This window comes from Trichosurus vulpecula, chromosome 8 (assembly GCF_011100635.1).
Source record: "Trichosurus vulpecula isolate mTriVul1 chromosome 8, mTriVul1.pri, whole genome shotgun sequence".
In the NCBI taxonomy this organism is placed as follows: Eukaryota; Metazoa; Chordata; class Mammalia; order Diprotodontia; family Phalangeridae; genus Trichosurus; species Trichosurus vulpecula.
The window spans coordinates 37,547,213-37,619,301 of record NC_050580.1 but is presented as its reverse complement, the minus strand read 5'-3'; the positions used below and the strand labels follow the sequence as shown (position 1 = coordinate 37,619,301).

The window sequence follows — 72,089 nt, the reverse complement described above, 5'->3', positions numbered from 1 at the left end:
AACCTAGTTGAACCACCCTTGCACCCCTGACACAAATCCTACTTGACCATAATGACTGATTTCTTAGGTAAATTGCTGTAGTATGCTTGGCAAGAGTTTGTTTAAAATTTTTTGTGTCATTATTCACTAGTAATATCCATCTATAATTGTCCCTCTGCATCTTAGCTTTTCCTGATTTCAATGTTAAGATTACATTTGTCTCACTAAAATATTCTCATATAGTGCTTTTTTTCTCAGTATTGGAGAATAATTTGGAAAATAGTGGTACCAATTGTTCTTTAAAAGTCTTATGGGTTTCTCCTGTGCATCCATCAATACTAGGAGGTGTTTTGTCACATTAGAAGATTATTTATGGGAGCCTATGGGGATATGGAATTCCAATGAGCATGTAAAATATCCCATTTGAAAAACAGCTGACCAGGAAAATAGACTGTGGAAAGATAATTTAAGAATTATGGTACTACTTGAGATCCAAGATCAAAAGAAGGTCTTCAACATCATCTTTTAAGAATCTATCAAAGAAAATTGCCCTGATCTTATAGAACCAGAGGGTAAAATAGATCGTGAAGGAGTTCTCTATCACCCCCTGAAAGAGATCCATGAGTGTAAGCTCCTCAGAATATTTTAGCCAAATCACAGTATTTCCAGGACAAGGAGAAACTACTGCAAGCAGGCAGAAATAAACTATTCAAATATCATGAAGCCACAGACGGGATAACACAAGATTTAACTGGATAACGGTAAAGATATTAAAGGATCATATGGCTTGGAATATGATATTCCATTGAGCAAAGGAACTAGGAGTACAAGCAAGAATCACCCACTCAGCAAAATCAAGTAGGTGGGGTCTTTGGATTTATCAAATACTATATTACTATGATCACTGATTACTGTGTCTTGTGTACCTAATCTATTCCACTGAACACCCATTCAATGACATGTACACTAGGTAAGAATAGAGATCAAAGATGGCCTAATTAAGCATTTCATAATTCATTTATTTAGTCATTCAGGCATCCATGCTAGAAAAGGGCTAGAATTTTGGTGTATACGCTGCAGTTGCTCATCTGGGTCAGAATGCTCACAAACACCAAGACTGGTTTCATGAAAATGATGAGGAACGTCAGAAGCTGCTAAATGAATAATGAGAACTCCTGGTTTACCAGTAGGATACTATATGCATCTCTAAGAAGGCAGCATTTAATTCCACCAAAAGTAAATTACAAGCACAGCTTAGAGTGAAGCTGGATTCTTGGCTCAATAACAAGGCAGTTGAAATTCAGTTTTATGGTGATAGCAACAATCCAAAGCACTTTTATGATACCCTGAAGGATATTTATGTGCCAAAGACCTATGATCCATCTAAACTGCTTAGTGCTGATGCAGCTACATTGGTTGGTGATAAGGATATGATCCTAGAGAGATGGGCTGGATGCCTCCATAGTGTTCTCAAGAGATCATCATCAATCAATGCTGAGGCCATTGACTGTTTACCTTAGGTTGAAGTCAATCCCTCTGTAGCTGAAACTCCAACTGAAGAAGAGTTTTTGAATACTATCAGGGTCTTTCATGTGGCAAAACTCCTGGTGCTGATTCTGTTCCAGTTTGGATTTGTAATGTAGGGGGTCCATTGCTCATACAAAAGCTGACTTAAATACTCCATTAAATATTTTATGGCAAGAGGAGTTTATCCCTCAGGAATCCAACGATGCCTCCATTGTCCATATCTGTAAAGGAAAAGGAAATAGATTGTCCTGTAACAATCGTGGTGGGGGGGAGGGGTTTGCTGACAAGGTTCTTTTCAGAGTCCTGCTCAGTAGGCTGGTCATTCACCTGAAGATGGTCATCTATCTGAGAGCCAGTGTGGCTTCAGAAAGGGCCAAGGAACAGTTGATGTCATGTGTACGGCCCTAAAACACCAGAAGAAATGCCAGGAGCAGAACAGAAGTCTGTACACATTTGTAGATATGAACAAGGCCTTAGTTACTGGTCAAATCCTTGGTCAATTTGATTAAAAAAAGGAAAGAAGAAAACCAAATGACCGGTATCAGAAATAAAAAGGGTGAATTCACCTCCAAAGAAGAGGAAATTAAAACAATAATTAGGAATTATTTTGTCTGATTGTAAGCCCATAAAATGGATAACCTTAGGGAAATGGATGAATATTTACAAAAATACAAACTGCCCACATTAACAGAAGAGGAATTAAATTACCTAAATAACCCAATCTCGGAAAAAGAAATTGAGCACGCCATCAATGGACTCCCTACGAAAAAATTTCCAGGGCCAGATGGTTTTGCATGTGAATTCTATCAAACATTTAAAGAATAATTAATTCCCATACTTTATAGACTATTTAGGAAAATAGGTGAAGGAGTCCTACCGAATTCTTTTTATGACACAAATGTGGTACTAATACCTAAACCAGGAAGAGTCAAAACAGAGAAAGAAAATTATAGACCAATTTTGCCTGATGAATATTGATACAAAAATTTTAAATAAAATATTAGCAAAAAGATTGTGGCCAACTTATCAGGAGAGTAATACACTACAACCAGGTAGGATTTATTCCAGGAATGCAAGGCTGGTTCGATATTAGGAAAACTATCAGCATAATTGATCATATCAATAAAAAAATATTAAAAACTATATTATTATCTCAATAGATGCAAAAAAGCTTTTGACAATATACAACATCCATTCCTATTAAAACACTAGAAAGCATAGGAATAAATGGAGTCTTCCTTAAAATTACAAGTAGCATCTACCTAAAACCATCAGCAAGCATTATATGTGACAAGGATAAGCTAGATGCATTTCCAATAATATCCAGTGTGAAACAAGGATGTCCATTATCACCCCTATTATTCAATTTGGTACTAGAAAAGTTAGCTTTAGCATTAATAGGAGAAAAAGACATTAAAGGAACTAGAATTGGCAAAGAAGAAACTAAATAATCACTTTTTGTGGAGGATATGATGATGTACTTAGAGAATCATAGATAATCAAGTAGAAAACTACTTGAAATAAGAGAAAACTTTAGTAAAGTTGCAGGATATAAAATAAACCCACATAAATCCTTGACATACCTATACATTACTAACAAAGCCCAACAGCAAGAGACAGAAAGAGAAATTCCATTTAAAAGTTACTGTAGACACAATAATATATTTGGGAGTCTACCTGCCAAGACAAACCCAGGGCCCATATGAACAAATTACGAAACACTTGTCACACAAATAAAGTTAGATCTAAATAAATGTAATAACACCAGTTTCTTGTGGTTAGGCCAAGCTAATATAATAAAAAATGACAATTTTACTTAAATTAATTTACTTATTCAGTGCCATACCAATTGAACTACCAAAAATTATTTTGCAGAGCTGGATAAAATGATAACAAAATTCATCTGCAAGAACAAATGGGAATTAACGAAAAGAAATGCTAGGGAAAGTGGTCTAGCCATACCAGATATCAAACTGTACTATCAAGCAGCAGTCATCAAAACTACCTGGTACTGGCTAAGAAACAGAGTGGTGGGTCAGTGGACTAAGATAGGTATACAAGACGCAGTAGTCAATGACTATTGCAATCTACTCTTTGATAAGCCCAAGGAATCCAGCTTCTGGGCTAAGAATTCACTATTTCACAAAAACTGCTGGGAAAATTGGAAAATTGAAAATGGTACTGTAGAAACCAGACATAGACCAATATCTTACACCATATACCAAAATAAAGTCAAAATGGGTACATGATTTAGGAATAAAGGCTGATATTATAAACAATTTGGGAGAACATGGAATACTTTACCTATCAGATCTATGGGAAAAGGAAGAATTCATGACACAACAAGAGCTAGAGAGCATTACCAAATGCAAAATGTATAATTTTGGTTATATTAAACTGAAAAGTTTTTGTATAAACAAAGCCAATGCAACAAAGATTACAAACGAAGCAGAAAATTGGGACAGAATCTTTACAACCACTGTCTCTGATAACAACCTCATATCTAAAATATACAGGGAACTGAGCTAAATTTTTAGGAATAAAAACCATTCCCCAATTGAGAAAGGGTCAAAGGATATGAACAGGCAGTTTTCAGAGGAAGAAATTAAAGAGATTTATAGGCATATGAAAAAATGCTCTAAATCACTATTGATTAGAGACAAGCAAATCAAAACAATTCTTAGGTACTACATCTCTCCTGTCAGATTGGCTACCATGACAAAACAGGAAAATGATAAATGCTGGAGAGGAAATGGGAAAATTGGGACATTAATACATTGTTGGTGGAGTTGTGAATAGATCCAGCCATTTTGGAGGGCAATTTGGAACTATGCCCAAAGGGCTATAAAAAATGTGCATACACTTTGACCCAGCAATACCACTCCTAGGGCTATATCCCAAAGAGATCACACAAGTGGCAAATGGACCTGTATATACAAAAATATTTATAGGAGCTTTTTTTGTGGTAGCAAAGAATTGGAAATCAAAGAGATGCCCACCAATTGGGGAATGGCTGAACAAGTAATGGCGTATAAATGTAATGGAATACTATTGTATTGGAAGAAGTGGGGAAGATATAGACTTCATAATAACCTGGACAGACCTACATGATATGATGCTGAGTAAGAGGAGCAGAACCAGGTGACCATTGTACACATCCAAAGACATATTGATTCTGTGATGACTAACTTTGATAGACTTGGCTCTTCTCAGGAATACAAGGCTCAAAGACAGCTCCAAAGGACTCATGATGGAAAAAGCTGTCTGCATCCAGAGAAAAAAACATTGTAGTCTGAATGCAGATTAAGGCAAACTATTTGCTCTCTTTTTTGTCTCTTCTTTTTTGGTTTTGTTTCTTCTCTCTCATGATTCATTCCATTGGTCATAATTCTTCTTTACAACATGACTATTGTGTAAGTAAGTTTAATGTGAAGGTTTATATGCAATCTATATCAGACTACATACCATCTTGGGGGGAAGGGAGGGAAGGGAAGAAAATTTGAAACTAAAGAACATGCAGAACAATGTTGTAAACTAAAAATAAAAAATCTAATTTAAAAAAAGAAAATGATGAACACTGATAAATCCATTGAAGTCCTGAGAATTTTTCCAGAATTATAAGAATTTCCAAATGAAGATAAAATATTCCAACACAACATTGCACGATGCCACACATTACAAAAGCTTAAGGAAGTTATCTACTAGACAGAAATAAACATTCTTCAATGGCCTTGGAATTCACCTGACTTAGCTTCTATTAAAAACCTATGGGTGGGCTAGGAGAGCTCTCGGCATGCGGAGCTGCTCCAGACAGCAACAAAGTGGAAGCGGCTTGCTGGGAAACCCACGTGGGAGACAGGCTGGGAGAAAACCGGGCCCCCGAAACCAGCAGAGATCTCCAGGCCTCCCAACACAGGATGGCACTCTGTGGAAGCGACAAGAGGCAGCGCAACGCCACCGACCATGAGATACCGACTCCTGAGGCTTGCAGCCCAAAGGTTTGAAGTGCTTCTTGAACTTCCAGGAGACATAATGGCCAGGGAAATGGCTCTAATCCCTCGCCTCCCCACCCAGAGAATTCCTCGGGGAAAAAAAATGCTGGATTAGAGGAGACAGAAGTGGGGCTTCAGTGGCCGAGTAGTGGGAGTACCTGAGTCCCAGAGGGGCAGAGCCAGCAGAGGTCAACACCAGGAGCCCAGACATACTCTTGCTCCCCCAGGGTAAGTGCCAGACACCCAGCTGAAACAACAAAGAGCTGAGACCATTGCTGAAGAGCAACAGTGCTAGAGAACAACCCCAAGGGAAGAGGAGATTTCGGGCAGCCAGAACCCCTCCCCCACACCTCAGGAAACTGAAGGGTATAATTCACAAAGCCAACAACTAGACTCACAATCCCCAGAATAAGAAAGCTGGGACAGAGAGCCCTGAGACCCAAAAGCAGAAATTTATTGTAAAGCCAGGAATAGGCTAAACATCATGAAGAAGAACACAGAAACACCGAGGACCATTGATTCTTTTTATGAAGACAGGCATGATCAAAATACCAATTTGGAAGAGGATAGCAATGACACTAATAACCACATCTGATACCTCAAAAGGTAATGTGAACTGGTCTCCAGCCCAGAAAGCATTGCTGGAAGAGCTAAAGGAGGATTTTAAAAACCAAATTAGGGAGGTAAAAGACAAAATGGAAAAAATGGGAAAAAATGGAAAAAAAAAATCCACTGATGAAATCAAGTCCCTAAAGAATAAGATTGGCGAAATGGCTATGGAGATTCAGAATCTAAATAGAGAAAATGACACCCTGAGAGCTAAAATCAACCAACTGGAAAAGGAGACTCAAAAGCAAAATGAAGACAGTAACTCATTAAAAAGTAGAGTTGAACAAGTGGAAGCTAATGACTCTATGAGGCATCAAGAAGTAGTAAAACAAAATGTAAAGAATGAAAAAAAAAAAACAGAAAAAAAATGTGAAATATCTGATTGGGAAAACAAGTACCTGGAAAATGGATCCAGGAGAGACAATTAAAGAGTTATTGGAGTACCAGAAATCCACAATGAAAAAAAGAGCCTTGACAGTATCTTCGAAGAAATCATCAAAGACCACTGCCCAGAGGTCCTAGAACCAGAGGGCAAAATAGTCATTGAAAGAATTCACCGATCACCCCCTGAAAGAGATCCCAAACTGAAAACTCCTAGAACTATTATAGCCAAATTTCAGAATTACAAAATCAAGGAGAAAATACTGCAAGCAGCCAAAAAGAAACAATTCAAATACCGTGCAACTACAGTCAGGATCACGGAGGATCTTTCAGCTTCCACTTTAAAAGACAGAAGAAACTGGAATATGATATTCCAAAGGGCAAAGGAGCTGGGACTACAACCAAGGATCAACTACCCAGCAAAATTAAGCATACTTTTTCAGGGAAGGAGATGGACATTCATCGAAATAAGGGAATTCCAGACCTTCCTGATGAAAAGGCCAGAACTCGATGGAAAATTTGATTTCCAAATACAAAACTCAAGAGAGACATAAAAGGGTAAACAGGGGGGAAAACCCCCACAAACCTTATTAATCAAATCTTTATATTAATCATCTTTATATAGAATTACATCATCTTATGTATGTTTTATATGTATACATACATATGTCAATCTTGAGAATAGTACAACTATTATGACAATTGAAGGGGATACACCTAGACTGTGAATGTCTGCATAAAATATCTGATGTAAGGATAGAAAACATAATTAAGAGATGTAAAGGGAGGGCTTTGAGAGTAGGTAAGGAGGTAGTAGAAAAGGGTAAATTACACCAAATGAAAAGGCACAAAAACACATTTTAGTAGAGGGAAAGAAGGGAGGGAGAAGAGCAGTATTTGATCTTTACTGTCATCTGATCTGGTTCAAGAAGGGAATAACATACCCTGATAAGTTTAGAAATCTAACTTGTCCTACAGGAAGTAGGAGGGGAAAGGGGGAAAAAGGGAGGGGAGTGGTCAGAAGGGAGGGGAGAAGTAGCAAGTGGGAAATGGTAAGATAAGGGAGGGGAATAAAGAGGGAGGATACACTGAGGAAGGCGGCAGTCAAAAGCAAAACTTTGTTGAGGAGTAGAAGGGGAAAGGGAGAAATAAAAGCATGAACAGGGGGAAATAGGATGGAGAAAAAGACACAGATAGAAATCATAACTGTGAACGTGAATGGGATGAACTCTCCCATAAAACAGAAGCAGATAGCAGAATGAATTAAAAACCATAATCCTACAATATGCTGTTTACAAGAAACACATTTGAAACAGGGGGATACACACAGGGTAAAGGTAAAAGACTGGAGTAAAATATATTGTGCCTCAGCTAAAGTGAAAAAAAGCAGGTGTGGCAATCCTAATCTCAGACAAAGCAAAAGTAAAGATAGATTTATTTAAAAGAGATAAGGAAGGACACTACATCCTGTTAAAAGGCACTGTAAACAATGAAGCAATATGATTGTTTAACATTTATGCACCAAGTGGTATGGCATGCAAATTCTTAGAGGAGAGGTTAAGGGAGTTACAGGAAGAAATAGACAGCAAAACTATAATATTGGGAGACCTCAGCCTTCCCCTTTCTGATGGATAAATGTAACCTCAAAATAAATAAGAAAGAAGTTAAGGAAGTGAACAGAATTTTAGAAAAGGCAGATATGATAGACCTCTGGAGAAAACTAAATGGGGATAAAAATGAATATACTTTCTTCTCAGCGGTACATGGCACATACTCAAAAATTGACCATGTACTAGGGCATAAAAACCTCACAATCTAGTGCAGAAAGGCAGAAGTAGTCAGAGCATACTTTTCAGATCATGATGCAATAAGAATTATTTGTAACAAAGAACCATGGAAAAATAAGCTAAAAATTAATTAGAAACTAAATAATCTAATTCTAAAGAATGAGTGGGCCAAAGAACAAATCAGAGAAAAAATTAAAAACTTCATTCAAGAGAATGACAATAATGAGACAACATGCCAAAACTTATGGGATGCAACAAAAGCAGTTCTTAGGGGAAGTTTTATATCTCTAAATGCTTACATGAATAAAATAGGGAAAAAGGAGATCAATGATTTGGGCATACAACTGAAAAAGCTAGAAAAAGAACAACTTGAAAATCCCTAATTAAATACCAAATTAGAAATACTGAAAATCAAAGGAGAGATTAATAAAATTGAAATTGAGAAAACGATTGAATTAAAAAATAAAACAAAGACCTGGTTTTATAAAAAAAAAACCAATAAAATTGATAAACATTTGGTCAATTTGACTAAAAAAAAGAAGAAAATCAAATTAGCAGTATCAAAAATGAAAAGGGTGAGTTCACCTCTAATGAAGAGGAAATCAAAACAATAATTAGGAATTATTTTGCCCAATTATATGCCCATACATTTGACAACCTTAGAGATATGGATGCATATCTACAAAAACATAAATTGCCCAGGTTAACAGAAAAGGAAGTAAAATTTCTAAATAACCCCATCTCAGAAAAAGAAATTGAGCAAGCCATCAATGAACTCCCTAGGAAAAATCTCCAGGGCCAGATGGTTTTACATGTGAATTCTATCAAACATTTAAAGAACAATTAATTCCTATACTTTTTAGACTATTTGGGAAAATAGGTGAAGAAGGAGTCCTACCAAATTATTTTTATGACACGAATATGGTACTAATACCCAAACCAGGTAGAGTCAAAACAGAGAAAGAAAATTATAGGCCAATTTCCCTAATGAATATTGATGCAAAAATTTTACATAAAATATTAGCAAAAAGATTGCAGCAAATTATCACGAGAATAATGCAGTATGACCACTTAGGATTTATTCCAGGAATGCAAGGCTGGTTCAATATTAGGAAAACTACTAGCATAATTGACCATATCAACAACAAAACTAGCAGAAACCATGTGATCATCTGAATAGACGCAGAAAAAGCCTTTGACAAAATACAACACCCATTCCTATTAAAAACACTACAAAGCATAGGAACAAATGGAGCTTTCCTTAAAATTATAAATAGCATCTACCTAAAACCATTAACAAGCATTATTTGTAATGAGGATAAGCTAGATGCATTCCCAATAAGATCAGGGGTGAAACAAGGATGTCCATTATCACCCCTACTATTCAATTTGGTACTAGAAACATTAGCTGTAGCAATAAGAGAAGAAAAAGAAATTGAAGGAATTAGAATAGGCAAAGAAGAAGCTAAATTATCACTTTTTGCAGATGATATGATGATTTACTTAGAGAATCCTAGAGAATCAAGTAAAAAACTACCTGAAATAATAAACAACTTTAGCAAAGTTGCAGGATATAAAATAAACCCATATAAATCTTCAGCATTCCTATACATTACTAATAAAGCCCAACAGCAAGAGATAGAAAGAGAAATTCCATTCAAAGTTACTGTAGACACTATAAAATATTTGGGAGTTTATCTGCCAAGACAAACCCAGGGCCTATATGAACACAATTATGAAACAGTCTCCACACGAATAAAGTCAGATCTAAATAAATGGAAAAATATCAATTGCTCATGTTTAGGCTGAGCTAATATAATAACAATGACAATTTTACCTAAATTAATCTATTCAGTGCCATACCAATTGAACTACCAAAAAATTATTTTACAGAGTTGGATAAAATAATAACAATATTCATCTGCAAGAACAAGAGGTCTAGAATATCTAGGGTATTAATGAAAAGAAATGCTAGAGAAGGTGGCCTAGCCATACCAGATATTAAACTGTACTATAGAGCAGCATCATCAAAACTACCTGGTACTGGCTAAGAAACAGAAGTGTGGATCAGTGGAATAGGATAGGAATACAAGATGGAGAAGTCAACAACTATAGCAATCTACTCTAGGGAGATATGAGAGGCCTAAGTATAAAAGAGAAATCTTAGAAAAAAAAGGCCGAATGGAGAGAAGCAGTAAGTCAGAAAAGAATTCTGTGTCTGGTACCAAGCCAATCATAACAGAGAAGGGAAGTGGTAGGAGTAATTCCTTGTTAGAATTTGGTAAGTAATGCCTGTTCTCATAGGGCAATGGAACAAAGGATTTTGACATGGACCTAGTTCACCATTGCATCAAGATTCTGAAAGGAAAAAAGTGAGTCAAGAGATGTAGTGAGGTCCTAGGAAAACAAGGAGGCATGAAAATAAAAGAAAAAGTGGGTGCAGAAGGTTGAGTCACAGAAATAGATGGCAGTGTGTAATATTGGATAAAATGTTGGACTTGGACTCTGAAAAATACAGGTCTGAATTCTGCTTATAACACTTTAGAGCTGTGGGGTCATAGGCAAGTCTCATGAGGTCTAATAACTGGGCAATTCTCTCAGATTTACCTACTGAGTTATAGTTCACTTCTGACCTGCTCTGGGACTTTACCAACAATATCATAGATCCTTGACAGATTAATGAATTGTGTTGTATTGTAGCATGGAGGTGATCTTGCATGGTTAGAAACTAAACACAAGAAGGTTTTACAGAACTAGAAAGTTATGGCTACATCAATGGAGAGTAGTGACCATCCTAGCCAATAGCAGAGAAGTCAATCACTACTGTGGCTAACATCAAGGGATGGTTCTCCTTTAAATGTAACCTTTGAAAATGGTCCACTGAAGCATGGATGGATGGATTGACTATCTACACAGATCAAAGTATCAGAGATGGAGAATCAGTAGGGAAATTTAGGTGTATGGAGTCAAATCCATACATTGTGGAGATGAAGAATATGATGTGTGAGTAAATAGTGAAGTGACTTGTAAAAGGCCACAGAAGGTGTTAGCATTAGAGTGAGGAGTGGCATCTGGTCCCCTACCCTCAAAGGCAGGGCTCCTTTAATATTACCATTTTGCTTCTGAAGTCATAAATCCCCAATGCATGGAAGTGCAGGCACACATTTGAACATCAGGAATGCATAGCAACATAACCACATTTCTTATACCCCAAATTCACAAACAAGAGCTACACAATACAAAATAAAATCATAGGAGAGGGTATTTGAAAGTTGCAAACTTATATAGGACTTAGGGGGGAAGATATTTTAGAGATCTTCCTCCACACCCAAAAACCAGAATTGAAGGTGTGAATTAGAGCATCACTGGAGACATTGGTGAGAGGGTGGTGCATGAACTTCTGTAAAGCAGCCCCTATTAAAAAATGACATACAAGAAACTCTGCTAGACTGTCTTGTCTCTGGCAATTAAGACGCATTTTAATCAGTAGATGGGAATTGTTTTCCCTCAAGGGGATTCTACTCCAAAACATGACAGTATTGAGTCCAAAAGATGTAACCACCCACTTAATTTACCAAATCAACTTTGTCTTCTTCCTAAGCGAGGAAGAAAGCACATTTGCTGACTTTCTGGAGCATTGGAGAACCCACCATGACTGTCCTTGAAGAGAATTTCATTTGGATCTGCAACTGGTTTGAGGGTGAAATTCTGTAGAATGGTAGTATAGAACAAAAACAACTCCATACTCCCCAGGCCCTCTCTAAGACAAGACAGTTTTCCTGAAAAGAAACACAATTGTGCTTAGAAATTTTCATGGAAAATCAATGTCAGCCAAAGTGGAACAGACTATTGGACCAGGTCAATAATGGGGCAAGGAGTAAAAGAGAAGGATGTAGAAGGGCTGAAATAGTGAGAATTATTATTGTGACTTTTAATAGAGTCATTAATGATCACTAGGGGCAAGAAAGAATTCCTTCTTCATATCATTATGCTCATGGTGGGAAGAATGTGCTGTGGATCTTCCAACAGAGTCAGGCTTCCACTAAAATAAGGGGGCAGCTGAGTCAGCCAAGAGGCTCAGCTCAACTATTGAAAGGTCAGAGAAGAAGTAAGGTCATGGGAATATCAGAAAAGATAGTAGGTCACAAACCAGAGTGGGGTGGTGTGTCCTCAGAAGAACTACCAGGAGGAGGCTCAGCCAGAGGAGGGTGGGAGGGAGGAACAGGATTCTTCTGCTAGTGTGAGAGGTAGTGATGGGAAGGGTTTCTTTTTACCCATGGAAAAAGGCATGAAGTGGTCACTTTTCTTGAATTTCCCATTCTGATCCAGGAAGTGCTGGGGGTCAAATTGATCACGGTTGGGAAACTCTTTGCTGTCATTCAAGACTGGAGAGAGCAGGGGGAAGATTGTTGTGCCCTAGAAGGAAGAAATTCCAGGGGAAAGTCAATTATTATCATAAATATCGTTGGTATGCCAGTCCCAAGAATCTTCAATGACTCCCTATTGACTCTAGTACAAAATGCGCACTCCATTGTGTATGGTATAGACTAGGATGCCTAACCATTGAGAATTTACATCAGCTCAAGTCTAGCTTTCCAGGTTTATGTCCCCATTATTGTCCCCTTCATGCCCTCTTTAGGGTTCCAGCTAAACTGGTCCAACTGGTGTTCCCCAAGCACAGGACTCCCTCTATACTATATACTATACTATACTAAAAGCTTTATAAATATTATCTCATTTGATCATCACAACAATGTCAGTAAGTAGATACTACTATTATCCTCATTTTACAGATGAGAAAACTGAGCCAAGGGATGGTTGAATGAGTAGAGAATAATAGCAGAAATACCATCCTGTGTCTACCTACTGTTAATATACTGACCTCAGTCAAGTCCCTTCCTATCCCTAGACATCAGTTTCCTTCCCTACTTACTGAGAGTGTTGGGCTAGAAGACCTAATTCTCAAACACTGAACTCTTGTGATCCTGTGATTTTCCCCCACCCCCACTACCACCAGTCAAATCTTCCCCACCCAGTTAAAAAGTTGGGAAATCTGAACACATGAAAGGATTTACACAAGGTCATAAACCCAATGAGTGCCAGGCAGAACTGGGATCCTGCCTGAACTATGGACTCACTCAAACTGAGATGAACTTCTTTTCTTTGTTTATAGGAGACGTGGAGCCTGGTGACTATTAATTAACTCTTTTGAATTTAGCATGAACTTCTGAGCAGATTTACATTTCTTTTAAAATTATCTTTTCACCTAATCAAGCACTATTATTGATTAATTCCTGCTAATTGGTTTCACACAGATGGAAGATGCATGTTGTAAGGACAAAAACAGAGCAAATGTGGATTCTGGAGGGAGCTCACTTTGAATCAACCTTCTGATCATTATTGTCATTTCTATTGGGGAGACACACGCTCATAAATAGCCTTTAGCACTGTCATGGTATGGAGCCAGAAGGATTCCATTTGGGTGGTGAAGTCCTCCACGTGTTTCCATTTGGAGATAAAATGGCACTTGGTGCATCAAACCTCCAAATATTGCAGAGCATTCTGGACAAGATGGAATTCTACTTCATTACAATTTCTATGCTGATGTTCAGTTTGGAGGTAATAATGAGAAGATGTACATCATTATTAGACCTTTACAGAGCTTTTAAACTCATGCGCACCATAATTACAGAATTTTGTAATGTAAAGTGCAATTTGGGTGCACCTTTGACTCCTTTGACCTGACAAGTTTCTTGTGAGGTCACCAGTGGGCATAATGATGAGGCTTGGTATCCTAGGAAGGGACTGCTGATGACACACTATGTGACCTTGGTCAAGTCACTTCCCCTAACTAGGGCTTCAGTCAAATCTGTCAAATGATGCCATTGATCTCAATGACTTCCGAGTTCCCATTCAGCTCTAGATCTATGATCCTATGACACTCTTTGGGATTTTATGGTTTACCAAGCTCTCTGCAGAAATTGTTTTCTTTAGTTCTCATGAAATTCTATGAGGTGAGTGGGGCAAGCATTACTCAGTTCTTTTTTCAAATGCAAAAACCTAGTCCCTGAGTGATTCAGTGATTTACACAAACATGTTCAATCAGGGAGTGGCAGAGCAGGATTTGAACCCATAACTTTTAACTCCACATAAAATTTCTGCTAGTACAAACCCCTCCTATGACCATCCCAAATATGGGCCTTGTCATTCTGAAAAATTAGATGTGTTCGTTTTTGAACGTCTGTTTTTAAAACTTTGAGTTCCAATTTCTCTCCCATCTTTCCTCCCCACCCACCCTCCCTAAGAAGGCAAGCAACTCAACATTGGCCCCATGCATGTCATTATGTAAAACCCTTCCACAATACTCATGTTGTGAAAGACTAACGATATTTTGCTCCTTCCTAACTTATCCGGCTTTATTGAATTTTCTCCCTTGACCCTGTCCCTTTTCGAAAGTATTTGTTTTTTATTACCTCCTCCACCTGTCTGCCCTCCCTTCTATCGTCCCCCCTTTTTAATCTCCTTCCTCCTTCTTTCCTGTGGGGTAAGATACCCAATTGAGTGGGTATGGTATTCTCTCCTCAGGTCAAATCCTATGAGAGGACGATTTACTCATTCCTTCTCACCTGCCCCCTCTTCCCTTCCTACAGAAGCACTTTTTCTTGCCACTTTTATGCGAGATAATTTACCCCATTCTGTCTCTCCCTTTCTCCCTTTCTCAATACATTCCTCTCTTATCCCTTAATTTGATTTTATTTTTTAGATATCATCCCTTCATGTTCAACTCACCCTGTGCCCTCTGTCTATATATATAAATATACACCTACATATATACATACATACACATACACATATACATATGCACACTCCTTTCAGCTACTCTGATACTGAGATCTCATGAATCATACACATTATCTTTCCATGTAGGAATGTAAACAAAACAGTTCACCTTTAGTAAGTCCCTTATGATTTCTCTTTCCTGTTTACCTTTTCATGCTTCTCTTGATTGTTGAGTTTGAAAGTCAAATTTTCTATTCAGCTCTGGTCTTTTTACTGAGAAATCTTGAAGTTTTCTATTTTATTGAAAATCCATATTTTGCCTTGGAGCATGATACTCAGTTTTTCTGGGTAGGTAATTCTTGGTTTTAATCCTAGCTCCATTGACCTCTGGAATATCATATTCCAAGCCCTTCGATCCCTTAATGTGGAAGCTGCTACATCCTGTGTTATCCTGATTGTGTTTCCACAATACTCAAATTGTTTCTTTCTGGCTGCTTGCAGTATTTTCTCCTTGACCTGGGAGCTCTGGAATTTGGCAACAATATTCCTAGGAGATTTCTTTTTGGGATCTTTTTGAGGAGGTGCTCTGTGGATTCTTTCAATTTCTATTTTACCCTCTGGCTCTAGAATATCAGGGAAGTTCTCCTTGATAATTTCTTGAAAGATGATATCTAGGCTCTTTTTTGATCATGGCTTTCAGTTAGTGCAATAATTTTTAAATTATCTCTCCTGGATCTATTCTCCAGGTTAGTGGTTTTTCCAATGAGATATTTCACATTCTCTTCCATTTTTTCATTCCTTTGGTTCTGTTTTATAATATCCTGATTTCTCATCAAGTCACTAGCTTCCACTTGCTACAATCTAATTTTTAAGGCAGTATTTTTTTCAGTGATCTTTTGGACCTCCTTTTCCATTTGGCTAATTCTGCCTTTCAAGGCATTCTTCTCCTCATCAGCTTTTTGGAGCTCTTTTGTCATTTGAGTTAGTCTATTTTTTAAGGTGTTGCTTTCTTCAATATTTTTTTCAGTATTTTTTTCGGATCTCCTTTAGCAAATCATTGACTTGTTTTTCATGGTTTTCTTGCATCATTCTCATTTCTCTTCCCAATTTTTCCTGTACTTCTCTAACTTGCTTTCCAAATCCTTTTTGATCTCTTCCATGGCCTGAGACCAGTTCATGTTTTTCTTGGAGGCTTTTGATGTAGGCTCTTTGACTTTGTTAACTTCTTCTGGCTGTATGTTTTGGTCTTCTTTGTCACCAAAGAAAGATTCCAAAGTCTGAGACTGAATCTGGGTCCATTTTTGCTGCATGACCATGTTCCCGGACAACTCACTTGACCCTTGAGTTTTGCGTTGGGGTATGACTGCTTGTAGAGTAAAGAATACTTTGTTCCAAGCTTGAGGGGATGTGCTGTTGTTTTCAGAGATATTACAGCCAGCTCTACCACACCATCACTCCTCCTCCCCCAATAACCACCAACCCAGACTGTGACTCAGACCTGAGCAGGCTTTGCACTCCTGCTGAGATCCACCACTTATTTCCTCCCACCTGGTGGGCCTGGGCCCAGAAGCAACTGCAGCTGTAGTTCTGTAGCTGCACCACCTCTGCTGCCCCCGGGTTGGTGGCTGAATTGCGAACTCCTTTCACTCTGTCCCTGAAGTTTTTTCCCACGAATCTTCTCTGTTGTCTTTGGTGTTTGTGGGTTGAGAAGTCTGATAACTGCCACAGCACACTGATTCAGGGTACTATGGCCTGTTCCGCCCAACTCCTGGTCTGGTTGGGCTCTGCTCCCAGTTACACGCACGATAGACCTTACTCAGCAACCATCCAGGCTGTCCTGGGCTGGAGCCCTGCTTCCCTCTGCTGTTTTGTGGGTTCTACAGTTCTAGAATTTGTTCAGAGCCATTTTTTATGTGTTTGTAGTGTTCTGGGGGAGAGCTTTAGGCAAGACCCTACTTTCCAGCTGCCATCTTGGCTCCACCCCCCAATAATTTCTTAAAAGATGATATTGAAGACATTTATTTGATCATGGTTCTCAGGTAGTACCACAGTTCTTAAATTATGTTTCCATAGTCTATTTTCCTGGTCAGTTGTTTTTCCAATGGGATATTTCACATTCTCATTGGAATTTCATATTCCCTTAGGTGCCCATAAAGAAACTTCCAGAAGGACAAATAAACCCCTTCTAATATTGAAGGATTCACACAAGATTCCCATCAAACTTTTAAAGAACAATTGGTATTACTATTTCACAAATTATTCTCCAAAATTGAGAAAGAAAGCACCCTACAAGAATAGTTTTATGAGACAAGTATACTCCTAATATTTAAACCAGGGAAAGCTAAGATGGAGAGGAAAAACTATAGATTTGATATTATTAATGAATATTGACTCAAAAATTTTCAAACAAAATCTTGTGAAGCACACTATGGCAATTTATCTAAGAATTCAGTCATTATGACCAAGTAGGTATTATTTTAGGAATGTAAAAGCGGTTCGACACCAGGAAAAAATCAATATAATTAATGATGTTAAAATCCAAAATATCTCATGCCACATGGTCATCTCAATAGATGGAAAAAATTAAATGCTGTACAGAGTTTAGGCAGAGAGAGACCTTTTCTAAAAAAAACAACTTTAAAAGCATCTATCTAAAACCAAAAGCTATCGACCTATGCAATGGAGATATGATAGAACCATTCCTAATAAATGAAGGAGTGAAGCAAGGATGCCCGGTCTCCCCATCATTATTTGATATTTTTCTGAAAATGCTAGGAACAAGAGAAGAGGAGGATATTAAAGGCATAAAGATAGGAGGTAAAGAGGAAATCAAACTCTCACTCTTATTTTATGATATGAAGATACACTTAGAAAATCAAAGAGAGTCAGTAAAGATTATAGCTGATACAGCTAATAGCTTCAGGACAATTTCAGACAACAAAACAAACTCACAAATCAATATTATTTCCATACAATTATAACAAAACCCAAGAAGCAAGAATATAAAGGGAAATCCCATTCCAAATAACTACGAAAGGCAAAAAGATACCGTGAACTTCTGAATTTCTACCTGAAACTTATTTAGCTTTTCCTTTAAGTATGTATATACTATGCAATTTTTTGGATATATGTTATTGATATTATTTGAAAGTCTATGTTGTCTTTCAGCAAAATGTAGTTTCTCCAATTTAATTGATTCTAATTTTGCTCTTGTCATTGCTAAGACCATGATTGCTACTCCTACTTTTATTTACTTGAGGAATAATAAGTTTTGCTCTAGTTTCTTATTTTAACTGCACAAATCCCTTGTGTTTCAGGTATGTTTCTTATAAATTACATGTTGTATTCTGCTTTCTAATCTATTCTGCTATCTTCCTCAGTTCTATGAGTTCATTTACATTTATGAATGTTAATTGTGTGTAATTACCTCCATCCCATTCTCTTAAACTTTTCCCTCTCTGGCCCCTCACTGTCCCCTCAAAAATAAGAACAGGGTGGTGAAAATAGAATATGCTCAGCATTGGTGCTCCATGATTGAAGCAATATGCTTCCATCCAGACTGCATTTTTCTCTTCTCCCTTCCCAGACCCCAATCACAAGTTTTTACCTTCCCCCTTTTCCTTTTCTATATCTCACTTCACTATCCCCACTTTCAAGTTTACAAACCATCTTTGACTTGTGGGGTATAGTGTATATAAAAGCACCCTGAAACTGGTCAGTTCTTTTCTCCTCTAGATAAATAATGGCCAAATCCCATTATCTGTAGATAGAGAACTGCAATAGAATACTCAGTGATTAGGACCTGATACATTGTCCATGATTGGCAGGGTACCCAGCAAGCTAACCTAAGCTCCTCAGGCTTTTGTTCTCCTTGATACTTCCAACCCCACATTCCATTTCCATGTGGCAGAGTAGATTAAGTGTTGTCCCTAGAGTCAGGAAGTCTTGGTTTTACTTACTGGCTGGATAACCTTGGACAAGTCACTTACAATTCAAAAAACTGTCTACCAGTATGTTTCAGAGAAAGTGTCAATGTCCATTGGGAGAGGACATTTATCGACAGGAACTCATGCTATAATGGAATCACACATCTAATTTTTAAGAATGACATAGCTCATATTTGGCATGATCATAGGAAGGGTGTGTACCAGCAGAAACTTTATGTGGAGTTAAAAGTTATGGGTTCAAATCCTGCCCTGCCACTCCCTGATTGAACATGTTTGTGTAAATCACTGAATCACTCAGGGACTACATTTTTACATTTGAAAAAAGACCTGAGTAATGCTTGCCCCACTCCCTTCACACAATTCTCATAGAATTAAGGAAAACAATGTCTGTAAAGAGCTTGGTAAACCATAAAGTGCCAAAGAGTGTCATAGGATCATAGATCTAGAGCTGGATGGGAACTTGGAAGTCACTGAGGCCCATGGCTTCATTTGACAGATTTGACTGAAGCCCTAGTTAGGGCAAGTGACTTGACCAAGGTCACATAGGGAGTCATCAGCAGAGATTGCATTTGAAAACAGACTCCAAGTCTAGTTCCCTTCCCAGGATACCAAGCCACCTCACTATGTGCACTGCTGGTCTCGCAGGAAACTTGTCAGGTCAAAAGAGTCAAAGGTGAACCCAAATTGCACTTTACACTACGAAATTCTGTAATTATGGTGTGTATGAGTTTAAAAGCTCTGTAAAGGTCTGATAATGATGTAATTCTTCTCATTATTACCTCCAAACTGAACATCAGCATAGAAATTGTAATGAAGTAGAATTCCATCTTGCCCAGAATGCTCTGCAATATTTGGAGGTTTGATGCACCAAGTGCCATTTTATCTCCAAATGGAAACACGTGGAGGACTTCACCACCCAAATGGAATCCTTCTGGCTCCCCACCATGACAGTGCTAAAGGCTATTTATGAGCGTGTGTCTCCCCAATAGAAATGACAATAATGATCAGAAGGTTGATTCAAAGTGAGCTCCCTCCCAAATCCACATCACTCTTTCTCATCCTTACAACATGCATCTTCCATCTGTGTGAAACCGATTAGCAGGAATTAACCAATTATAGTGCTTGATTAGGTAAAAAGATAATTTTAAAAGAAATGTAAATCTGCTCAGAAGTTCATGCTAAATTCAAAAGAGTTCATTGATAGTCACCAGGCTCCGCATCTCCTATAAACAAAGAGAGAAGTTCATCTCAGTTTGAGAGAGTCCATAGTTCAGGCAGTATCCCAGTTTTACCAGACCCTCATTGGGTTTATGACCTTGTGTAAATCCCTTCATATCTCTGTGCTCAGATTTCCCAACCTTTTAACTGGGTGGGGAAGATTTGACTGGTGGGGGTGGGGATAGGGTTGGAGGTGGGGGAGAATCACAGGATCACAAGAGTTCAGTGTTTCAGAACTAGGTCTTTTAGTTCAACACTCTCAATAACCAGGGAAGGAAACTGAAATCCAGGGACAGGAAGGAACTTGACCAAGGTCAGGATGTTAACAGTAGGTAGAGACAGGATGGCAGTTTTGCTATTATTCTCTAGTCATTCAACCACCCTTTGGCTCAATTTCCTCATCTGTAAAATGGGGATAATAATAGAATCCACTTACTCATAATATTGTGAAGATTAAATGAGATAATATTAATAAACTTTTAGTATAGTACCTGAGGCATAAAAAGTGTCACATAAATATTATTTTCATTATTATTATAATTGTATACCAATTGTACCAATGAAGGAATTTCCTCTAACAATGGAAAAGTTAATCCAGTCATACCTTTCCAGGATAGGCAGCTCTTTTGTAAGTACTTTTAAAAATCCTCCACCAGGGCAAGATGCTGTGGTGGGCTGGTAAACGTTTGACTGCCAGGTTCCCATAAAAAATATACCTGTCATATTTTTAAGTTGAATCTGCACTAGTAACACTTTCTTCATCACTTTTTAATGCCTAGAAATAAAACAATAAATCAATCCCTGATTGGTGGTATTAGTCAGATATCTAAGATGTAAATGGTCACACTTAGAATTTAACAACCAGACCTCTTAAGATGGCCTGAGCCAACTTTAATACACCCTTGGGCAAGCACCTTATTTCTTTATCTTTTTATCTTCTTTCTGAAACTCTCAGAATCTCCTTGGTTCCAACAGAGCAAGAAGCTTTGGTAAAATGGCAAACTTAGTGATGGATTTTCTGTGAGTGGAAGGGGAGGGCAAGAAATGAATGGTGAATAAGTGAGACCCTACTCAGCTCTGTACAGTTCTTTAAGTGCTATCTCTGTGCTGATCATTAAAAGCACATTAAGTTATCTTTGAAACTTTAAAGATCTGTGGGCAAGTCAAGCATGGGGCAAGACATACATTCTGATGTGATGCTCAGAGTCTTGTGCCTGACATGGAAGCAGAAGTCAGTATGAACAGAGTAATATCTTCCATATCAATCTGAGGAGGAAAACTAGAAAGAATAAAAGGACCTATGGCTACAGTCCCAATCTGAGATGTGTGATTGTTCTCCAAACTAGAAGGGGGCAGGTAATCCATGGATGTCTGTGACCAACATGGGTTCAAGGCCCTGCTTGAGGTGTCATTAGTAGATGAGGGCATATACCAATAGTGGTTGGAAGGTATTTTCAAGGACTGATACAAGAAAAAGCACTAACCTGATAGATCAGAGTCAGGAAGACTAAAACTCAGAAGACATTTAAAGATGTAAAAATGTTGCTGTCATCAAAGATTCAAGCAACAAGGAGAAAGAGGTAGATAATGGGGAGAACTCTTAAGGTGAGTGAGAAACTACACAAAGAGGAATGAAAGAAGGCAGAGCATGTCAATGTTTATTTTGCTGCCATCTTTTATCTCAAGAAGAATAGTCTAGAATGGGAGTGCCGGGACATTTGGGAGCCAAGATGGCAGAGTAAGCAGTAAATCACTGTTGCTCTCCAATATTCACCTACAAATAACCATAAAATAGTACCCCAAAACAAATCTTGCAAAGGGGGAGTCAGAAGAAAGAGGGGGTGGAGTGGTTTCTTATCCTGGGGGATTTGGAGAACCAGCATGAAATGTATGTCTCCCTCCAGTAAAAAGGGGAGCTCATTCCAGGACAGGTAGAGTCATAGACAGCCCCACCTCAGCAAACTGGCAGGAGATCCTGAACCCCAATATGATAGAGAAGGCAAACACCAGCACCAGGATGCCTCATGTGCATCAGCATAACCAGGAGTACTAGCAGAATTCAGCTTGGAGAGGCACCCCATGCTACAGTATAGCCTTAGGCAAACAGGCATCTTCCAGTGGCTGGACCTCCATGTGCTTCAGCGCAGATCCCAGCTCAATGGGTGGGGGCAGCATCCTCAAGTAGCTGGGACTCTCCAGGCTCCAGCTTGGCTCCAGCCAGGCAGGAATCTTTCAGTGTCCAGACCTCCACTTGCATCAGTGTAGCCTCAGGCAAACAAGCATTGTCTAGTGCGTGGAGAAAGTAGGCCAGACCTACCTTAGCATAGCCCAGGAAAAATAGGCACCCTCAGGTGGCCTTCAGTTTATACCTGGGGAAATGCAGAAAAACCCCACTAGACCTCAACATGTGCCAGATACAACTACTAGGAGCTCAGCTCAGCAACAAGTAAGCTGCCAGACCCCTACAGCCTCCAGCAGCCACCTCCAGCCCACTCCCTCAACACAGCACCATACTTGAATATCCCCCATGGGTCTCAGGGCAACATCAGTGTAAAACCAGGTAAACAACCTGTAACAAGAATGTTGTTAGCAGCTGCTGTGGAGATGTAAGACCAACAACAAGAGCACACAGGAGGGATGCTAGCACAGGTTCTTTGATCTGATTTTCTAAGGAAAGCAACTTTAAGGCATTAACAATCTCACTTTAATTAAACATACATATATCATTCACTTAGTTCAGGGGAAAAAGTCAGCACCCTGAACTTCCGAGCAAATACTAACAGAAATTAGAAACAGAAAATATAAACAGATAGACAGGCTTTTGTCTGATCAAGGCATTACATATATAGTTACTAGGGAGAGAGAGAAGCACCAACAACTGGGTTTCTCAAAGCCAGGGGGGCTTTAACAGCTACTCAGAGTCTTGTCACCAACACTCTGCCAATGAGTGTACCCCCAAAAGCAATGTGCCAACCTCACAGCACATATACCCTGTTCAGGGCCCTGAGGGATCAGTGCCTACTTAGCAAAAGGGTGTGGGAAAAGATCTTTAATCACTAGCACCACATCATATACATTGTTTCCAATAAATGACTCTCAACTCAAGCAAAGGGAAGACTCATTGAAGGCACTTGATCACTTTAGCATTCCAAAAGAGAAAACAGTAAAAAAGTCCCACCCTGAATGCCATCACATCTCCACCCCTCTAGGATAGTTGGCATTACAATCTAAATGGCCATGGATCCAGGAACGAAAAGAGGCATTATACTTCAGGACCACATAAACAGCCAGGAGTAGCAGCCACTGACAGAAGAAGCCTGATACAGACCCACTTTCCTTTTTTTTTTTTGCGGGGGCGTGGGTGAAGGCAAGGCAATTGGGGTTAAGTGACTTGCCCAAGGTCACACAGCTAATAAATGTGTCAAGTGTCTGAGGCTGGATTCTCCTGACTCCTGACTCCTGGGCTGGTGCGCCACCTAGCTGTCCCCAGAGCCACTTTCAACCTTGAAGCAGAGATCAAATTTGAAAGGAAGAAAAAAATCCTCCAGCTCCTCCCACCCCACCCCCCAAAGAAGAGGAGCAAAAAACAACCACAAGAAGAACCTGAGCATAGAAAATTATTATGGTGACAGGGAAGACCAAGACACAAACTCGGAAGAGAACAACAATGTCAAAACACCTGTGGGCAAGCCCCAAAGGAAAATGGAAAGTGTTCTCAATCCAAGAGAGAAATTGTAGAAGAACTCAAAAAGATGATTAGAAATCATACAAGGGAGGTAGAAGAAAATGGGGCAAGAGCTGAGAGTGATGCAAGAGAACTACAAAAAAGAATCAACAGTTTGGAAAAAGAAAACAATTGCTTAAAAAGTACAACTGCCCAAATGGAAAACAAAGTACAAAAGCTGATTAAGGAACACAAAACCTTAAAGAATTGGGCAAGTGGAAGCTAATGATTCTATGAGACGAGAATCAATCAAATAAAATCAAAAGAAGGAAAAAAATGGAAGAAAATGTAAAGTTCCCCATGGGAAAAACAACTGAACTGGAAAACAGATCTCGGAGAAACAATATCAGAATCACTGGACTCCCCAAAAGCCATAATCAAAAGGAGGACTTGGACAACATGTTTCAAGAAATTATCAAAGAAAACTGCCTTGATGTCTTGGAATGAGAGGGAAAAAAAATAGGCATTGAAAAAAATCCACTGATCACCTCAGGAAAGAGATCCCAAAACAAGAAATAATTCAAACATTGGGGATTATACAGGACTTGGCAGTTGCAACATTAAAGGATCAGAGGTCATGGAACATGATATTCCAGGAGGCAAAGGAGGTAGAGCTACACCCAAAAATCACTTACCCAGCAAAATTAAGCATAATACATCAAGAGAAACAATGGTCATTCAACAAAATAAAGTGATTTCAAGCTTTTATAAGAAGACCACAACTAAGCCAAAAATGTGACTTCCAATTTCAAGACCCAAGAGATGCATAAGGAGGCAAAAGGGGAAAAAAGCATAAGGGATTCAAGGGAGCTGGACTATTTGCATTCCTGCAGGGGAAGATGATACTTGTAATTCTTGAAATTTTTTTCACTAATAGTACAGCTGGAAGGAATATACATAAAGAGAGGATATGACAATAAGGTGAATTGGAGGGAATGGCATGAAAAATTTAAGGGATGAGAAAGAGGAATGCCATCAGTGTAGAGGGAAGGGAGAGGAGGCATGGGGTAAACTTTTACATGAAAAGACACTAAGGACCTATTACAGTGGAGTGGAAAATGGGAGGGTGGGAGACGAACGATGCTTGAACATTACTCTCATCAGTATTGGCTCAAAGAGAGAATGATACACACAATCAATTGAATACAGAAATCTGTCTTACCTGACAGCAATGGAACAACTAAGGTAGTGGGATGGGGACTGACAGATAGGAGGGAAGGTCAGGGGAGGTGGCGGGCAAAAGCAAACCATTGATGAGGAGGGAAAGGGTGAAAGGAGAGAGCAGACAAAGAGTAAGAAGAATAGGATGGAGGGAAATACACAGTTAGTAATCATAACTGTGGATGTGAATGGGATAAACTCTCCCATAAAATGGGAATGGATAGCAGAGTGGATCAAAAATCAGAATCCTACCATATGTTCGTTACAAGAAAAATGCTCGAAGCAAAGAGACTAACACAGAACAAAGGTAAGGAGCTGTAGTAGAATCTATTATGCTACAGCTGAAGAAAAAAACAGAGGCAGCAATCCTGGTGTCAGACAGAGTAAAAGGGAAAATGAATCTAATTAAAAGAGATAAAGGAGGAAACTACATCTTGCTAAAAGTGACCATTGATAATAAAGCACTATCGATACTAAACATATGCACCAAGTGGTACAGCATTCAAATTCTTAAAGGAGAAGTTAAGTGAGTTGCAGGAAGAAATAGACAGCAAAACCATAGTAGTGGCAGACCTCAACTGTTCCCTCTCAAGACTCAATACATCCAACCAAAAATAAACAAGAAAGAAATTAAGGAGCGAAATAGAATATCAGAAAAGGTAGATATGACAGACCTTTGGAGAATACTGAATAGGAACAGAAAGGAAAATGCATTTAAAAAATTTTTTTAATTAAGATTTTTTATTTTTTGTTTACAACCCTCAGTTCCACATGATCCTGAGTTCCAGATTTTCTTCCTCCCCTTATCCTCTCCCTCCCCAAGATGGCATGGAATCCGATATATCTTCTACATATAACTTCACATTGAAATTATTTACACAATGCTCAAGTTGTAAAGAAGAATTATTACCAATCATGAGAAAGAAGAAACAAAACAAAAAAAAATACACCCAAAACCAAAAACAAAAGAGAGAAAAAAAACAAAAGAAAAAAAAGGAGAGCAAACAGTTTGCCTCAATCTGCGTTCAGTCTCCATAGTTCTTTCTCTGGATGTAGATATCTCTCTCCCTCATGAGTCCTTTGGAGTCATCTTTGAACCTTGTATTGCTGAGAAGAGCTAATTCAATCAAGGTGAGTCATCACAGAATCCATATATCTGTGGTTGTGTATAATGTTCTCCTACTTCTGCTCCTCTAACTCAGCATTATATTGTGTAGGTTTTTCCAGGTTATTATGAAATCCGTATCTTCCCCATTTCTTATGGCACAATAGTATTCCATTACATTCATATACCACCACTTGTTCAGCCATTCCCCAGTTGATGGGCATCCCCTTGGTTTCCAATTCTTTGCTACTATAAAAAGAGCCGCTATGAATGCTTTTGTATATACGGGTTCTTTTCCCACTTGTGTGATCTCTTTGGGATACAACCCTAGAAGTGGTACTTCTGGGTCAAAGGTTACAAACATTTTTATAGCCCTTTGGGCATAGTTCCAAATTATAGTTCCAGAATGGCTGTATCAGTTCACAACTCCACCAGCAGTGTAACAGTGTTCCAATTTTCCCACATCCTCTCCAGCATTTATCATTTTCCTGTTTTGTCGTGTTAGCTAATCTGACAGGAGAAATGCGGTACCTAAGAGTTGTTTCAATTTGCATTTCTCTAAGCAGTAGTAATTTCGAGCATTTTTTCATATGCCTATAGATATCTTAAATTTCTTCCACTGAAAACTGCCTGTTCATATCCTTTGACAATTTCTGAGTTGGGGAATGGCTTGTATTCCTATAAATTTGGCTCAGTTCCCTGTATATTTTAGAGATGAGGCCTTTATCAGAGACACTAGTTGTAAAGATTTTCTCCCAATTTTCTGCTTCCCTCCTAATCTTTGTTGACTTTTTTTATACAAAACCTTTTCAATTTAACATAATCAAAATTATCCATTTTGCATTTTGTAATGCTCTCTATCTCTTGTTGGGCCATGAATTCTTCCCTTTCCCATAAATCTGATAGGTGAACAATTTCTTGCTCTCCCAAATTGCTTATATCAGCCTTTATTCCTAAATCATGAACCAATTTTGACTTTATTTTGGTATATGGTATAAGATATTGGTCTATGGCCAGTTTCTGCTCTACCATTATCCAATTTTCCCAACAGTTTTTGTGAAATAGTGAATTCTTAGCCCAGAAGCTGGATTCTTTGGGTTTGTCAAAGAGTAGATTGCTATAGTCATTGACCACTGCATCTTGTGTACCTATCCTATTCCACTGATCCACCACTCTGTTTCTTAGCCAGTACCAGGTAGTTTTGAGGACTGCTGCTTTATAGTACAGTTTAATATCTGGTATGGCTATGCCACCTTCCCTAGCATTTCTTTTCATTAATACCCTAGATATTCTAGACCTCTTGTTCTTCCAGATGAATATGGTTATTATTTTATCCAGCTCTGTAAAATAATGTTTTGGTAGTTCAATTCATAGGGCACTGAATAAATAAATTAATTTAGGTAAAATTATTATATTAGTTCAGCCTAACCGTGATCAACTGATATTTTTCCATTTATTTAGATCTGACTTTATTTGTGTGAAAAGTGTTTCATAATTATGTTCATATAAGCCCTGGGTTTGTCTTGGCAGATAGACTCCCAAATATTTTATAGTGTCTACAATAACTTTAAATGGAATTTCTCTTTCTATCTCTTGCTGTTGGGCTTTGTTAGTAATGTATAGGAATGCTGAGGATTTATGTGGGTTTATTTTACATCCTGCAGGTTTGCTAAATTTTTTTTATTATTTCAAGTAGTTTTTTACTTGATTCTCTAGGATTCTCTAAGTAAATCATCATATCGTCTGCAAAAAGTGATAATTTAGTTTGTTCTTTCCCTATTCTAATTCCTTCAATTTCTTTTTCTTCTCTTATTGCTACAGCTAACATTTCAGGTATCAAATTGAAAAATAGGGATGATAATGGACATCCTTGTTTCACCCCTGATCTTATTGGGAATGCATCTAGCTTATCCCCATTACAAACAATGCTTGTTGTTGGTATTAAGTAGATGCCATTTGTAATTTTAAGAAAGACTCCATTTATTCCTATGCTTTCTTGTGTTTTTAATAGGAATGGGTGTAGTATTTTGTCAAAGGCTTTGTCTGTATATGTTAAGATGATCGTATGGTTTCTGCTAGTTTTTTTGTTTTTATGGTCAATTATGCTGATATTTTTCATAATATTGGACCAGCCTTGCATTCCTGGAATAAATCCTAAGTGGTCATACTGCATTATTCTCATGATAATTTGCTGCAATCTTTTTACTAATATTTTATTTAAAAATTTTGCATCAATATTCATTAGGGAAATTGGTCTATAATTTTCTTTCTCTGTTTTTACTCTTCCTGGTTTAGGTATTAGTACCATATTTGTGTCATAAAAAGAATATGGTAGGACTCCTTCTTCACCTATTTTCCCAAATAGTCTATAAAATATAGGAATTAATTGTTCTTTAAATGTTTGATAAAATTCACATGTGAAACCATCTGGCCCTGGAGATTTTTTCCTAGGGAGTTCATTGATGGCTTGATCAATTTCTTTTTCTGAGATGGGGTTATCTAGGAATTTTACTTCCTTTTCTGTTAACCTTGGCAAATTATGTTTTTGTAGATATTCATCCATATCCCTAAGGTTATCGAATTTATGGGCATGCAATTGGGCACAATAATTCCTAATTATTGTCTTGATTTCCTCTTCATTGGAGGTGAATTCACCCTTTTCATTTTTGATACTGCTAATTTGATATTCTTCTTTCTTTTTTTAAACCAAATTGACCAAACATTTGTCAATTGTATTGGTTTTTTCATAAAACCAGCTCTTTGTTTTCCTTAATAATTAATAGTTTTCTTGATTTCCATTTTATTAATCTCTCCTTTGATTTTCAGTATTTCTGATTTGGTATTTAATTGGGGATTTTCAACTTGTTCTTTTTCAAGCTGTTTCAGTTGCATGCTCAATTCATTGATCTCCTTTTTCTGTATATTATTCATGTAAGCATTTAGAGATATAAAACTTCCGCTAAGAACCACTTTTGCTGCATCCCATAAGTTTTGGTATGTTGACTCATTATTGTCATTCTCTTAAATGAAGTTATTAATTGTTTCTCTGATTTGTTCTTTGGCCCATTCATTCTTTAGAATTGGATTATTTAGTTTCCAGTTAATTTTTAGCTTATTTTCCCATGGTTTTTTATTACAAATAATTTTTATTGCATCATGATCTGAAAAGTATGCTTTGACTACTTCTGCCTTTCTGCACTGGATTGTGAGGTTTTTATGCCCTAGTACATGGCCACTTTTTGAGTATATTCCTTTTTATCCTCATTCAGTTTTCTCTAGAGGTCTATCACATCTGCCTTTTCTAAAATTCTGTTCATCTCCTTAACTTCTTTCTTGTTTATTTTGAGGTTAGATTTATCAAGTTCAAAGAGGAGGAGTTTGAAGTCTCCCATTATTATAGGTTTGCTGTCTATTTCTTCCTGTAACTCCCTTAACCTCTTCTCTAAGAATTTTCATGCCATACCACTTGGTGCATAAATGTTAAACAACGGTATTGCTTCATTGTTTATGGTGCCTTTCAGTAGGATGTAGTGTCCTTCTCTATCTCTTTTAATTAGATCTATCTTTACTTTTGCATTGTCTGAGATTAGGATTGCTACCCCTGCTTTTTTTACTTTAGCTGAAGCACAATATATTTTACTCCACCCTTTTACCTTTACCTTATGTGTATCCCCCTGTTTCAAATGTGTTTCTTGTAAACAGCATATTGTAGGATTACAGTTTTTAATCCATTCTGCTATCCACTTCCGTTTTATGGGAGAGTTCATCCCATTCACATTCACAGTTATGATTACTATCTGTGTCTTTTTCTCCATCCCATCTTCCCAATCTATGCTTTTGTTTCTCCCTTTCCTTTTCACTCCTCAAGTTTTGCTTTTGACCAGCCGCCTTCCTCAGTTTACCCTCCCTCTTTATTCCCCTCCTTTATCTTATCGTTTTCCACTTGCTACTTCTTCCCTCCCTTCTGACTACCCCTATCCTTTTTTTCCCTTTCCCCTCCTACTGTCTGTAGGACAAGTTAGATTTCTATACTTATCAGAGTATGTTATTCCCTTCTTGAACCAAATCCGATGAGAGTAAAGCTCAAATACTGCACTTCTCCCTCCCTTCTTTCCCTCTACTACAATGTTTTTCTGTCTCTTCATGTTATGTAATTTACCCTTTTCTACTACTTCCTTACCTCTTCTCCCCGAACTATCCCTTTATATCTCTTAATTATATTTTTAATCATTATATCAGTTATTTATACTGATACCCACAGTCTATGAATATCCCTTTCAATTGTCATAATAAGTATACAATTCTCAACATTGACATATACATAAAACATATATAAAACAAAATAATCCTATATCAGGATGTAATTAATTAGCCTTACTGATTAACTAGGGTTTTTCTCCCATTTACCTTTTTATGTCTCTCTTGAGTTTTGTATTTGGAGATCAAATTTTCAATTGAGCTCCGGCCTTTTCATCAGGAAGGTCTGGAGTTCCCTTATTTCATTGAATGCCCATCTCCTTCCCTGGAAAATTATGCTCAGTTTTGCTGGGTAGTTGATCCTTGGTTGTAGTCCAAGCTCCTTTGACTTTTGGAATATCATATTCCAATTTCTCCTGTCATTTAAGGTAGAAGCCGAAAGGTCCTGCATGATCCTAACTGTAGTTCCGTGATATTTGAATCGTTTCTTTCTAGGTGCCTGCAGTATTTTCTCCTTGACTTGGTAGTTCTGGAATTTGGCTATGGAGTTTTCAATTTTGGATCTTTTTCAGGGGTTGATCAATGGATTCTTTCGATGATAATTTTACCTTCTGTTTCTAGGACCTGCAGGCAATTTTCCTTAAGTATTTCATGGAAGTTACTATCCAGGCTCTTTTTTCAATAATTCTTAGATTGTCTGTCCTGGATCTATTTTCCAGGTCAGTTGTTTTTCCAATCAGATATTTCACTTTTTCTTCTATTTTCTCATTCTTTAAATTTTGTTTGACTGATTCTTGATGTCTCATAGAGTCATTAGCTTCTACTTGCCCAATTCTAATTTTTAATGCTTTGTTTTCTTACTTTATCTTCTCTATCTCCTTTTCCATTTGGTCGATTTTACTTTTCAATGAGACATTTTCTCCATTTATATTGTGATTTTCCTTAACCAATTCCCCGATTTTACCTTTTAAAGATATGTTTTCATCATTAAATTTTTTTTCCATTTTTTCTTTTACCTCCATAATTTGGTTTTTAAAGGACTCCTTGAGTTCTTCCAGGAATGCTTTTTGATCTGGAGAGTAGTTTACTTTCCCTTTTGAGGTTTCAGATGTGAGTGTAGTGTCCATGCTGGCCTCTTCAGAATTGGTATTTTGGTCTTCCCTGTCTCTACAATACGAATCAATCATCTTTGGTTTGTTAGCATGTTTTTTCATGCTGTTTTTTTTTTCCTCCTGGCTTCTAAAGTGGACCTCTGTTTCTGAGGCTCAGGGGGCTCTGTCTCAAGTTTCTTGTGTTGGAAGATGCATTTTCCTTAGCAGCACATGGAACCTACACAAAAATTGACTGTGTAATAGGACATAAAAACCTCAAAATCAAATGTAAAAAAGCAGAAATAGTAAATTATTACTTTCAGATGATAATGCAATAAAATTACATTCAACAATGAAGAGTGGAAATATAAATTAAAAATTAATTGAAAACTAATCTAATCCTAAAGAAGAAGTGGGTCAAAGAACAAATCAAAGAAGCAATCAATAATTTCATTACAGAGAATGACAACACTGAGACAACATACCAAAATTTAGGGAATGTGACCAAAGCAATAGTTAGGGAAAATTTGTTTCTCTAAATTCTTACATCAACAAAACTGAAAAAGAACAAATCAATAAATAGGGCACGAACTAAAACAACTAGAAAAAATTAAAAACTCTCCATTGAACACCAAATCCTGAAAATCAAAGGTAAGATTAATAAAATTGATACTTAAAAAAGCTATTGAACAAATAAATAAATCTAGGATCTGGTTTTATGAAAAAAATAAAAAAGATAGATGAGCTATTGGTTAATATGTTTAAAAAAAAGAAAACCAAATATCCAACATGAAAAATCAAAAGGGTGAAATAACCACCAATGGAGAAGAAATTAAACTAATATTAGGAAATATTTTGCCCAATTATATGCCAATAAATCTAACAATCTGAGCAAAATGAATGAATATTTATAAAAATGTAAATAACAGATCAGGACATAGGATGCCTAAATAGCCACATCTTAGAAAAAGAAATGGAACAAGTCATTAATTAACTCCCTAGGGAAAAATCCACAGGATCAGATGGATTCATAAATGAATTTATTAAACATTTAAAGAAAATTAATTCCCATACTATATAAAATATTTGGAAAAATAGCAAAGAAGGAGTCCTACAAAACTCCTTTCATGACACAAATATGGTGGTGATAAACCAAGAAGAGCTAAAAGAAAGAAAGAAAATTAAAGACCAATTTCCCTAATGAATATTGATACAAAAATTTTGAACAAAATACTAGAGAAGAGATTACAGTAATATAGTACAAGGTCTATACACTATGGCCAGGTGGGATTTGTACCAAGAATGCAGGGTTGGTTCAATATCAGGAAAACTGTCAATATAATTGACCATGTCAACAAGAAAACCAACAGAAATCATGATTATCTCAATAGATGCTGAAAAAACTTTTAACAAAATACAACACCCGCTATTAAATGGACCATTAATTAAAATGATAAACAATATCTGTCTAAAGCCATCAGCAATCATTAGGTGTAATGGAGATATGTTAGAAGCCTTCCCAATAAGACCACAGGTGAAGCAAGAATGCCCCTTATCACTACTATCATTCTACATAGTACTACAAATGGTAGGTATAGCAATAAGAGAAGAAAAAAAAATTGAAGGAATTCGAATAGGCAATGAGGAAACATAGCTATCACTCTTTGCAGATAATATGAAGTTATATTTAGAGAACCCTAGAGCATCAACTAAGAAATTACTTGAAACAGTTAACTTTAGCAAAGTTGCAGGATACAAGATAAATCCACATAAATTCTACTCATTTCTTTATATGGCCAATAAAGCCTAGCAGAATGTTTCAGAGAAAGTGCCAATGTTCATTAGGAGAGGACATCTATCAACAGGAACTCATGCCCTAATGGAATAACACATGCAATTTTAAATAATGACATAGCACATGCTTGGCATGATTATAGGAGGGTTTTACGGTAGGAGAAGCTTTATATGGAGTGAAAAGATATGGGTTCAAATCCTGCTCTGCCACTCTCTGCTTGAACCTATTTGTGTAAATCACTGAATCACTCAGGGTTTAGGTTTTTGCATTTGAAAAAGGATCTGAGTAATGCTTGCCCCACTCACCTCACAGAATTCTCATGAGAATTAAAAGAAACAATGTCTGTAAAGAGTTTGGTGAGTCATAAAGTGCTAAAGAGAGTCGCAGGATCATAGATGTAGAGCTGAAGGGGACTTGGAAGTCAATGAGGCCATTGGCTGCATTTGCCAGTTAATAAACTGAAGCCCTCAATAGGGCAAGTGACTTGACCAAGGTCACATAGGGAGTCATCAGCAGAGCTTACATTTGAAACCAGATCCTCTGATTCCAAGTCTAGGTCCCTTCCCAGGATACCAAACCACCTTGTTATGTGCATTGCTGGCCTCACAGGAAACTTGTGATGGTCAGGGGAGTCAAAGGTGCACCCAAATTGCACTTTACACTACACAATTCTGTAATTATGGCTGGGTATTAGTGTAAAGGTCTATAAAGGTCTGATAATGACGTACTCTTCATTATTACCTCCAAACTGAATCTCAGCATAGAAATTGATCACAAGGTTGATTCAAAGCTCCCTCCCTCCTGAATCCACATCACTTTTCTTATCCTTGAACCATGCATCTTCCATCTGTGTGAAAACAATTATAAGGAATTAAAAAATAGCACTTCTGGATTAGGCAAACAGATAAGTTTTAAAGAATGTAACCTGACCCAGGAACTATGTGAACACAGTTACAAAACACTTTTCACACAAATAAAGTCATATCTAAATAATTGGGAAAATGTGAGCTGCTCATGGGTAGATCGAGTTAATATAATAAAGGTGAGAATTCTACCTAAATTAATTTACTTATTCAGTATTATACTGTATTGGGAATCAAAATGGGCTCTTAGCACTTATGCAACCAAGTGCCCTTGAAGAGTTTGGACTTTGCTTCCTTGATAAATTGGGAGTTTTTGATGGCCTCCTTGCCTCAAGGGAAAGCCTAGTTTACATGGGTTTGAGTGACATGTTTGTGACATCAGAGGCTTTTAGATCACATGTGTTTAAGTCCCATTTTTGTGACGATTTTAGGTCACATGGGTGAGTCGCATGTGTGACTCACCTTTGACCCTGAACAAGATATGTAAAATCAGGGGTTGGCTTTCTTTTTTCGGAGTTCTGAGCTGCAGCAGTAGTGATGCATGACTCTGAGCCAGTCATTTTCAAGCTCCCCAGCAGAACTGAGATGTTGGTAACTACAAATTGTATTTGGTCTGTAATTTGATTGTATTCACTCTGAAGTTCAGGGCGCTGGATTTTCCCCCTGAACTAAGTGAATTATATTTGTATGTTGGATTAAAGTAAGATTGTTAACCACTTAACGTTGCATTTTTAGGCTATAAAACTGTGTACATCCTGTGACCCAGCACCCAGACACTTCTAGGTCTGCATCCCATAGATCATAAAAATGGGAAAAGGATCCACATGTACAAAAAATATTTATAGCAGTTTTATGGTGGCCAAGAATTGGAAATTGAGGGGATGCCCATCAATTTGGGGATGGCTGAACAAGTTATGGTATTTGAATGTAATGGAATAGTATTGTTCCATAAGAAATGATGAGAAAGGCAGACTTCAGAAAAATCTGGAGAGACTTACGTGAACTGATGCTGAGTGAAATGAGTACAACCAAGAGAACATTGTACACAGAAACAGCAAGATTGTGTGGTGACTAACTTTAATAGACTTAGCTCTTCTTAGCAATGAAGGACCTAAGACATGTCCAAAAGATTCATGATGGAAAATGCTATACATATCCAGAAAAAGAACTATGTGAATCTGAATGCAGATTGAACCATACTATTTGCTCTCTCTTTTTTTTTGTTTTGTTTTTCTTTTTCATGGTCCTTCCCATTGGTTCTAATTCTTGTTCACAACATGGTTAATGTGAAAATATGTTTAATACGAATGTATAAGTATAGCCTATATCATATTGCATGCCATGTTAGGGAGGAGAGAAGGGAGGAAGAGGGAGAAAATTTGGAACTCAAAATCTTATGTAAGTGAATGATGAAAACGAAAAATAAATCAAAAAAATACTAGAAGATGAAAAAAAAGAAACATAAATTTGCTCCAAAGTTCATGCTACATTCAAAAGAGTTCATGAGTGATCACCAGGCTCCACATCTCCTATAAACAAAGAAAGAAGTTCATCTCAGTTTGAACGAGTCCATAGTTCAGGGAGGATATGAGTGCTGCCAGACACGCATTGCATTTATGGCCTTGTGTAAATTGGTTCATATCTCTTTGCTCAAATTTCCTAACCTTTTAACTGGGTGGGGAAGATTTCACTGGTGGGGGAAATCACAGGATCATAAGAGTTTGAGAACTAGGTCTTCTAGTCTAACATTGTCAGTAATCAGGGAAGGAACATGAAGTCTAGGGATAAGAAGTGACTTGACCAAGGTCAGAATATTAACAGGGGGTAGAGCCAAGATGGTATTTGGGCTATTATTCTCTAGTCACGCAACCACCATATGGCTTAGTGTTCTCATCTGTGAAATGGGGATAATAATAGCATCTAATTACTCATATTGTTGTGAGGATTAAATAAGATAATAATTCTAAAGCTTTTAGCACAGTACCTGGGACATAGAAAGCATCACAAAATATTATCATAATTATTATTACATATAATGAGGGTTTCTGTGATTGTATCAGTGGAGGAATTCACTCTAAAAATGGAAAATGTAAGCCAGTCATACTTTTGCAGGATACGCAGCTCTTAAAAATCCTCCAAAGAGGTACTATAGAGGGGTGAGCTGGAAAATGTTTAACAGCTGACTTCCCAGAAAAAAAATATAGCTTTCACTGTTCCTTATTTCTTCATCTTTTTATGTTCTTTCTAAAACTCTCAGAATCCCCTTTGTTCCAACAGAGCAAGAAACTTTGGTGGAATAGCACCTTTAGACAAACTTGACAGGTGATGGACTTTCTACGAAAAGAAGAAAGGGCGATAAGGAATGACGACGAGCTGCGACCCTACCCAGGTGTGCACAGTTCATTGTGATGTGCTCTCCATGTGTTGACCATTGATATCACATTAGACTATCTTTGAAACTTTGAAGATCTGTGGGCAAGTCAAACATGGGGCAAGACATACTTTCCGATGTGATTTTCAGAGTCTTGAATCTGACATGAAATGCAGGTCAGTATGAACAGAGAAATGTGTTCCACATCAATCCAAGGAGGAAGACCAGAAAAAAGAGTACCTTTGGCTACAGTCTCAATCTGAGATCTGTGGGCTAGAAGGGTGCGGGTTTATGGAGAGATGGGTTCATGCTCTGCTTCAGGTGTCTTTAGTAGATGAGGACATGTACAAAGGATGACTAGAGGATGAGTTTCGTCAAGGAGTTATACAAGGAAAGGTGCCAACCTGACACATCAGGATTAGAAAGACTACAGCATAAAAGATATTGAAGGAAGTAAAAATGTTGGGGACACGACAGGTTTAAATAAGAAGAAGAAGAAAGGGATAGATGTGGGGAGGCCCCTTGGGTAAGTGGACCACTACTTAAAGAGGTCAGAAAGAAGGCAGGACACGTCAATGCCTATTTTGTTGACATCTTCTCTCACAAGAAGAATGATTTTCATGGTGGAGAAAGAACAAGCAAGGTTAAGAAGTCAATTAAGCACAGTTTAGCTTAGTTAATGGAAAACTTATCCTGTTTGCTCACAAGGACTATCTGTTTATTGGCTGGGCATTCCCACCCCTTGTTATCTACCAGTGATTATAAAAGTATGGTGACTTATCTGGTACCTCTGAGAGCTGTAAGACCATCTCTCAGGGCAATGGATCCTTGGGGACTCAGCACGACTGCCCTCCTGGCTTTTGTCCTTTTCCTGATCTTGTCTCTATGGATGCAAGGACTCAAAAGGGGGAAGCTCCCACCAGGTCCCACTCCTCTTCCCCTTATTGGCAACATCCTACAACTGAATTTGAAGAACATGGCTGCATCATTGTCACAGGTAACAGGGCTGAATTTGGGGTTTGGATTCTAGCTGCTTGGGTTTTGGGGGAGAGACACAAAAGCTTCAAATAAATAATTGAATCAGGACTCATGGTGCTTTAGCGTCCTAGGTCATGGATGATGTGACTCAAGGGTTCTATGAGTGATATCTCCATTAGCAATGATATCAGGCAAGCATTGGTCATTTTGTCAAAACTTTGGTAGCAGCAGAAGAAATTCGTTGACAATACCAAATCTTTACCTTTTTTAATTCATCATACCATGCTCTGGGGATACAAAGGTAAAAATAAATCATTCAATTAATGAGAGTTTCTTCATTACCTGCTATGTGTCAGGCACTGTGCCAGATACAGGAGAGAAACATGGTGAATGAAACAATTTCTCCTTGAAAGGAAGTAGTTCCTGTCCTTCAGGAGGTCATGTTCTACTAGAGGGATACAACAAATTCATAGATAAGTAGAAGGGAATTTGAGGACAGGGAAAGCACTAGTGATTGTGGGACCCCAAAAGGTTTCAAGTAGGAGAGACCCCCTGAGCTGGACCTTGAAGAAGTATCAGATTCTGATTGGAAGGCTTGGTGGGAGTGAATTCCAGGAGTGGGAGACAGTCTAGGCAAAAGCAAAGAGTGGAGAAATAATATATCCAGCAGGGGAGTTTGGCAAGAATATAAAGTTTTGGATGAGGGCTGGCTAACACAAAATAAATCTGGATAATTAGGTTGGACTCAGCTGTGGAGGCATTGAAATTCCAAGTTAGGGAGGCAACACGGAGCCCCTGCAGACTTTGGAGAAGAAGAATGACATGGTCAGAACTCTGCCACAGGAATTTCAAATTGTTAGTTGTGTGGGGTCTTCATTGTAAAGAAGAGATATTCAAAGCAAGAAGTTGAACTTGGAGGCCATTGGATAAAAAAATATCATTTATTAAGTACCTACTGTGTGCTCAATGTTATGGAGGTAGGCCAGAGTATGAAATTTCAGCTCCATGTCAGTTGGAAAGGCCTTGTGGTCCTTAGGGCAAAGTAACCAAACTGATGGTAATGTAGCACTCTGAATGGCAATTCCACTCATAAAAATCATATGTTTTCTGATACTGAACCATTAGACAGTGCCCAGGGCTCTGTTGGTAGGACTTTTCTAGTCTTTAGTAGTTTTGCCTTCAGTACCTACCGAAACAGTCCCCAGAAGTTTCCTTCCCTGTCTGAGGGTGGGAGAGGCTGGGATGGAAGTAGGAACAGTAAGTCTGCAGGGCCAGGCTCCCAGTCCTGGGAATCTTGGGTTTACCCGCCTGCTAGAGTCAATTGTTTAGTGACTGGTAGTGGTGGTGCTGAGGAAGGTGGATCCCTTCTCCACAGTGATTGCTCCTCATTGAAAGAATGACTGCTTGGCCTGGGTTCAAAGCAGAGCCAATGATCTAGAGCAGCAGCAGGGAATCTGTGCCCTCAAGGCCACTTGCAGTCCTCTAGGTCCTCATGTGGGTCCCCTCAACAGAATCAAAACTTCACAGATCAAATCAACTTAATAAAAGGATTTCTTCTACAAAACATGGACTCAGTCAAAAGGCTGCATCCAAGAGCCTTGAGGGGCACATGTGGCCTTCAGGCTACAGATTTCCCACCCATGGTTTAGGTGCAGGAGTCATTGACATGAAAGGGTCAATCACAGCGTCTCTGGAGTAGCAGTTCTGGGCTATCTCCATCAGTTTCCAAGGCATTTTGGTGGTAGCTTGAGTTGTCTCTCACATTTCAGTTTCTCATTCACTCAGAGTGACTTGATGTGTTAGGTAGTTTGGATGCCTGTCTCACTAGCCTATTAGAACAGTCTAAACAAGAGGGGATGAGAGTCTTAATTGGGTCAGTGGACAAGTGAGGAGGCAAGATAGAATATATGTGGGAAATGTGAAGATAGAATCTACCCGACTTGACCATAATCAATTGGATACAGGTTATAAGTCAGAATGAAAGTCAAATATAAAAATGTGGCTGTCAGGGTGAATGGAAGTGCCTCCTAGTGAAGTTCACCTCTTGGATGCTCTCAAGAAAAATGGGTAATTTGGGAGGAAGGGTCAATTTTATGGGAAAAAGTTAGTCACATTGAGGACATGTTTAATCCGCAACACCAACAGAACCTCTAGGTTGAGAAATCACTTATAAGCAGTTGGCCATGTGGGCCTGGCTTTCAAAAGTGATAAATTTTATTCATATAGTTGTGGGAGTCTTCTGCTTAGAAACAGTCATTCAAAGCATTGGTGCTGAGGTCAACTAGTTAGAGTGTTATGGCAGGTCATGAGATGTGCAACGGAGTGGAAATACAAAAGGCCCAGAAAAGAGCCAGGAGATATATGATTATATGAGAATAAGTGGCCAGGCATGTAGCAGGAGAACCAGAAGAGCCCAGAATCCTGGAAATCAAGAAGACAAAGGTCTCTAGACATTTCTTGATTGCCCAAGCTCCTACTTCCACTTCCCTCTAATTTTATTTTGAAATTTTGACTGTGTTTTATTATTTCCTGATGTCTTATGGAGTCATTAACCTCAAATCATTACAAATTTCAAAAGAGAATTTCAAAAAGAGAAAAAGTAGAGTTTGTAAAATAAAGACTGATGAGCTTCATGTCATTTTTTGGAAAATTTTAATAACAGATCAAGAAAAAGATGTTTGGTGGAAACCAGGGAAAGCACATAATGATTAGAAAGAGTCACCTTATTTTCATCAAGAACAAATAATGCCAGGTTAACCTCATATCCTTTGACAGAGATATGAAAGTGATACCACTTCAAGTGCACGATTAAATGGTATCTGGAATATGAGAGTTTCTTTTGCACTTGCATAAATGGTAGAAGCCATGTTTGCTACTGGAACCACAGTTTGAGTTTAAAAAATATCCTCATTGCAAACTTGTGTGAGAATAGAGATTTGGCTTCTTTTTCTCACTTTTGAAATCATTAGGAGATGCATAAAGCTGCTTGATATTACCTGTGCTTCAAATAATGTTAATTCTCATTCAATTGATTTTACTGAAGTATGTTTCATACAAGCACTGCTTTTCCTTGGAATTTGGGGTTTAATTAATTAAGAAGGTGATGGAATACTATTGTGCCATAAGAAATGGGGATGATGCAGACTTCGCAACAACCTGGAAAAACCTACACGACATAATGCTGAGTGAGCAGAGCAGAGCCAGGAGAACGTTGTGCACAGCCACAGATATATGGATTCTGTGAGGACCAACCCTGACATACTGCGCTCTTCTCAGCAACCTAAGGTGCAAGGACAACTCCAGGGGACTCATGATGGAGAATGCTATCTTCATCCAGAGAAAGAACTGTGAAGTTTGAATACAGATCGAGGTGCACTACATGCTCGCCTTTTTTTTGCTTCTCTTTTGTTTTTGTTTTTGGGTTGCTTTTTTTTGGATTCTGTCTCTTCTTTCTCATGTTTCATTCCATTGGTCATAATTCTTCTCCACAACTTGGCTAGTGCATAAATTAATTCAATGCGAAGTTATACATGATAGTTATATGAGACTCCACGCCGTCTTGGGGAGGGAGGGGGGAGGGAGGGGAGAAAATCTGGAACTCAAAACTATGTAGAACCGTGTGTGGTAAACTAAAAATAAATAAATAAATTTAACAAAAAAAAAGAAATATTTCATACAACAAAAGCTAAGGCTTAGAAACCTAGAGCAAGAGTCAGCAAACTTTTTACATAGGACTAGACAGTAAATATTTTGGACTTTGCAAGCCAGATGGAAAAAGTAATTATGTAGGTATGTGTGTAACAAGCAAAGAAATTTGCCAAATTTTTATTCATGAATTTCAAAACATAACCCTGCTAATTAAGTACTTTTTTTTATAAAAGCAGAGAGGAGTCCAGAAAAGGACATAGGCAAACAGGACAGTTGATTACTATCACATAATTTTAAAGTACTGATCAAAACCACTCATTTGTACATAACAGAAGCTCACAGTTTCCTGTACTTTCCCAGTCTTTTATTTGTGTATTTGTCTCCCATGCTCTGGCCCTACTCTTTCAACTCCCACTTGCCCTAGCAGACTGAGTCTCTGGGGCTTGGCTACCTCTTATTCCCACACATTCTACCTGTAGGCCTGAGGATTTGGAGTGAGCTTTTCCAATACTAACAGTTCATGTGCCCCCTACTGGGCTTGTCCCATGATTGTTGGTTAATATCAATACTCAGCCAGACTTTATTTGCTTTTGGGAAAGTGTAGTATAACAAGAATTGTCGATATGGAGCATCCCCCTCAGACACCTGTGGTGTATTTTTCTACAAGGACATAGATAGGAAATGGGCTCAAGAATACACATCTGGCCAAAGGGGAACTCACATCTTTGAAAGGCCTTCTTAGGGAGTCTAAGATTTTCTCCTCAAGTGGTGTGTGGTTTTTCTGCTGGGCTCCTTGTAGAGCCTTGAAGCTAACTTTCTTTATGATGTCATATCCTTGAGTCATGAGTCAGACACTGCCATTGCTTATTCCAATAATGTTGCCAGGATGCTTATGGGAAGTCCCTATATCTTTTATATCATTAAAAGTTCAAGAGGTTCTCTTCTGACCAAGGACGTGAAGGAAGGAAACTAAAACCAATGCCTGGCCAAGATCAATGTTTTATCCTCTTCCCCCTCCCAACTCCAAGGAAATATTTCTCAAGGGTTTGGATTAAAGTCTTTCCACCATTAAACAGCCAGATGTTCTAATCTTCTGTCTCTTAATTGGCTTCTAATGTTATACAAAACCTACAGAGGTTTGCAGTAAAATGGTTGAAAGAAGTGGAAGCATTGGATGTCGATAGATTTTTTTTTCTGACTCATATACTGAGGAAGGCTGTGTTCTACAGTGAATGGAGCACTGGGTCTAGTGTCAGAAGGCCTCCACACTTTGCTACTTTTGGGACTTTGGGCCCATCTCTTTACCTCCCCTGGGCCCTGGTTTCTTCATCTGTGAAATAAGGTGACTTCCAAGGCCCTTCTCTCTGTGCCTACAGTTCAGACTACTCATGCCTCCACTGTCTTCTCCATCTTTTTGCTATCAGTTGCCACTATGATTCCTCTACCCCAATTTATCTTACTTTAAAGGGATATAATTTTGAGTTTTCAAGTCTATTTTTAGTAAATTTCATACTCTCTATGCCTCCACATAGAAAAAAAGCAATGCTTATTCATCCTTTCCCTATTTCTTCTTGATGACCCACCATTTATAGTCATTACCTCTCCTAACCCATTCTCCTGGGTCTTTTCTGCAGGGGCAACCTTTCTAGGTTTTTCAGGACTGGATGTTATTCTTGTTTTTTTATTTAAAGGGATTTAGTTTTTTTTAATTCATTTTTATTTTTAGTTTACAATACTCAGTTCCACAAGTTTTTGAGTTCCAAGTATTCCTCCCTTTGTCTCCTGCCCTCTCTCCCCCCTAGATGGCCTGTAATCTGATACAGGTTCTACATATACCTTCGCATTAAACTTATTTCCACAAATGTGAATTAGTAAAAAAGAATTATAACCAATGAAATTAATCATGAGAAAGAAAAAACAAAACAAAAAAGAAGACAAAGGAAAAGAAAAAAAGAGAGCAAGTAGTTTGCCTCCATCTGCATTCAGACTCCCTAATTCTTTCTCTGGATGTGCATAGCTTTTTCCATCATGACTGTTTTGGAGCTGTCTTTGAACCTTGTATTGCTGAGAAGAGCCAAGTCTATTAAAGTTAGTCATCACAGATACCATGTGTCTATAATTGTTAGGGATTTGGTTTTTAAAAACTTGTAGCTATCTTAGCCCTTCTGAATCTATTTTCCCTACACTTAACTCCAGATGTAGCATCACATAGCTATATAGGAGACCCCTTCTTTCTATCATCTCCCTCTGCAGTCATGCACATTTCCTCCAATATGGGATTCTAGACTTGTGGACTAACCTTTTGACCTTGGATTTCAGGAAGCCCTTTATTGATCCTTAGATGTTCGAACAAACAAACTTCATCCAGTCTGGACTCCCTCTAATTTATCCCCTGGTGCTAGAGAGTGTATCAAGAATGTGGGAGTTGTTTATTTAGCACGCATACTACTCTCTTCTTCCCAGAAATAGATAATCTGGACTCCAAAGGAAACTTACAATACACTAGCTAGTAGTGACACATTCTTCCCCTATTTCTTTGGCTGCCTTCTTTATTCTATTGTCCTAGATTCCAGTAGGGGTCCTTTCCTACCTGAAGGCCCTGTGGGCACAAGACCTGAAATTTTAGCATGTTTTGATTCTTTTTCCTAAAAGTAGAGCCTTCATTTTACCTAATATCTGCCCTCCTTCTATCTCTGTTTTAACTCCAGCCTTCTGACTCTTCCCCCCCCCATTCTTGTTTTTAATATGTCTTTGCTCCCAAATCACCCATGGAATGGTAATGCCTGATATACCAAGGGGGCCATTATACCAAAGACACATATTTCTCGCTCTGCTAACTTCAACAACAGTCTTTAGTTCAACATTTCTGAGTCATTTCACATGCATTATCATCACATGTAAAACAATATATTAAAAATCTCTCCTCTATCTCACCTGCCCCCCCTCACTGATGAGCCCACCTGAGCCAGCAATTTCATTGATGTACTTTGAAATTTCCCACCGAGAGCTCTTCGTCATACATTTTCATCTACTTCAAATGCCTTCCTTCCCTCAAAATCTTCCTAGAGAAATCTTCTTTCAAAAATGTTGCTACTTTGATGAATATTTAATTTGCTTTTTCAATCACTTAATCATATTGCATTGATTATGTACATATCGGATACTATCCAAGGTGCTGATGATGCAAGTACTCAAATGAAATAGTCTCTGCCTTTTTGGTAATTTTTCAGGTAAAAGGGACAAAAACAGATATGAAGTGTGCATCTAGAAAACACTAAGGCCGCAGGCTCCAGAGAGGAGGCACTTACCCAGGACAAAGAATGCCTCAATTCTGTGTGTCCCAGTGTTTCATTTGTACAAAAAGGAGAATTTTGGTTTTAATACATGGGAAAGCCTGAGACTAAGAATTGTTTTCTGATTATTAGACAAATGTACATTGCTGTGTTATTGTTTGGCCTGTAGGCACGAGGATTTAGTAAACTGCTCATTAATCACTCTACACTAGAGTGAAGTCTTTAAGTGAAAGTGTGTTTCTAGGAAAAGAAGTCCTGTCCTAGAGGAAGAATGACTGTCTCTCTGCCCTGACACCTGCTGCTTGACAGAGATGGTTGATAAAAGAGAGGCTCTACATACCTCTCTGGAGTTATACGTGTTGGCTGAAGGGCAGAAAACCCTCAGATTCCAGACATGGGAGGACTGAAGAAGCTTCCATACCTTCCCAAGTAATGATATGAGGACTTTCTGAAAGACTCTTCACTGCCACTGTTCTGGGTCAGCTCAGGATTGGAGGGGCCCACTAACAGAGAGCAATCCAACCTAGTCCAGCAGATATGCACCTGATCGGCAGTGGGGGAGCAGTTCAGCTTAGCAATGGGCTAGTCTTATAGCACAATGGCCCAGTGAAGTTGTCTTAGAACAGCTCAGCTTCTCAACAGAGCCACCCTCCAACTCAACCTATCTTTCAACCTTTGTGAAGACAGACTTCAAGGGTTCCAGAGTTGTGAGTTGTCCTCACCACGTATATCCCTACATTTGTGCCTCACTGCAATATTACAATAATTTTGTGTTCACTCTCCCCATAGAAGTTGGAGAGCTTTAGCAATCACCCTTCTGAGGACCTTAACTTCTAGTGAGGATACAGATTGAGGAAGTAAGCCAATGGGGCAATGAGAGAATTTGCAAAGTAAATAGAAGAAAAATTTGTTGAAAAACATTTAAGGTAATATTTGTAGTGGAAGGTACTAGCAAGTGGGGAAGGGGGCAGGAAAGCACTTGTGCAGAAAGTAGCATTTGAGGTAAGCTTTGTAAAAATTAGGAATTCTGGCCAAGATGGTGGCTGGAAAGCAGGGACTAGCGTGAGCTCCCCACCGATTCCTTCCAAAAATCTATAAAAAATGGCTCTGAACCAATTCTAGAACTGCAGAACCCACAAAACAGCAGAGGGAAGCAGGCCTCCAGCCCAGGACAGCCTGGATGGTCTCTGGGTGAGGTCTATTCTGCACGGAGCTGGGAGGAGAGGGGAACCGAGCCCAGCCAAGCCCAACTGAGCCCAGCATGAGTGGCACGAACCAACCAGACCAGGAGCCGAATAGATCGTGCCCTAGCACCCTGAATCAGTGAGCTGAAGCCATTACCAGACTTCTCAACCCACAAACACCAAAGACAACAGAGAAGGTTAGTGGGAAAAGCTGCAGGAGTAGAACCAGTTCGAGGGCCACCACCCTGGGGGCAGTGCAGGTGGGGCAGCTACAGAAGCACAGCTGCAGTTGCTTCCGGCCCCAGGCCCACCTGGTGGGAGGAATTAAGTGGAGGATCAGAGCAGGAGTGAAGAGCCCGCTGAAGATCTAAGTCCAGTCCGAGTTGGGGGTTCTTGGGGAAGGAGCAGTGCTGGTGTGGCAGCGCATCCGCCCAAGCTTGGAACATAGTTCTCTAAACTCTACAAGCAGTCATACCACACTGAAAAACTCAAGGGTCAAGTTAGTTAGCTGTGAATATGACCAGGCAGCGAAAACACACCCAGATTCAGTCTCAGACTTTGGATTCTTTCTTTGGTGACAAAGAAGACCAAAACATACAGACAGAAGATGTTAACAAAGTCAAAGAGCCTACAACCAAAGCCTCCAAGAAAAACAGGAACTGGTCTCAGGCCATGGAAGAGCTCAAAAAGGATTTGGAAAAGCAAGTTAGAGAAGTAGAGGAAAAATTGGGAAGAGAAATGAGAAGGATGTGAGAAAACCATGAAAAACAAGTCAATGACTTGCTAAAGGGGACCCAAAAAATACTGAAAAATACACTGAAGAAAACAACACCTTAAAAAATAGACTAACTCAAATGGCAAAAGAGCTCCAAAAAGCCAATGAGGAGATGAATGCCTTGAAAAGCAGAATTAGCCAAATGGAAAAGGAGGTCCAAAAGACCACTGAAGAAAATACTACCTTAAAAATGAGATTGGAGCAAGTGGAAGCTAATGACTTGATGAGAAACCAAGATATTATAAAATAGAACCAAAAGAATGAAAAAATAGAAGACAATGTGAAATATCTCATTGGAAAAACCACTGACCTGGAAAATAGATCCAGGAGAGATAATTTAAAAATTATTGGACTACCTGAAAGCTATGATCAAAAAAAGAGCCTAGATATCATCTTTCAAGAAATTATCAAGGAGAACTACCCTGATATTCTAGAGCCACGGGGCAAAATAGAAATTGAAAGAATCCATCGATTGCCTCCTCAAATAGATCCCAAAAAGAAATCTCCTAGGAATATTGTCACCAAATTCCAGAGCTCCCAGATCAAGGAGAAAATACTGCAAGCAGCCATAAAGAAACAATTTGAGTATTGTGGAAACACAATCAGAATAACCTAAGATCTAGAAGCTTCTACTTTAAGAGACTGAAGGGCTTGGAATATAACATTCTGGAGGTCAATGGAGCTAGGATGAAAACCAAGAATCACTTACCCAGCAAAACTGAGTATCATGCTCCAAGGCAAAATGTGGATTTTCAATAAAATAGAGGACTTTCAAGCTTTCTCAGTGAAAAGACCAGAATTGAATAGAAAATTTGACTTTCAAACACAAGAATCAAGAGAAGCATGAAAAGGTAATCAAGAAAAAGAACAAGAAAAAGAAATTGCAAGGGACTTACTAAAGTTGAACTGTTTTGTTTACATTCCTATATGGAAAGATGATGTGTATGATTCATGAGACCTCAGTATTAGGGTAGCTGAAGGGAATATGCATATATATATATACACATATATATATATATATGTTTATGTATATATATATATGTGTGTGTAAGTGAATGTGTATGTATGTATATATGTATGTGTATATCTATATAGGGAGAAAGAGAGAGAGAGAGGGAGAGAGAGAGTGGGCACAGGGTGAGTCGAAGATTAAGGGAAGATATCTAAAGGAAATAAAAAATCAAACTAAGGGATGAGAGAGGAATATATTGAGAGAGGGAGAAAGGGAGAGATAGAATGGGGTAAATTATCTCGCATGAAAGTGGCAAGAAAAAGCAGTTCTGTAGGGAGAGAAGAAAAGGTAGGTGAGGGAGGAATGAGTGAATCTTGCTCTCATCAGATTTGACCTGAGGAGGGAATACCATACATACTCAATTGGGTATCTTACCCCACAGGAAAGAAGAAGGAAGAAGATAAAAAAGGGGGGGATGATAGAAGGGAGGGCAGATGGGGGTGGAGGTAATCAAAAACAAACACTTTTGAAAGGGGACACGGTCAAGGGAGAAAATTGGATAAAGGGGGATAGGTTAGGAAGGAGCAAAATATAGTTAGTCTTTCACAACATGAGTATTGTGGAAGGGTTATACATAATGATACACATGTGGCCTAGGTTGAATTGCTTGACTTCTTAGGGAGGGTGGGTGGGAAGGGAAGAGGGGAGAGAATTTGGAACTCAAAGTTTTAAAAACAGACGTTTAAAAACAACACCAAAAAAGAAGTTTTTGTGTGCAACTAGAAAATAAGATACAGAGGCAATGGGGCGTAGAAATTTATCTTGCCCTACAAGAAAGGAAGGGAAAAGGGGATGGAAGGGGAGTGGGGTGACAGAAGGGAGGGCTGACTGGGGAACAGGGCAACCAGAATATACACCATCTTGGAGTGGGGGGGAGGGTAGAAATGGGGAGAAAATTTGTAATTCAAACTCTTGTGAAAATCAATGCTGAAAACTAAATATATTAAATAAATAAAAAAATTAGGAATTCTAAGAATCAGAGACAAGGAATAAGTACACCCTAGGCATGCTGACCACAAAAGCCTTACAAAAGCAAGGTTATTGCAGATAGTATTGTGCGAGAAACAACAAGAAGGCAACTTTTCTGAACAATGGAATAAATGAAGAGGAATTAAGACATTGGAAACATTGGTTCCACCCATGTTGTGAAGGGGGTCAAATCCAAAAGAAGTTTACATTTGATCCCGTGGATAATAGGGGACCAGTGAAATTTGTTGATCAGGGGAGTGAAATGGTCATACCTGAGCTTATGTAGTGGTATCTTAGTCAGAAATTAGCATGTTTGGAAGAGGGTGCCCTTTTAGAATATGGATAGTGAATTTAATTTGATACTTCTTTAATGTAAAATTCCTATGGATATTCAGGAATGATATTAGGCCAAGATATATTGAACTGTGAGTTATCTCCATAGTGATTATGAGGTTACCAAGAATGAAAGTGTAGAAAGAGAAGTTGGCCCAGGACAGAGCCATAGGGAAAAGTCATGGATCTATTCAATCTAGACTATGATCCAGCAAAGGAGATTGACAAAGAGCAATCAGACAGGAGAGAGACAGAGGAAAAGGGAGACAGAAAGAAGAAGAGATAGAGATAGTGAGAGAGAGAGAGAGAGAGAGAGAGAGAGAGAGAGAGAGAGAGAGAGAGAGAGAGAGAGAGAGAGAGAGAGAGAAAGAGAGAGACAGGGAAAGAAGGATTAGAGAAAGCCATAGAGGAGAGAGTATATGGGAGAAGAGGGTAGTCAACAGTGTCAAAGGCTGTAAAGTGGTCTAGAAGAATGAGGACTGAGATAAGGCCATCAGACCTGGCTATTCAGAGACCATCAGTAATGTGGGAGTGATCAGTTAGAGTTGACCTATGATGACTGAGGAAATACTTCAAATATTTCAGAAATAAGAAGATAGGTAATTAGAATAGATAGCTTTTGTTGGGAGATGGCAATCCTCTCTGCATTCTGTGTGTCTTTTTCCCATGTCCTCTTATAAATGTTCCATAGTTCATGTACACAACATCGACCCCAGATATTTTACAATGTCTTGTATAGGTGCCAATGGAACACAGAGGGATACTCTATCTGAGGGAAGTACTGTGCCATATAATGACAGGGATTCCCAAAGACCAAACCAAAAGGAATGAGAATTTTACTTTGTTGTCCCACAGCTTAAGCTTTTGTATAGCCAGAATTCCTTAAGAACATATGGTCCCAAGCATGCACAAGCACAAATATGTACACACGCATATGGCATGTTATAAGGTAGTTTTGGGGGTAAATTTCATCTTTCTACAGTTTCATATTGAAGTTCTTCTTATTTCTTGGCATTCTTTCTCCAGCTAGCTGAAAAATATGGCCCCATCTACACTTTTTATTTTGGAACCCACCCTGTTGTGGTGCTACATGGATATGACATCTTGAAGGAAGCTCTAGTTGATCAAGGAGATGCGTTTGTAGACAGACCAATTCTTCCAGTGATTGAGGATGTAATCAAAGGAAAAGGTAAGTTTAATGTATTCAATCAAAGGTTATGGCAGAGTATATCCAGTAAAATCACCCCCCCACCACCACCTCAGAGCATAGCTACTGGTTTCATTTTTATTGTTCTATTCTCAGCACCTAGGACAAGACATTCATGAGGTCGGTTCCTCATACCTACCATGCTGTATTGCATTTTGGTTTGAATTGAATAAAATTAAACCTAATCAATGAATTAAGCCCAAAACCCCATGGCCCCTATGCACACTGTGCCGGTGACCCTCCAGTGTTAGAATGACCAGTGTCCTATTCTTCTCCTTTGTCTAGGAGTTATTGCAAGTCGTGGAGACAGGTGGAAACAACTTCGCCGATTTTCCCTGATGACCCTAAGGAACTTTGGAATGGGGAAGAGGAGCATTGAAGAGAGAGTTCAAGAAGAAGCTCAATGCCTGGTGGAGGAGCTCAGGAAAACGAATGGTTGGTTTCCATTTTTTTCTTCCTGGGCGTGTGGGGTCCAACTGCTCATCCATCCTCAGTCCTATGTACTTCATGTTTTGGAAATCATTGTAAAAGTCTATGCTTTGGTCCACTGACCAGAAAATCACTCTACTGGGCCAGAGAAGTACCTTCTCTCTTCTGATACTCAGGTATTACAAGCTTATCTAGTTTTTCTATAAAGGGTAAAGTTTCCTATAAAGGAAACTATCCAGGAGAACAATAATCACTAGCCTTAGAGGAATTAAACACCATCTCCAGGTATGGACAGAAGAGATGTCCAGTTCCTATGAGACTGCAAACATTTCAGTTAAAGCTTTTTTTTCCTCCTTTGTTAACCTTTCTCTCCATTAGGTCAGCCCACTGATCCCACCTTCATCCTTGGCTGTGCCCCCTGCAATGTGATCTGCTCTATCCTCTTCCGTGATCGATTCAAGTACAATGATGAGAAATTTCTACATCTGATGAAGTTGTTAAATGAAGGCTTTCAGCTGCTTAACTCACCATGGACACAGGTAAGACCAGAGCTGTCTTTTTATTCTGTGGTTGTTGAGTTTCAGTAACAAGATCAGTGTACCATAGTCTCTCATCTCTCAGCAAATTCCCCAACAAACATGAACACACATACACATTCACATATCATGCACTCAAGGACCATACCATCATGGAATATATTTGGCTCTCAAATATGGTCAAGGTAGATAGTCTATTCCTAGTAGGCCTCTGAAATAATTCTAGGTCATACAAATATTAAAGTAAAAGTGAGAAACCAGTTTGGGGCCTGGGCTATCCCCAGTGGGATAGCATTTATAGATGTGGTCAAATAAAATAGTTATCAACAAAGAGCCTGCCCAGGGCACTCTGGAGGGATTAGGGAGGATAGCTAGCTAAAGTTAAGGGAGCAAGCCACTTAGCCCAATATTTTGGGAGTGCTATGGCCTAGCCTCTACAATTAATGGATATGGAGGATCAAAGCCTTCATTCACTGAAAGTAGAGCTAAGGATCCTCATCAGCTGAAGAGAAGCTTTTTTTTTTCTTTTACCCATGTTCTGTTCCACTTGCATTCTGTCATACATACTATAGGTAAACCTTTTTCCCTTAGAATATAAGATTTTTGTGGTCTATTTCACAGTAGCCTAGCACAGTAGCCAGACTCAGTTCATATTGAGTACTGCATAAATGCTCAATGGATTTTATTAACTTGATGTGAATTGAATTGAATTGATGGGATGCCTTCATGTCTCTTTATGTTTTTTTTAAAGTCAGCCTTTCCAAGGTAAGTAGATTTCCCTTAACTCAAATATCAGCTTCTTTTGAAGAAGGATATACTATTTTGATTTCTGGTCCCCTCAGTGGGTAGTGCAGCAATGGGCAAATTAGTTTTGAGATAATGGCCATTTAGGCTTAGATTTGAGAGGCCTTATGAAACTTGGAGCCTGTTCAGAGTAGCTCACTGTATCAGTAAGGCAACATTCATCATATCGATGGTGACCATGAATATGCCCGTATAGTTTGGAATCACAAAGTGTGACAGACTGTCTGCACAGAAGGCATAAGTGGTAAAAACACTTATTCTGACACCAGAGGATCAAATCCCAAAACTAGTAACCCAAATTCTACATAGCAGTAATTGTATCCCCAAACCAGTAAGTGCACCTCAATATAACAGCGAGGTTAAAACACAGCATCACAGCAAAAAGCCAAGTCAACCTGTAACCTTCCCCTCTGCTAGGGCCTGTCCAAAGGCACTCACTTATGAATCCTAACTGCTTGTCTGGATCCTCTCCTCCTGCAGTTCTGAAAGCCCATGCAGTTCTCAGAGTCCTTGCAGTTCTCTCTGTCTCCATTTCTCTGTGTCTCTCTAATTCTCCTTGGGCTGAATTCTCCTTCTGAATTCTCAATTTCAATTCTGTGTTCTGTGGATTTTTCAGTCCCTGGATTCTCACAATTCTCAGTTCTCCAATCTCTCAATTCTTTAAATTCTCAGTTCTCTCAATTCTGCATTCTATAGATTCTGACCTTAATGGCCACCCACAGGGTAGCAGGTAACAGATATACCCTGTTTAGGGCCCTGGGGCTTAGCACCTACTTAGCAAAAGGTGTGGGCCTGCCTACAAGCAAGCCTCCCCTAATGAAGCTTCCCTTAAACAACTCTTCCTGAGGCCTATTAAATGGGAGAGGGAGAGCTTTAATCACATTAAAACCACACTCACTATTTCTCACTGCCCAGAAGGACTCTTGCTCTGTTTGCTCTTTTGAGAGATCACAAAAGCATAGAATTTAGGGAAAGAGAAGAATTTAATGAGTAGAGGGTTAGACCAGGAGTGAGGAAGAATGACTCTGAAACCTCCCTCGGACACTTAACAGTTGCATGGCCCTTGAAAAGTCACTTCACCACTGTCATCCTCATTTTCCTTGTGAATAATAATAATAATGAAGATAATGATAATGATAATAATAATACAAGCACCTACCTACCAAATCTGTCATGAGGCTCAAATGAGCTAATATATGTAAAGCAATTTGGGCACTTATATACTGATATATAAATGCTAGATATTGTTTTTATTGTTACTGCAGAAAGGAGGAAACTGAGTTACACAGAAGTGACATGACTTACCTGAGGTCCTCAGGTATGTTACAGGGCATGTATACTAACTCAAGTCTTCTGACTCCAAATCCAACCATTTTTCCATTTTATCATTTTTTTTGCTGAAGAACAATTCCATTTTTACAAAACAGACATGAAGTAATTTAGCAAAAACCATGAATCTTTACCATCTCCAAGACCTTTTGCTGATATTGTGATTTTTAGCACCATGTTCAGTCCAAGCCTCCTCCCTGTTGGCAAGGAGAGTGAGTGGTAATTGATTCATGAAATGATGGTGTAGTTTCCATGTTCAATTTTATAGGAGCCAGAGACTAACCTGCTCTTCACTTACCACCACTCTTCTTTTTTTCTGATAATCATCAATGCCACCAAGAGAATGGAAGCACCTTGCTTTGGGCCTACAGAGATAAGCAAGCTAGACTTCCCCCTGAGGTAGAAAACAATATCTTGTTTGGAATTCTAGACCCTCCAAATCTGGCATCACCTTAACTCTTCATCTTGATTCACATAGTACTCCCCTTCATGTACTTTATGACTGAGCCTTGCTGGACCATTCTCTGTCCTACATTACATCATGTGTTTCTTTGACATTCTGGTTTTGTGTCCCTGTCCCCTATTCATTGAGTTTCCTTCAGCTTCCTTTTTTACCTGTTGAATTTCTACCAATTCATCATAGCCAAACTTGAATGCCACCTACTCCATGAAGCCTACCTTGTTCCCTGCAATCAGCAGTGATCCTATGCTTCAGGATCTCCCATAGGATTTTACATGCATCCTTCTGATGCACCAATCATGTATTATTTATTTAAGAGTCATCAATGTGTATTTATCTTATTTCCCTTATAGAATATGAGCTCCATGTGGGCAAGGATTATATCTTTCAGAAACTTTGTATCTCTCTGAACACCCAATATTTTGATCTACATTAATTAAGTACTTTATAAATATTCATTGAATTGAGCTCATTGAATTAGTAATTGATTAGTACGGACTCATTTAATTGAATGTATAGTGAGAAAGCTCATTATCCAGCATAACTTCTGACTCAATGGCCCTCAAACACAGATAAAATGCTAAGGCTATGTCATATCTTCTCTTGCAAGCCTTTCCACATTGGTAAAAGATCCTTTGACAGCACAGTATCACATTCATATTAGGAGTGGTCACAATGGCAGGACTTTAGTAGAGGAAACATTAATTGCTACTTAACCTCAATTAGTATCGTTAACAAAGTCATCAGTATTTCTGTGTGCTACCAGCTAAAGTGAAGAGGAAGTGATAGAAAGAGAAATTCCATTAACAAACATCTAGAATATATAAAATAATTGGCAATTGACCTACCAACTTGTATATAGCAACTTTTTGAATACAACAAGCACAAGGCTCCCTTCATGGAAATGAAGACTGACCCAAATAATTAAAAGCATCTTAATTGCTCATAGGTCGGCTGAACTAATATAATAAAAATAGCAATACAACCTCAATTAATTTACTTATGTAATGTCATATCAATCCAAGGATTACTTGATAGTGCTTGAAAAAATGATAATAAAATTCATCTGGAGGGCAAAATGTCAAGAACCTCATGAAAATTCATGAAAAAATAGGAGCAGAAGGGAGTCTGGCAGTATTAGATCCTATAATGATTTGTTATTCATTTCAAAGTAGAAAGGTAGATCAGTGAAATAGATGATGTATACTGCAATTAGAAACAAGCTAATCTGGTAGCCTAATGCTTGATATAAGGAAACCCCACCAGGTACTGGGTCACGGACTCACTATTTGGCCACAGAAGTGATTAAAAACTAGGAATTCTTCTGGCAAAAAAAGAGCTAAGACCAGCACCTCACACTGTTTACAAAGATTACATTCAAATTTGTACATGACAGATAGAAAAGGCCACAGAGCATACAACTTAGAGATACAAGGAAAAGATTACCTTTCAGATGTGTAAATAGGGAAAGGGTTCATGAAAAAATGGTTTTAGAGAAGCATGGATTATAAAAAGAGCAATTTTGAGATACAGAATGAAAATTGTTATCAAAAACCAAACCAATGCAGCTACAATTAGAAGGAAAACAGTTAAATGGTGGGAGATGTTTGCAACAATTTCCTCTGATAAAGATATTAATGACAAGATTTGTAATGAATTGATTCATATTTATTAGAGCTATGCACCAAATGATAAATGAATAAAAGTTATGAACAAGTATTTCTCAAAGGAAAACGTCAAATAGCCATATGAAAAATTGTTGCAAATCACCTATAATTAGAAAAATGAAAACTAAAGCAAATCTCACTCTCACTTGGTAAAGATGATAAAATAAGACAATGGCATAATGGTGGAGCTGCAGAAAAACTGGCACATTAATATGATGTTGTTGAGGTCCTTCTGGAAAGCCATTTGGAACTGTGCCTCAAAAGTCAGTTAACTGCATACCCTTTCAATCAGCAATTTCTCTCTTAGTTTTAGACCCTATAGACATCAGAGAAAAATGAAAAGGACTCATATATACAAAAATGCTAATAGTAGCTTTTTTATAGAACTAGAAACTGGGAGGCCACGCACTTTAATTTGGGAGTGCTTGAAAAATTGTTACATTAATTTGATGTTATACTATTTTACTGAAAGATATAATGAAAGGGAGCAGTTCAGAGAAGTCTGGGGAGAATTATATTAATTGATGCAGAGTGAAATGAGCAGAGCAAGGAGATTATTTTGTTCAATTAGAAAAACATTGGAAAGTCAAAAAACTTTGAAACACTGAATTTTTCTGCTCAATGCGATGACCAACATTGATTCCAGAGGACCCATGATGAAATGTACTACTCTTTTTCTGACTGAAAGGTGACAGACTGAATATGCAGAATGAGACATACATTTCTGGACATAGGCAATGTGAGATTTGTGTTTTGCTTGACTACTCATATTGATTACAAGAATTTTAAAAATTCTAAATTCAAGAGGCAGGAAGAGATAATGTTTGTTAATTGAAGAAAAGCGAAATAAAAGAAGTTGATTTTATGCTTTCTACTCTGAAGAGAATCTTTCTCTCCCTCTCATGTTAAGTGCTGAGCTTCTGTGATGGCTACAGCTTTCTTTTCTCTGAAGTTTCTAATTAATTGCTCTCCCCCCAGACCTAATCACCACTTCCACTGAAACTCGGCAGCACTGTACTCTGCTAATGTCTCCTCTCTGGAGTAGAAAGAACCATTGTCTTCTACCCAGGTTTCTTTTTCTGTTCCATACCCATTTCAGTCAACGAGATGAGATTGTTACTCCCTGAACTTCAGTGAGGCAATGCCTTCTGACTTTCTTAGTTCTGTTGTGTATAACCCTGAAACTTTTTCTGTACAATCAGGATATGATGTTTTGTCTGCTGATGGCTGCTAGAAATCCCCCCCTTTCCATAATCAATACCAAGTCTTTTCTGAATGGATGCCTTAAATTTTTTTGCCTCTTTATTGCACTTTAAAGATTATCAAAATTGGCCCCAAACAGCTTTCTTAAAAAGTGGCCAAGTCTTGATTTTTCCTTCTAAATGTGTGAAAACATATTTAAAGAATGATAAATATCATATGTTAGGAGGATTATTGGAAAAGCAGCCTCTTGACAACTATTGGTGTTGCTATGAGTTGTCCAGGCCATCTAGAAATCAATTTGGGTTTCTTGTTCCCCAATTACTGTATCATGTATGTCCTTTGAGCCAGCAATACCCACTGTTGTCTAGTACCCCCCAAATTTAAAAAAATAAAAAAATAAATATTCAAGTCATATGCAAAAAAAGAAATGACTTTTTAATGGGGACTCCAAAATACTGCAAACTAAGGGGCTGCTCATCAATTGGGAGATAGCTGAACAAATTATGGTGTTTGAATATAATCAAATTCTACTGTGTTTTGAGAAATGATGAAAAGGATAGCTTTATACCTGGGAAGACTTTATGAATAGATGTCAAGTAAAGTAAGCACAACCAATTTGTAGTATAACACCCCTCACCCCCAAAACAATGGAAAGACAAATACCATGCAAGGCTCAAGTACTCTGATCAATGTGAGGACCCATCACGATTCCAGAGTCAGGCAATGAAACCTGCTGCTCTCCTTCTGAGAGAGAGGGGAGGGGCTCAGGATGTAAAATGTGACACACATTTCTGGCTGTTGCCAAAGTGGGAATTTGTGTTGCTTGAGTGTATACATGTGTTTCAAGGCTTTTGTTTTTCTTTTTGCTTCCCCATGTGTACTGAAGATGAGAGTGAAAAACAATTTTTGTTAAGAAAAAATTTAACTAATCTTATAAAGAAATACAGTGTTTTTGAATAGCACATAATAATTTATAAGTAGAAGTATAAAGTTATCTCTTTATGACAGTAAACTCACATGTGTTTGTTTGGGTTTGGGGGGTATAGCTCTACAACTTTTTACCAGCACTCAGAGTGTACTTTCCTGAAAAGCTTAAAAGAATTCATAAAAATTCAAAAGAAATGCAACATTTCATTTTGGAAAGAGTAAAGGAGCATCAAAAGATACTGGACCCTAACAACCCTCAAGACTACATTGACTGCTACTTATCCAAAATGCAGCAGGTAGGGTGAATGGTGGAAGCACTTTGCTCCTCGAGCAAGGCTGATATTCCAAGGACTCTTACAGGTCACTCTCTTCAAAGCACAGGAAGGGACCTCAGAGAGTCTCAAGGTATCAATGTTCCCTAAGGATGCCATTGGCTTTCTAGTAACTGGGCTTTGATATGAGCCTGTCCCTTCTCTGAACTTGGTAACGGAAATGGGATTTGAAGAGTTCTGCTTTCTTGGGTGCTGAGTTTCTCATCTGGGCTTTCCTGTTTAGGGGAGGATATTGTATTGGAGAAAGGCAATAGGAATCAATTAAGAAAGATTTCCTAAATTCCTACTATGTGCCAGGTACTTTACTGAGTGCTGAAGACACAAAAGAGGAAAAGAGAGCTTACAATCTAATGGAGGAGATAATATGGGAACTAATACATACACAGTAAGCTCTAAACAGGAGAACTCAGGTGCAGAGTCGGGAAAGCTTGAGTTCAAAGCCAACTTCATACAGTTCCTGGGCACATCGTATCACCACTTTCTACCTTAGGTTCCTCATCTATAAAATGGGGACAAAAACATTTATCTCCAGGGTAATTATGAGCATGAAATGATGTTTGCAAAGCCTGATGTTAACTTTAAAACAGAAGCAGGAGATGGCTCACTGGATTAAACATCAGGCCTGGTGTGAGAAAGATTTGAGTTCAAATCCAGCCTCAGATAATTCCTACCCTCACGACCACAGGCCGGTCTTTTAACTTCTGATTTCCTGAAAATGGATCCACTGGAGAAGGAAAGGCCAACCACCCCCAGTATCTTTCCAAAGAAAAAACAAGCTTCCATAAAAGCACTCAATATTAATTAATATCAGGAAGGGGCAGCCTTTGTTTTGCTCCACAGAAAAATGAAAAAGATTCAAAAGCCTCCCAGAAACCCTCAACCCAATTTGTAAAACAAATAAAACACTTTTAGTATAGCATACTGTTCCCTGACAATGAAAATTTACTCAGAGTTGCCATCAGGATATCAGTCCAACATTCCAGTTAATCCCTAATTATCTTCCAGTGCTGCATAGTTCCATTCAGACTGATTAGAGGAAGCTAGGTTGTAGTAGGTATAGAGTACTGAGCCTGAATTCATAACGCCTTTTCTTCAAATCTGGATGCAGAGCGTTTCTAGCAGTATAACTCTGGGCAAGTCACTTAACTTCTGCCTTAGTCTATTTCTTCAAATATAAAATGGAACATGATGATAGCATCTACCTCCTAGGGTCATTGTAAAGAGCAAATGAGACAATATTCGTAAGGTGCTCCACACAGGGCCTGGCACACAGTAAATGCTTGATAAATGCTTTTTTCCTTCATTCCTTCACACTCTAACTCAATGAATTAAACTTCTTGTACAAGGAACAATCATTTTGGGAGTGCTGAACAGGCAATCCTCTTCCCCATTGGATCTGAACTTTCCAAATAACTCCTATGAATGGGGGAGCAGGGTGTAGGAGGGAAGAGTAGAAAGGAAATGTCTTCTTCCCCTCCACCCACAACCCTATCATGGCAGTAATCTTTAACTTTTTGTCTGTATTCATGCCACAGCCACCTTAGTTCAGTTCAACATCATCTCTTATCCAGACAATGACAATTCTCTCTTATCTAGACTCTCAATCCATTCTTCACAAGTGTGCAAAGTTAACATACATAAAGTCATTCCCATGATGAGGAGGCTTCAGGGCTCCTAAGACACAACATAAATTCATCTGTTTGGTTTTTAACTCCCTTCACAATCTGGCTTGAGCCTCTTTTTCTAGGCTAGTGATCCATTTACCCCATCACGCCCTATATGCTCCCAGGCAAAGCAGCCTCTTTGCTGTACTCTGTACATAATATCCCCTCTTTTGCCTCTTTGTCTTTACACAGTCTGCCCCCCATGTCTAGCATGCAATCACTCACTTCTCTCAAGTCTTAGTAGCCCTGATATCCTTCCACACTAGGTGCTACCTCCTTCAAGCAGCCCTCCCTTATTCTTCCTGTTGTTAGTGTCCACCCAAAATTCTCTGTGTATTTATTTTGCACAGATCCCATGTGTACTTCCCTTTAAATGTGTTGTATTCCTTCAGTAAAATGTAAACTCCTACATGTTCGAGACTGCTTTATTTAAATTCTTTGTTTATATCCCCACTACCTAGCACTTTGCCTGGCAATAAGAGATATTTCCTGGCTATTTGTTGATTGAGTGATTTAATATACTAATAAAAATGTTAAACAGCAAAGAACTAAACATAGATCATTGAAATGTTCGCTAGAAACTTTCTTCCAGGTTGACACCAAGACTCCTTTAACCCCCTCCCTAGAAATGTTGCCACCTTGTTCCTGTTACCTCTCTATATTTCTGCCTTTATTTCAGTGGCTCTGAACCAATGGGAGATTTTTTTAAAATAATGTTGAGTTGATATGAAAGCGTAAGAGCATTGATTACATTGCTTAATGTTTTCTCATTAATGTATTTGCCTTATGCTTGTCTGGTTTGAACTTTTCCAAGTCATCTACCTGACTCATTTTGAGATTGTTATTAGAAAATGCCTGATAGAGAGTCTTTTTTCTGTATGTCCATCTTATTCTAGCAATTCTTTATTTCCTCCCACTCAATGAAGAAAAGATAAACAAAACCCTTGTTAGCCCATAAGCATAATCAAGAAAAATAAATTTCCATATTGCCCATGTCCAAAAATATGTGTCTCACTTTGCATACTAGTCCACCAACTCTCTTTTAGAAGGCAGGTAACATTCTTCATCACTGGTCCTAAGCACTCATGATTGAGAATTGAATGGATATCAGGTGGATATCTTTCAAAATTGTTCAGTTTTGCAATGTTGATGTCTGTAAGTCAATCTTATTGCATGAATGATTAAGCTCATATTTGCAGGACTAGTTTTTGGTCTTTAACCCAATCTCCTTCTATTTTATTAGTGTTGTTTTCCAGTCTCTTCCTTTATTTCTCAAAGAGGAGGAGAAGTCTTGACCTATTCAAATTTACTTTTCTTGAAGGTGAAGAGCTCTGTTTTCATTCCCCCAGATTCTTAAGTGTTAAAAAAATCTAACATTTGATCACTACAGTTCTGATGTGTTAAAATTGATGCTTCTTTCTGTTGGATAGCCTCTGAATTCTATCAATATACATTTTGTCCTCAGTTTTTAGCAACTGTGTATTTTTCATTATTAAAATCTTATATTCAGGATTTCAAATTAATTCTATATTTCTAAGGTATAGAAGATCCTTAAATTATTTCTTGTCCTTTCTTCAAGATCATTTTGGTTTGTAGAGACCCAATGTTTTCCAGTGTTCTTGTCTCTACATTTTGAGTCAAAATTTCTGTTTTCTAGTATCAAAGAATCTACAGAGCTTTAGACACATTGCTCAGCATATGTTCCAAATTGTCTATTTCCTGTTTCATTTTTGAGACCTGTTTCTCAGGCCACTCTTCATCCTTATTTCTTCTCTTAATTCTTTTCTCTTTGTGAAACACTTCAGTCATTATAGCTATAATATTCATATCATGCTTTAAAAATTTAAAAGTACTTTACAAATATTATTTCACTTGTTCGGCAAAATAACACCAGGAGGTAGATGCTATTATTATCCCCATTTTAGAGATGAAGAAATGGAGGCTGACAGAAGTGAAATGACTTGCTCAGGCTCATAAAGATAGAAAGGTTTGAAGCTGGATTTGAACTCAGGTCTTCCTGACTCCATTTCCAGCACTCTCTCCATTGTGCCACCCAGCTGCCTCTAGGGTGACTGTTCAACCTTAGTTTTTTATTGACACAATAGACAATATATTTTGATTTGCCATTTTAGTGATAGCTCTGCATTAACTCACTTCCTTACTAAAGCATTTATGTCAATTTCTATGCTTGTAGGCTGGCGGCATAAATAGCACTGTGGGCTGCAGGCCCAAGGGCACATTTTGGACAGCCCTGCTCTAGGGTGTTGTCCCTTTATTTCTGAGACTCCGATAATACTAACTGCTTGTTTTTCTCATTTATCAAAGTAGCTGTTCTTAATTATATAGTCTGTATTCATTGTTTTATGTCCTAGTCTAGATTATTTCTCATTTTCCATCTCCATGAATTTCACTGCCATTTGATTTGAGCAGAAAATGAGCTTCTACTCCAATTTTGTCTCAGCCTTTATTAAAAACCATAGACAGCTTCATTTTTGTTCCAGGTAAAATGGTTCTACCATCCACCCTTTTCCATTTTTCTCTCTGTGGCCTTGAAAAAAAAATCATTTCACCTCTTAAGGCCACAATTTCCTTTTCTGGATAATGTTGTGCTAAGTGATGTCCAAGGTTTTTCCAAGCTCTAAATCCTAGGAGCTTGCACATTTCAGAGAATTTCACAGAATTCATGAGTTGCAAGGAAGCTGAGTAGCCACCTAACTTCAAGGGGTGTCACACAAATGAGTTAGAATGCTTTTGCTTCATCTTTCTGAGGAGACAGAACTTATAACACTGGTTTGAAATTACAGAGACATATTTCATTTCCATATGAGGGGGCTAATGACCAAGACTGGAATGAAATTCTTTATTAAGTAGCAAGTTTACCATTTGTGGAAGTCTACAAGCTAAGGCTGGATGACCACTTAAGCAGAATTTTGCAAAGGAAATTTCTGATCAGTCATAGCTTAGTTGGTTGAAATTCATTTTTCCTTTAAAATTTGAAATTCTGCATTATTGATTGCAAAAAAATTTCTCTCAGTTTCCCATGGTGATAATCTGAAATCCCTTCTTCATCTTGTTATTTTATAAAAATTCTGTCCTGTTTTGTGGTGAAAATATGAGTATAAGGGGTCACTTCCCAGGTCATTAAGGTTTTAAGTGAATTACTTGATCAGGTCCTCTTCCTACCATACATATCATTGATAATAAGTAGAGGCCTGAAAGGGATCCAACTCCCTCCTCTTACATATGAGGAAACTGAGGTCCAAAGGAATTAAATCACTTCCCCATGGACACATACACAACTCTTAGCTGAGGATAAATTTAAATGCAGGTCTTCCTGATTCAAAGTGTAGTGCTCTACCCACTATGCCATGTTGTTTGAGGCGAAGAAGGTTGCCTGGGAAGGGCAAGCCTATGGTTGGGCAGTGGAAGAGTGAGAGCATAGGGAAGGTTCTTGTCACTTGGATTAGGGAAATGAAGGTGGGGGAGGACCCCTAGGATGAACTTTATGGACTTCATATGGTTACTAAAGGCTTTCCCTGCTGTCTCTCATTACTTCATTTCTTTTGTGCCTCTCTTTTAGGAAAAAGATAATCCCCAGTCTGAATTTGACTTGGAGAATCTAATAATTACTGGAATAAACTTATTTGGTGCAGGAACAGAGACAACGAGCCGTACTCTAAGATATGGCCTGCTGCTCCTTCTGAAACATCCTCAGGTCCAAGGTAAGGTACAAGAACTGCCATGCTTACAGACCAGACTTGCTTTCCCAGCTCGGTATCTTGCTTGGGAGCTGGCCGCACTTTCCCACTTTTTGGATTTGCATGACTGCTACACAGACCAGCAACAGGTCAGACAGTAGTGTATTTAAGAAAATAGGACACTTGAAGAAGAATTTCTAGTTATTTAAGTGTGTGAAGGTCTGTCATGGGGAATTCGATTCATTTTAACAAACATGTATAAAACACCCACTGTGCACCCTCAGCTCTGTACTTAGGATGCAAAGACTCAAAAGAAACACCCTCTTTCCTGAAATGGCTTACATTCTGCCAGAGCTGATTCTGCTGGATCCAAAGAGTCAGAACTAGGAATTATGGATAGAAGTTGAAAATTCACAAATGGAGACTTTATGTAAGGAAAAGCTTGCCAACTATTAAAGTTCTCCCAAAGCCCATTCAGTTGTCCTGGAGGTCATGAGTTCTCACCTCCTGGAGGTTCTCCAGCAAAGGCTGGATGACCATTTGCTCATTCCATTAGAAAAAGGATTCCTGTTCAACTATGGATGGCCCTATGTGAAAATATGGTACTTCTAGTGCTCAGAATCTATCCCTCTGCAGTTGAGGATATTGAGACAGAAGCTGAGATACATACCTGGTGAATGGTTTAAATCAACATGATTATACCATCACCAGCATTGTCACATTCAAATGGACACATCTACTTTCATTTACAATAATGGGTGGCATCAATATAAAATGTGTAAGGCTTTCAAATCACTTGACATATGTAATTTTATTTGATGCTTTGCAAGGAAGGGGAAGTTATTATTTCCATTCAGAAGTATAGGGAACCTTAGTATAGAGATAATTGATGATGCCCAATTTTCAGATAAGGAAAATGAAGGTCACATAGGTTTCATGACTTGTCTGAATTTACACAGATAGTGTCAAATGAGGAACATAAACACATTTCTTCATGATGCCAATCCACTAAGTCACAGAAGATCATCCCATTGCTGCTGCAGAAGCCTTTGCCTCCTTGACTGAGTAGAAGGAGGACACTGAGCCCAACTGAGAATCATCCTAGGGCATATCCTCAGGCAGATACTTCACACAGGTTCTGGTGGTCCCTCCCAGGAGACTGAGAAGCACAATGCTTATTCCTGTTTTCGTCCTGCAGCAAAAATTCATGAGGAAATTGATCGTGTGATTGGACCCAATCGAGTTCCTTCCATAATGGACAGACAAGATATGCCCTATATGGATGCTGTGGTGCATGAAATGCAAAGATTCATTGACCTCATACCTCTCAACCTGCCCCGTGAAGTAGTCCAGGACATCCAGTTCCAACAATATGTCCTCCCAAAGGTCAGCATTCATAGGACCATGGGATCTCATGTTGGAAGAGATCTTAAATATCATCTGTTCCAGTGATCTCATTTTAGACAAGAAAAAGTTGAATCCCATTGTCATGATTTCATAGGAATTCCTCCTTAAGGCAGTCTTTTGTTACCTATAGCTAACTTGGATGTGGTGCTGAATGAAGAATGAGAGGAAGGTGCATACTTGGTTTGCCTTGTTTCTCATTCACTACAGCAATACTTTGGAAAGAAAATGCTCAGGGAAAATAAGAGAGTGAAATTGTTCATTGGAAAATTTTGTTTATGTCATTATCTTTCACTGGACAGTGAAGTGGATTGTTTAGATAGTATTTTCTGTCCCATTGTGCAGGAGACTCTGAGTCTCAGGTGTAAAGATTTGACCAAGGTCATTTTAAAATGTTGGAGTTGAGATTAGAACCTAGGCCTTTAGACTCCAAAATTCTGCTTTCTAAGGGTTATTAAATGAGCATTTATTGAATTAAATTGAATTAGACTGCCATTTCCTCACAATGGTTGAGGAAAAATTTTCTCCCTCAAAGAAAGAAGGGAACATTCCACTAATTTCAAATTTAATATACTCCATTGAGTGCATTTTTTCAGTTCACATCGTCAAAGTTTCAGCAAAAACCTACTGTGGGAAAATTTCTGGGCCAAGTGCTATTGGCAAAAAGCAAGAAGAAAAGGGTATTTGACCATTGAGGACTTTGGCTTCTCTTGGAGGGATCGCAATTTGGAACCAGAAAAGTCCACCACAAATATTATTTCTTTCCTTCAGATCCATGCTGCGATTTGATTAGTAGAGTGCCTTCCTGCTGAAGAAACTCCCTCAGGAGAAAGCCCCTAGAGGCTTTAAGGATTGCCTGGGTCACTGACAATTCATATGCCCTGCCCAGAGTCACAGAAGCAACAGGTGTAGACATGAATTGTAGACCAAGGAACTGAGGGGAGAGAGAGCACAAAGAGCTCAGGGACTTAGAAAAAGCTTCCTATTGGAGGGGGTACCCAAGCCAATCCCTGAAGAAAGCTAGGGATTCTAAAAGGCTGAGTGCCTTCCAGGTGTGGGACATGGCCATTATAAAGGCATGAAAACCAGAGAGGGAGCCTTGTGGATAGGAAACACCAGTTGGACCAGTTTAGCTGGCACCCTAAGAAAGGCATGAAGGGGACAATAATGAGGACATAAACCAGGAAAACTAGACTGGAACCTATGTAGATTCTCAATGGTGAGACAATCTAGTTAGTCTATACCATACACAAAGGAGTGTGCATTTTGTACTAGAGTCAATATGGAGTAACTGAAGATTCTTGGGACTGGCATACCAAGGATATTCATGATAATAGCTGACTTTCCCCTGGAATTTCTTCTCTCTAGGGCACAACAGTCTTCCCCCTGCTCTCTCCAGTCTTGAATGACAGCAAAGTGTTTCCCAACCCTGATCAGTTTGACCCCCAGCACTTCCTGGATCAGAATGGGAAATTCAAGAAAAGTGACCACTTCGTGCCTTTTTCTATTGGTAAAGAGAAACCCTTCCCACCACTACCTCTTAGGCTAGAAGAAGAATCCTGTTCCCCCTCCCACCCTCCTATGGCTGAGCCTCCTCCTGGTAGTTCTTCTGGGGATACAGTGCTCCACTCTGGCATGTGACCCACTGTCTTTTCTAGTATTCCAATGGCATTACTTCTTCTCAGACCTTTCAATAGATGAGCTGCCCTCCTATTTTAGTGGAAGTCTGACTCCACTGGAAGATCTACTGCACAAGGGCTCACCATAAGAAGAATGATATGAAGAGGGAATTCTTTCTTGCCCTTAGTGATCGTTATTGACTGGAACACAACTCACAATAATAATTCTCACCATTTCTGCCCATCTACATCCATCTCTTTTACTCCTTTCCCCGTTATTGTCCTGGCCTACTAGTCTGTTCCACTTTGGCTGACACTGATATTCCATGAAAATTTCTAAGCACAATTTTGTTTCTTTCCAGGAAAACGGTCTTGTCTTGGAGAGGGCCTGGCAAGGATGGAGTTGTTTCTGTTCTATACCACCATTCTACAGAATTTCACCCTCAAAGCAGTTGGAGATCCAAATGAAATTAATTTCAAGAATGATCGTGGTGGCTTCTTCAACGCCCCAGACAATCAGCAAATGTGCTTTCTTCCTCGCTAAGGAATAAGACAAAGTTGATTTCATAAATTAGCCAGCTGTTTTCATCTTCTGGACTCAATGCTCTCATGTTTTAGATTGGAATCCCCTTGATGGAAAACAGTTCCCACCTACTGATTTAAATGGGTCTTAATTTCCAGAGACAGGACAGGCAGAGTTTCCTGTATGTCATTTTGTAATAGGGGCTACCTTATAGGAGTTCGTGCACAACCCTCTCGCCAATGACTCCAGTACTGCTCTAATTCCCACCCTCAATTCTAATTTTTGGGTGTGGAGGAAGATCTCTAAAATATCTTCCCCCTCCCCAAGCGCCATTTTTATTTGCAAATTTCAAATATCCTCACCAATGATTTTATTTTGTATTGCGTAGCTTTTGGTTGTGAATTTAGGGGTATAAGAAACATATGATGTTCCATTCACTCCTGATGTGCAAATATGTGCCTGCATTTCCATACATTGAGGTTTTATGACTTCAGAAGCAAAATGGTATTATTGAAGCAGCCCCGACTTTGAGGGTGGGGACCAGGGACCATTCCTGACTCTAATGCTAACAACTTGCATGGCCTTTTATAAGTCACTTCACTATTTATTCACACATCATAATCTTCATCTCCACAATGTATGGGTTTGACTCCATGGACCTAAATTTCCCTACTGGTTCTCCATCTCTGATACTCTGATCAGTGGACATAGTCAACGCACCCACCCATGCTTTAGTGGACCATTTTCAAAGGTTATATTCAAAGAAGAACTCTCCCTTGATAATAGCCACAGTAGTGATGGACTTTTCTGCTGTTGGCTAGGATGGTCACCACTCTCCATTGATGGAGTCATAACTTCCTAGTTCTGTAAAATCTTGTGGAGTTTAGGTTCTAACCACGTAAGATCACCTCCATGATACAACATAACACAGTTCATGAATCTGTCAGGGATCTATGAGCAAGTCTGAACTGAACTATAACTTAGTAGGTAAATCTGAGAAAATTGCCTAAAGTTCCTATATATCATGAGACTTGCCTACGGTCTCACAGCTCTAAAGGGTTATAAGCAGAATTCAGACCTGCATTTTTCAGACCCCTAGTCCAACATTCTATCCACTATAACACACTGCCATCTCTTCTTGTGGCTCAACCTTCTGCACCCACTTTTTCCTTCATTTCCATGCCTCCCTGTTTTCCCAGATACTCACTCCATCTCTTGACACACTCTCTTCCTTTCAGAATCTGGTTCCAATGGTGAACCAATTCCATCTTAAACTGATCTCCATGTCAAAATCCTTTGTTCCATTGCCTTATGAAGACAAACCTTCTTTACTAAATTCCAACAAGAAATTACTCCTAAATCTTGCCTTCTCTGTTAGGATTTGCTTGGTACTGGACACAGAACTCCTTTCTGACTGACTAATTCTCTCCATTCGGCCTCTTTTCTAAGATGTCTATTGTATACTTAGTCTTCCCACATCCCCCTCTCTCTCACCAGATAACTGAACTCAATATTTCACTGAAAAAAATTGAGAGTGTCTATCGGCACTTTGTTCTCCTATTCTATATTCTAATTCACCGCTCCATCACACACACACATACGCGCATACACACACACACACACACACACACACACACACACACACACATACACACACACACACACACACACACACACACACACACACACTTCCTTTTGTTCCAGTATGGTAGAAGGAGGTGGAGTGACAGTAAATGAAGGTAGTATTTCTCATTACAACTACCAGCCCATCTATTTGGGTCCTTAATCACTTCTCCTCCTTTCTCCTCTGACAGCTCGTGCCTTCTATCCTCCCTTGTCTTTTCCTAATTTTCAATCTCAGCTGCTTCCTTCCCTCTGCTTGCAATCATCTGCACATCTCCCTCATTCTTAAAACAAAATAAAAGCTCATCTAATTCCCAGAGATTCACTGCCTACTCATTATTGTCTGTGTGTTACCGATCACTCTTCGACTTTCAGGATGACCCAATATGCCTTTTTGGAATATCTGCTGAGTTAACAACAGCTCTTCTGGATCAGTGGAGCAGGAGGGTTTGCTTCAATGTCTGGGAGGCAGAGGACATTTGAGTCATGAATTAATCGATTTTCATCTTAAAGGTACAAGGGGGCTGAGTCACTCAAGGCCAGCAGGAAAGCGACCTGGGAATCCCTCTACATGCTCTTTTATATTGTCTCTCTCTGTCTTACTGTCTCTCTCTTTCTGTCCATCTTTGTGTCCCTGTCTCTCTCTGTCTCTATCTCTCTGTCTGTGTCTGTCCCTCTGTCTGTCTGTCTCGGTCTCTCTCTGTCTGTCTCTCTGTCTCTCTCTCTCCTCCCTTTTGCGGTGAGTTTCCTAGAAAAATGATCTATCTATTGGCCTCTACTTTCTGGCTTCCTACTTAGTTCCCTCACTCCCAATCTGGCTTCCACTTTCATTACCCAAAAGATTCTGCTCTCTCTGAGATTAAAGTGTCTTTTAGTTGAAAAATTCTGTTGTCTTTTATCGGTCTTCATTTCTGGTTTCTCTGAAACCTTTGATATTATTGACCACACTGTCCTTCTGGTTTTGTATTTCTCCTTCCTGGATTTTCTTGATACTGTCCTTCATTCTAGTTCTCTTCCTCCTCCCTGTCTGGCTATATTGTGGCCGAGATCACGTGAAAGAGAAGACTCTGCTCTCTGAACTAGTTTAGAGCTTTATGGCCAGTAAGGGTAGGGGATGAGTGGGAGCAGTAGCCATGACCACAATACTTTAGCTCTCCTTGGTAACTCATAGAAACAGTTACATCCATAATTAGCAATTCTGACATCAGGGACAGAAGCACTAAGTGACTTCAAAGGCACTTTGAATTGATCAGGACATTGCACTGTACTGATGGGACAGAGATCCCAGGAAACTGATAAGGAAACCACTGGGGTAGGTTAGAGATCAAGACACCCAGAAAGGAGTTCCAATGGGATGGACTCATTTTGTCAGGAGAGATAGAGGAGGAAGACGCCAGATGCTGGATGGCCAGTTAGCCATTTATTCTTCTGGACCAGGCTGTAAGATCCATTGTTTCCACTACCTGAGAGAATACAAATGTTATTCTCACCCTCTTAGCGTTGGAGCCCTGAAACAAAGCCCTGCCTGGCTCAACTCAGCTACAGCATATCTGCTCTGTTGATGACTATTTCATCGAAGATATTGCAGCCAGTGGGTTCTAAGAGCAAAGACTAGTATAACTTGTCAGACATTCTGAGGTCACCTCTCCCAATACCCCTAAGAAGCAATCTCTCTCTGCAGCTGTGACCATCCCCATGTTCAGGAAAACACTAGTGACTGTTTGCAAACTGAAGACACTTTTTCAAAATCTAATTTCCCTAATGTTCAATTCACCAACTTCAGGGCCTCTTTTGAAAAGCCCCTATCATAATCAGAAAATGACATATGCACAAAATTGCTGAGAAAACTGAATAGCAATATGCCTCTCCTCCCCAGCATAAATAATCCAGATGTTACATCAGACACAACAAGTTCCAAAGGATCCATGATCTAAAAATTCAAAGTCACATGAGAAAAGATGAGAATGAAATGTTAGCTCTTTTAAAAATGTGGAGACCATTAAAAAAGCTATCAAGATATTCCTAAATATTGACATCTGTTCTGTATCTTATAGTTTTAGACCATGTTTCTTGGGCTGCTAAGAGGTTAAAAGACTTGGTCAGGGTCACATAGACAGAACATAAATCCCGGTCCCTCATGACTCCGAGGCCAGCTTTGGCCACTCTATTATGCTGCCTCCTGTAGTACTTCTCCCTCTGGCCCGACTCTTCCTTAGTTTCCTTTGCTAGATCTTCATCTAAGTCATCGCTACCAACCATCGGTGCTGCCCAAACTCTGTTCCAAGCCCTCTTCTAGTGTCTATACTAGGGGTTCTTAACCTGAGATCCAAGGATCAATGAAGAAGGTGTAGGGATAGGTTTCAGGGTGTCTGCAGACCTGTTTCTGGACAATTTTACAATACCAACAGCCTATTAGACATATTTCAACCTGGATGTCCCATGGACATCTCAAACTCAACATGTTCAAAACAGAAATATCTTTCTCCTCCAACCTCTCCTTCTTCTGAACTTCCCTATTAATGTCTGAGATACCACCATCCTTCTAGTACCCAAGCTTGCAATCTCTGTGTCATCCTCAATTCCTCTCTCCTACTTATTCCTAATAACCAATCTCCCACTGAGTCACACTTTTTCTACCTTTCTGATATCTGTTATATACATCTCCTCCTTTCCATTCCCATCTACCATTCTGGTATAGGCCTTCCTTGGCTTATGTCTGATATCATGAAGTAGCCTTCTAATTGGTCTTTGTGAGTTATATTTCTGCACAGTTCAATCCATGTTGCCAAACTCAACTGCCAAATAGGTTTCCTAAATCACAAGTCTGATCATGCCTATAAGAAACCCTAGTCATTTCTTATTACCCCTAGGATCAAATATAAAATGCTTTTTTTGACTTTTAAGGTCCATTACTACCTAAGCCTTTCCTACATTTCCAGTTTTCTTCACATTTCACTCACCTCTATACACTTGGTAAATCAGTCAATAAACATTTCTTAAGCACCTACTATGTGCCAGGCTTTGCGCTAAGTTCTGAAGATACAAAAGATGATAAAAGATCATCCCTCTCTTCCCTAGAAGAGCTTTTACACACACACACACATGGACACATACACATACACATACATATGCACACACATGGACACACACACACACAACCTTCTTTTTCTTTTCCTTCTTCATATTTTTTTCAAGAATCTGGGAGTGTTTACTTTTGTCCTGTGCAATTTTCATTTTTGATTTCTTGAAATATAATTCTGGAGAAACAGAATATGAGAAAGCCCCTTGTGTTTTAAATGGAGCTACTTGATTATTGTCTTGATCTTTGTCTTGTCACTAGACTCAAATTCTGGAAATATAGCTACGTGAACCTGATCCCAGGATCAGAGCAGAGATTTTGCACTAGCCTTTAGTCCAGTTTTGAAACCTGAATGGAATAACCAGAACAGATATCCTAAATCTATGGGGAAACATTCACTTCAAACCTGTGGAACCAACCAGTGGGCTAACAGTGACTAACTGGAGCAGCGTCTACTGAAACTCCCAAGCATACACAGAGCCACTGACCCAGTCCTGGAACAAGAACTTGTAGAGGTCAGACCAGGAGGGTAGTGAACAGAACTCCCTCTGGATCACACCACTTGGGGAGCAGTGAAAACTGTTAAGCACCCAGATTGAGCTGTGAAAGTAACAATGGAACATAAAGGAATAGAAGCTCAGATTATACATCTCCCTCCCCCCAGCAGAGAGCAGAGTCCAGTACTAATATGAAATCCACAGTCAAGAAGTAGCTTGAAGAATGAGCAAACAAAAAAGAACCCAAAGATAAAGAGCTAACGTGGTGACAGGGAAGCTGAAAACAGAAACAGAAAAGAAAACAGTGACTTGAATACAACTACAAGCAGAGACTGAAAAAAAACAATACCATGTAGCTTGCACACTGGC

The 72,089-nt window shown here is 38.7% G+C and overlaps 1 protein-coding gene across 1 annotated transcript; it reads left to right on the top strand.

Moving 5' to 3' along the window:
- Positions 1 to 37,324: 37,324 nt before the first annotated feature.
- LOC118830250 (cytochrome P450 2C23-like) lies at positions 37,325 to 68,463 on the top strand. Its single transcript, XM_036737173.1, has 9 exons — positions 37,325 to 37,524; positions 49,746 to 49,908; positions 50,212 to 50,361; positions 50,734 to 50,894; positions 57,401 to 57,577; positions 62,858 to 62,999; positions 64,174 to 64,361; positions 65,748 to 65,889; positions 66,361 to 68,463. The coding sequence occupies exons 1-9, from the start codon at positions 37,348 to 37,350 to the stop codon at positions 66,540 to 66,542; spliced, it is 1,482 nt and encodes a 493-aa protein (XP_036593068.1). The 5' UTR covers positions 37,325 to 37,347; the 3' UTR covers positions 66,543 to 68,463.
- The last annotated feature ends 3,626 nt before the right edge of the window (positions 68,464 to 72,089 follow it).

Coding starts and splice junctions, on each gene's coding strand:
- LOC118830250 (XM_036737173.1), top strand. CDS start 37,348: ATGGATCCTTGGGGACTCAGCACGACTGCCCTCCTGGCTTTTGTCCTT. Junction 50,895..57,400: donor TTAACTCACCATGGACACAG/GTAAGACCAGAG, acceptor TGGGGGGTATAG/CTCTACAACTTTTTACCAGC. Junction 63,000..64,173: donor GAAACATCCTCAGGTCCAAG/GTAAGGTACAAG, acceptor TTCGTCCTGCAG/CAAAAATTCATGAGGAAATT.